Source organism: Mustela nivalis (genome assembly GCF_964662115.1).
Source record: "Mustela nivalis genome assembly, chromosome: 2".
In the NCBI taxonomy this organism is placed as follows: domain Eukaryota; kingdom Metazoa; phylum Chordata; class Mammalia; order Carnivora; family Mustelidae; genus Mustela; species Mustela nivalis.
Window position 1 is genome coordinate 79,203,566 of NC_139021.1, and position 72,089 is coordinate 79,275,654.

Sequence of the window (72,089 nt, forward strand, 5' to 3'; positions counted from 1 at the left end):
TGAGATTTTTTAGTGTAATTGAGAATGTGACATTTATTAGATCTGGATTGGAGAATGCACAAAACATTGTGGCTTTTTTTTTCTTTATTTTGGTGATATTAATGAAGATGACTGTCTTTATCTTGCCTTCTGACAATATTTAGAATTTCCACTGAAGGGTTGGAATAATAATTATGAAGTGTCTCAATGTTTGCAAAATATTTGCTCCCAAACATTATGAAGTCACAGAAAGTGAAAAGGCAATTAAGATTCACTAATGCAACATGTCTTGTTTCATACAGGAAAATAAGACAGCTGAAAGAAAAGTAGTCACCCACTAGAGAGGATGGGGGAAGTTTTACACATAAAAGTGAAAGCAGTGATGGTTTCGAAGTTTCTCCATATGTTTTTATGCATGATGGAATTGAAGAGTTCCTTCCAAGTTCGACAAAACTTGGAGTCCTCCTGAAGCCCGAGCAGATGCAAGAGCTGCTGAAGAGGGCAGGAGTAACAGATTAAACCTTGTCTTTCCTCATCCCGTGCTCCCTTTTGTGTAATCCATATTGGCATTTTTTCATGTTCCAGAAGGGTCTCCAGAGCTCCCTAAGGCTCTGCCTGGAACTCCAGATTGCGGCCTTTGTAAATAACGTACATAAAGCAGGGCTGTGAAGCTCTTGTTGAGTTATTTTTGTTTTGCACTTTGCACCTTCAGTGCATATGAGAACTACTCCCACACCATTTCCTGACAAACCAAATCTTGCTGCAAAGGCTGAAAACGTTACTCAGTGGCACCCTATTTTTAGGACTTATAATGAAGAGAAAATGTGGTGTTATAACACCCATCCAAATGCTGGCGCCCCAGTAGATGGCTGCAGAGTTTTAAGAGCTAATGTAGACAATTTATACAAAAAAGACCAAATTGTGACCGATGCTGCAAATAAACAGACAACAGATCACTCGGAGTTGAGATGCGGTCTAGCTGGGGATGGAAAACGCCCAATTTGGTAATGCTGGAGATCACAGATGGCCTAGAACAGCAACAGCAGCTACCCAGGAACTGGACTTGGAAGGCTGCTAATTTTAGTATTAAAAGAGGAGCATGGAAGTAAATCCAAAAATCTCGGCTACTGCTTTGGAAATTGCATTTGAAAATGCCTTTTACTTTCCAAATAATAACAGAGCATTTTTATTGAGTGATTCCCGTGTGCCAGGTGTTGTTCTTCATTCTTTACGTCTATTAGCTCGTTTCATCCTCAAGCCAATCCCATGAGGGAGGTACTATTACTACTCCTACTTGATGGTTGTATAGACTCAGTCACAGAAGGCTTGATCACATGGTCAAGGTCTCACAGGCAGCCAAGAGCAGAAATCCAGACCTGGGTAGTCCACACCTCTGCTTGCCTTTTTTCTAACCTTCTCATCACTATGGAGGTGGGTTCATGAGAAAGGAGCGCCTGGGTGCCTCTGTTGGTTAAGCCTTTGCCTTTGGCTCAGGTCATGATTCCTGGGGGATCCTGGGAATGAGCCCCACGTGGGGGCTCTCTGCTCAGTGGGGAGCCTGCTTCCCCACTCAAGCTCTCTCTCGCTCTTAAATAAATAGAAAATCTTTAAAAATAGCTTCATGCTAAAAATTTTATTCAAACCTTTATTCTTTTCCTTAAATAATTTTCCTCCAACAAATTGTAGAAATCAAGGCAACATAAAACTTAGATATGCCCACTGCTCATGGAACACTAGTGTAGAAACCCAGAAAAACAAATTGTCAATTTACAGTGCAAATCATAAATGCCGAGTGAAGACTTACATTGACCTATTTAGCATATTTTATTCCTTCAGATACTTTCTTCAAGACATATTCCTTGTTTGTGGAGAACAAGGAATAAATGAGTGTATATATGTGTGTGTGTATGTGTGTGTGTGTGTGTGTGTTTTAATTTAAATGTTTAGTAGCAGCAAGTTCCACTGGCTTAAATGCAGTGGTTTTTAAAGTGTGGTTCTAGGACCAAGGGCTGGGAAATGGTTGAAAAATAAATTCTCGAGCTTGACTCTAGACTCTTGAATCAGGAACTCCGACAGTGGGGCCCAACACTCTGTGTTTTAACAACCCCTCCACATGGCTTTGATGCATGCTGTTATTTTGAAAAACACTGGTCTCTCTTATAGCAGTGAAACAAACATCAGACTGGCAGGCCACTCTCCCCAGAAAATATTTGTCTAGACCATGTCAGTATTTGTCGATCTGATTGTTGATTTCCTATGTTCTCACTGAAGATCTTCGCTTCTCCTTCTTGATATCAAACCTTATGCACAACGGAAGACTTTGCACGTTTCTGTTGTAATCCATTAAGCTAAGGCCCCATCCCATTCTCAGAAAGCAACCTGTGTCCCTCATTTCCAGGTTCTGAGGAAGCACCTCTCGTTGCCTCCAGATACAGTAGACTTCCGATATTTGCAAGCAAGACGATCAGAGTCGCTTGTAAGTCCTCTCATAACGGTTCTAACATAAAGTACTCATGAAACTGGTATGCAAACTAGTACCTTGACTACAGCTGTTCTACTGAATTACTCTCTAGTGACCTGGGATTTGCAGAACAGGAGCATAACCCTAACCCAAAGGGCAAGCTTGCTACTTTGTTACAAATCGGAAAATTGGGTCTCCTCTCCTCAATTCTTCCCTAAGTATGATCTTGAAAGTGTTTGTTTCTCATGAAGGCAGATTTCACCTGTGTATCTCAAGAACCTTTTTTGTCCACTAACTGTTGTAGCTATTTAAACCTCACACTGGGGGGCACCTGGGTGGCTCAGTGGGTTAAAGCCTCTGCCTTCAGCTCAGGTCGTGATCCTAGGTTCCTGGGATCGGAGCCCCACATCGGGCTCTCTGCTCAGTGGGGAGCCTGCTTCCCTTCCTCTCTCTCTCTGCCTGCCTCTCTGCCTACTTGTGATGTCAAATAAACAAATAAATATTTTTAAAAAAATAAACCTCACACCGGGAAAATAAAAATATATCTTAAAAATATCTCAGAACAAAAATGGTTTGGTGTTCCTACTGGGTTCCTGTTGCTTTATGTAAACTTTGAAAGGATACCTAAACATTTGATGACATTTCATTTGCTGCCCCAAATCATAGCCCTTTATGCCATAGATAAACCTTTTCTGCCATTTTCAAAAAAATATTCCTAAGTTATCTCCTGATCGAAATACATTTTCGAAATACCAGAAACCTGCTGAGGTTAAGGCAATTGGCTGTACATTTATCATATCACTCAAAACCAGGAAGGTAGCGGATAACTCATTAGCATTGTGAGGTACAGGAGAAATGTAGCAGTCGGGTTTTCTATGTCTTCATGTTTCAGTCTGAGTAGATTGTATGTTCTAGTAATTTATCCATTTCTTCAAGGGTCCCAGTTTAATGGCCTGTAATTGTTCATGAGAGTCTCTTATAAGCCTTTTTATTCTTGTGGCATCAATTACAATGTTTCTTTTTGTCTCCATTTTGGGTCTGATCACCCAGCCCCATACCCATGCAGCCCCAGGAATGACTGACAATCTACCCTGTAGAATAAGGGATCCGTGGACTGACGGCGGGTAGGTTTGTAATTTTTTGATGGAGGAGAGGTATACTTTTATCTCTTTAGAGTGGTGGCCATGGAGTCATTGACTGTGGTCTGGGCCAATGGAAAGTTTGAGGGGAAAAATTGAGGACTCCAAGAAAACTCGTAGAGGACCTACCATCATCCTACGAGTTCTATTACGCTGAAGTACAACTTTTGAGTGTGAAGTCAAGACTGCATCTCCTATCTTTCATAAGGGGCATACTGACTCACTCCTGCACAAAGTAGATTTTCCAATCCATACCTCAGCCTGGTGACCACATTCCAAAAGGAGCTCCATCATCTCACACTATGTTTCATAGGCAGTATGATATATGTAGTAAATGTTTGGAATTTAAGAGTTTAGAAATGTAATTTTGCCTTTCTTGACTTCCGAGGCTGGATAAATACGTTTCTTCTCCATATTTTTCCTCTTGTGGACAAACCTCTCTCACCCAACGTCAGGACCTTGGCTGGTAAGATCCTGCCACACTATGGTGTTTGATGAGCAAATCAGAGAACTAAATCACCAGTCCGACATTGTTTCTTCATAAAAATATGTTCCACATTTTAAGCAGTTAGCTGAGAAACTCAATTTTGGACCAAACATATTTATTATATATCTGCTAGAAATGGTTTTTGTGAAGTGATAATATGTATTTACAGAGTCACAATCCATGTCCAAGAAATACATACTTGACCAAAAAAGTCATTGGCTCATACAGAGGTAAAAGAATCAATAAAATACAGAGATACTATTTTTGGTTGTTTTTATCACATTCATTGCTCATTCTACAAAACATTCTAGGAATAGCTATCAGGTAGGCATATTGATGCATTTAAAATTTTTCGGTTAGTTTTCTTTTACTCTCCCTAACTTGGAAAAATTTTGGTAAGAAAGAGCATGCCTGAGAAGTGGCTAGGAGAGAAAACAAGAAGATCAGACTTATTTCCCTGGGTCATATAAATGAGATTCTTTTTTTTTAAATTTTTTATTTTTTATAAACATATATTTTTATCCCCAGGGGTACAGGTCTGTGAATCACCAGGTTTACACACTTCACAGCACTCACCAAAGCACATACCCTCCCCAATGTCCATAATCCCACCCCCTTCTCCCAAACCCCCTCCCCACAGCAACCCTCAGTTTGTTTTGTGAGATTAAGAGTCACTTATGGTTTGTCTCCCTCCCAATCCCATCTTGTTTCATTGATTCTTCTCCTACCCACTTAAGCCCCCATGTTGCATCACCACTTCCTCATATCAGGGAGATCATATGATAGTTGTTTTTCTCTGCTTCACTTATTTCGCTAAGCATGATACGCTCTAGTTCCATCCATGTTGTCGCAAATGGCAAGATTTCATTTCTTTTGATGGCTGCATAGTATTCCATTGTGTATATATACCACATCTTCTTGATCCATTCATCTGTTGATGAACATCTAGGTTCTTTCCATAATTTGGCTATTGTGGACATTGCTGCTATAAACATTCGGGTGCGCGTGCCCCTTTGGATCACTACATTTGTATCTTTAGGGTAAGTACCCAATAGTGCAATTGCTGGGTCATAGGGCAATAAATGAGATTCTTAAAAGAAATTACACTGAAATATATTGGCAATACCACTGAATAATCCAGAGCTAGGAAACCTGTGTTATTATTACTTTAGTCTAGCCACTAATTAGTCTGGAAAATTCTTTTTCCATATGCTTAACTCCGTGGCTCCTAGCTGGTTGATTTCATGCATTATTAAATAATTTTAAAAAGGAATAATGTATAAACAAATTATCAATTATTTTATATGTTGTTCATTAAGGATAGTAAAAATTCCATTATTTACTTCAATATTTCATTTAATGTGAACACTTTAAGAAAAAGTAACATGAAAATTTTAAGTAAATAAATTCAGCTTCATAGAAGCTCACACCCATAGAACATTTTTTTATTTTGCCATGGACCAGTACAAATTTGTCAAGGGTTGTCACTGTCTTTCAGAACGACATTTAGAGAGCACAGTCTTAATCTGCATGCTTTTCAGTTTCTTCATTGGAAGATCATAATTCATCTTTGAGATTATTTAACCTAACCCTCTCATTTTCCAAAGAGGAAACTGAAGAGCATTAGATTAAATAATCTCAAAGATGAATTATGATTCCAAAATTTGATTTCATGACTACTTCATGAAAGGACTACCTCAGTTCCTCACTTATTACTTAACTGATTAAATACACAGTTCTTACCATGTCCTTTCTTACCAGGTACCTTACTGGTAAATGGATTATGATGTAATTACATAATCAAATTTTACCATATTAGTAATATCAGGGAAGAATCAGTCCTTAAAGATCTTTGGGCATAATAAGCAATTAACCATTACTGCATGTGGGTTCAAGCACAACTATATAAATTCCCAAATTAAATATTTTTCTATAAAGTTTAACATTGAGGAGAATGTCTTCTGCTCCTTTTTTATTTCAAGAAAGAATTTGTGCTTAAGAAGATAAAAAGATAGCTGAAATTATATCGTTGCCTTTCATAAAAATCCATTAACAGATTTCTGTAGTTTGTTGAGTATTTATTATGAACCAGGTAGTATTTATTATGAACCTGGTATTAGTAGAACCAGATTGTTTAATCTCACAACTCTATAGAGATGATGGTATTACATCTAATCTACAAATAAAGCCTCAAGATAAAATTAAGTCCAAAGTCTCAAAGTAACAGTAGAATTGGGAGTGAAATCTTTCTCTGTTGTCAAAGCTGTGTCTTCTCTTTATTATTATTTCCAGAATTCATATCATTGACTTTCCTTTTGGCAAAGTTTCGTTCATTTGATTTCCTCTCCCTAGAACAGTTTACCTTCTACTAACTCTCCTACTGAAGCTTTCTCCATTCCATTCCGACTGTCAAACCCTTTACACCCAAAGGAATTGTTCTCTTCTTTTCAGAATCCTGAAAGTATGGAATCTGTGTCTTTTCCTTTTGCACTTTTCCCCATTAACCCTTATACTCCAGTCTTTTCTGCTATCTCTCCTTCCCTAACTGATCATAAGTATTCTGAAGAGTGTGGAGGCTTTCTCATCAGAATAAAGTGTGTGAGCTCAGTTACAATGTAACCATCTCGTATCCATAGGAACCATGTGAATATATTTGGGGGTAAAAAATGGGGAGGGGATAGAAAAATCTCCTCGGATCAAAGATAATGAAGTCTCCACACAACCAAAGTTACATTGTGACTTTACGGGCTTCTTTTATTATTTATTATTTTATTATTGCAGGATTTCCAGTTCTTGTGTGAGAAGGCAGCTAGCAAGCCCCCATATGCCACCCAACCTTTCTCAATCTCCCATGTTCCTAAAAGCTGTTGCAGAAGTCTACCATCCCCAGAATCTAGTGTAAGGGAAACCCTTAATGATAAATAATCAGTACTAGTTTTGTATCAAAGCTGTGCTGTGTTTTCAATCTGGAATTTACCCAACTAAATATTGTCACGGTCCTGTGAGAAATTCTTCCAGGGGGATAAGGAAGGCACACAACTGTTTTTCAGGAGATGTGAAAGTGAGAGGTAGCTCTGGTCTAAGGAAAGTAACAATGCATTAAATTTTAAGCCAAGGAAATAAAACACAGGGGATGAACTAGAACTACAAACTGGAAATAGGAACATTTGAAAACTAATGTGTGAATTGAAGTTACCTTTTAATATACCTCTAAACAATTCATGAGGTTCATGACAAGAGCTGACCCAGGTTATACTTCTCTTTTCTCTGGTTCTTTTTAAAAAATCCTATTTCAAGTTTCTGTGAAGCAGTGTGTGGTAGAGAAATGCTTGACTTGAAGTATTTTAATGGTAACATCTAGATATCCACAAATATAGTGACTGGAGCTATAAATGAATTGTATTAGGTCTACCAAAAACAAGAACATTTTCAACTCCTATAATTCTAATCTGTCCCGCTTGTTCATGTTAAGTTGTTAAATATGGAGTTACTAATAAGGTGTAGATATCTATTAAAACTGTAACCTGTCATTTATTATGTAAGTTATCTCATGCATTCTATTCAACAATATCATCTATATGACCTATGAAATTAGAAAAAATGCTATTATAGTTTTAAGTCCAACTGATTTTGTATGCAGCTCAACTACACACATTTTGAATACCTCATTGACGTTTGTGAGCAGAAAGATTGGATGTCAGTGGACTCTTATTTCTTCTTACTCATGAAAATTTTTGTAGAAGTGTTTGTTCCTGCCTCATTCATTAGAATTAGTCCTGTTGAGAGGCAAAATGCAGAGGCTGGAAGAGTGAGTGAGGGATGATTGGTCTTTGGGCACCAGAAGAAACGAACCCAAGTACAGAAGGACATAGATGTGAAATAAAGCAGGGGGAGGAGGTTCTGTTGAAGTTATGCAAGCTGAGTCTGGCTAATGGAAAATCTGAACTGAGAAGAGGCTGGAATTTGGCTCTATGAGTTAAAGTTTCCAATCTTCTGGTGACTCCGAAAAATCTAAAATGTTGTAAGAGGAGAGAACCTAGGCTCTAAGGTCTGTCTCGTGCTCAACTTCCTGAAAACTTTACCTCGCTTAGTCTTAATTGAAATCATTAAAATTCTTACTGTGCATATTCACCACCAAAGAACCAATGTTCAGAGGTAAAGGTTATGGGTCTTTGAAGATTAGAAGAAAAGAAGTCAATAATTATAAAAAGAATCAAGGCTTAAAAAGAATATTCACTAAGAAATATAAACTAAATGTACATGATTTTCATACATTTGTAACTTAATTTATTTGAAGGATAAATTTCTAACTTTCCAAGAAAAATATAAAAATGTTAAAAAATATTTCAATAAATATGATATGCATTGAAACATACTCATGTTTCTTATATGCTTCCCATAAAACTTTCCCCCCCGGGATAAATACCAGCCTGAAATAACATTCACTTGGCTCAGATTTTTATGGGCGTTAGGTATTTATTGAATAGCCTTCATTTATTTTGAAAGCTGGAAGCCTAGTATTGCTTTTAGGTGAGTTGAAATGTGATTTGATAAAGAAGGAAGTTCTTAACTTAACCAGTTTCTATTTTGAATTTAATGGCTTATTTTATTAATAACTTCCTGGTATAGACAGGCATTTTTTTTTTAAATAACATGTTCTTAATTGGACAGTTAATCCTATTTTTTACATGGCTAGTCAATTTTAGTACAGTAGGAATCAGAGCAAGTGCACACTGAATGAATTAGTTGAGGTGTTTGCCTTCTGTCTTCTCCATGCCCATCATGTCTAGCTGAGACATCCTCCCCACATGCATGTTGTCAGGCCAAACTTAACAGTTCTGAATAATGGACAGTGCATTTAGAGACACATGGAAAGCTGATTTTCCTAAAAGTATAATGATGGTACATATATACCATCATGAGAGATATGTGTACTCACTCTGTTTAGTTGCTTTTGAGAAAATAAGTACATTCTATAAATTCTATAAATTGTTATGCATACCTATGTATGAGTTAGACTGTTGGATTGCATCAAAAGAGTGTAGTTCTCTCAAGTTCTCTCTCAAGTGGAGTTGCTAAAAAGTGGGGCAAGTCATACGAAGAACTGGAAAGCCCAAAAGCGATACTGCTGGCTTGGCTTTAGAACTCAACTATCCAGATGGATATTTTCTAGAAGCTTCTTGCAGTGGAGCAGTAACAAATGAAAGTGGTAGGCCATGCTCTCAAAGAGCACATGCTCATATGTTAAGAACTTTAGAATCATATAGATCATTGGAATTTTCATTTAGCTTCCTCACAAAGTTGCTTACTGCAGGAAAACTTCAAATGTGGACCTCAAGCTACAATAAAGAGCAATGGATGGCAGATTCCAAAGCCTCCAGACTTCCATCTTGAAGAGAAAGCTTTTATCCCAAGTTGAGTTTGAGGTTGAAGTTCTATATGAGCATCAGGTCATCTGATATTACCTTGGGATACACAAAATACAAGGAATTACTAAAAATTTGATCTTCCGAGGTGCCTGGGTGGCTTAGGGGTTAAGCCTCTGCCTTCAGCTCAGGTCATGATCTCAGGGTCTTGGGATTGAGTCCCATATCAGGCTCTCTGCTCAGTAGGGAGCCTGCTTCCCCCTCTCTCTCTGCCTGCCTCTCTGCCTACTTGTGATCTCTCTCTTGTAATAAAATTGTTAAAAAAAATCTTTAAAAAAAAAAAAAGGAAATTCGGTCTTCCACATAGGTTGATTTAGAGTAAGTCTAGAAGTCAGAAATGCTCACAGAGCTGACCAGAATGACTTAACCTCTCGCCATCTAGTTGAAGTGTGAGCAAGACTAGGTGACCAAGTTCCTCTCTAAAAAATGGAAAAAGGAAATCTCTCAGACTCATGGGGCAGAGATTGGCCAAGCACTGGTAAGGTAATGGAGACATTCTCTTTGCTTTTTATATCTGTCAAAGATCTAGGGTAGTGTGAATGTGTTCTGATGTGCATCTATTCGATGTTGTTTCATTTTCTGCTTATAATTATTTTGATTCAATGTGACTGCAAAGTGATATGCAAGGTGTGGACACTGGGAATTCCACTGTGGCCTGAGGCCAAGGGACTGTTTGTTTCCAGTTCACAAGGAGTTGAGGAACTTACTCCAGAGCACACACTGACTAAGTCACTGAGCACACCACTTGTTCTGTGAACATTTTCGTTGTGGGTGGATGAAGGAAGCAGTTTATGTTGACAAACCCAATGGTAAAACCTCCTTATCACAATTTTCAATAGTGCTGATTAGACCATCACAAACTAATAAAAAAATAACTATGAGAAACACACAATATGGTCAGCATCTTTCAAAAGTGGTCACACCCCCACTTTATGGACAAAAAATAACTAACATTAATGAGTGCTCACTAAGTACCAGGGACTATGATATTCACAATTTGCCAAGTGAGGACACTGAAAAGCATGGATGTTTTTCAACTTTCCCCATATATACATCTAAGTTCAAACACTCATACTTCACCATTACCCTATCTCAGACACTCTTAGGGAAAATGATACTGATAAATTATATTTTATATTTGAGTCGGAAATACCAACATCTCAGAGAGATCTCTCTCTCTTCTCTTCCTTAATTATAAGGTAGCTTTGTTCTTACTCTTCAGAAATTTCTAGCCTTCAAAACATCTCTGTCCTCACTATCTTTATCCAAGAACAGATTTTATTCATCTTTTTCTGGCTTAGTGTTATATTTTCCCACCACATCACAGTGGTACTTGAGAAACAAAAAATATTGATTGTTATTATGGCATTTATATTTATTTTTTTTAATATTTTATTTATTTATTTGACAGAGAGAGAGAGAGATCACAAGTAGGCAGAGAGAGAGGAGAAGCAAATTCCACGCTGAGCAGAGAGCCCAGTGTGGGGCTGGATCCCCAGAACCCTGGGATCATGACCTGAGCCGAAGGCAGAGGCTTAGCCCACTGAGCCATCCAGGTGCCTCGGCACTTATATTTCTTTACACGCAAATCATATTTCGTCTAATATACTGGTATCTAGACTGTGTCTTACATCAATTTGGCACTTGATGTATACTTGATAAATTCATAGAGAAATATTTTTTTTGTAAAAAAAGTTTTAAAATAAACTGTAAGCTCGAAACATAAATTGGCTTATGTTATCTTTATGGATTGAAGTATTTTTGCTTTTATTCCATCACAAAAAAATTGACTCAGTGAATATGAAAGAACGACCTAAAAAAAGAAACACTGTAAACTGAACTTGGTTCTCAGATTCAAAATCAGTGCCAAAACCCCTTTCCTGTTGAGTCCATCAGTTTTAGAGATACTGTGATGTCCTTTGGATATCCTGCAGCTCAGAGCAGAAGAATGAATTGGTGAGTATTGGGCCACAGGCATGTTTCTACCTCTAACACAACTCAGTATCAATCAGTGCTTTCAGGAAGAAGCTGAAAGTTGTCAAGAAAAACAAAATGTACAGATCATTGATATCTGCCCAAACAGCTGGAAAAAGCAAACAGAGATGGGTAGGCAGGTAATCCACACTGAAGTCACTGACAGACAAATCCCAGGGGTTAATTGTACAAATATGGCCACAGACTTTTAGACCAATGCCCTTACTGGACTTCAAAATATCCTAACTCAGACCTTCTGTATAAGACGTTGGACAAAAATGTCATTGCCTGAAATAGAAAGTTTATACCTTTCTGGGGTGGCAGCAACAACTCCAAAATAATTAACACAGAAGTGGGTCTTCAGGAGATTTTTAGTAAGTTTTGTTAGAGTACTGCTGAAGTCATTTGCTCTTTTGATCAAGGCATAAATTACAAGTTAAATAAATATTCATAGCAAATGAACTGGATCAGCCTGTAAAAAAACCATATTATTTTTGCTTGATCATGAGAATAGCTGGAGAAGGCAAAAAGAGGGAGGGTAGGAGCCAGGAGGAGAGGGAAGATGGAAGAAATACAATGAGAAGGAGAGAGACAGAGACCTAGAAACCATTTTACACTAATATTTTGGTTTAGATGTAAGAGAGTTAAGGAAAATCAATTTCTTCTATCATAGATGGCTAAAGAAATTCCACCCAAGCCATGTCTGTCAAAAGAATATCTGCATGCACTAAGTAGTTTCTGGGGAGATGGGTCTAATGGTGAGTAAGAAGACAGTGAGAAGGGTCTGACACTTGAAGGGTTTTTGACAGCCCGTGGCTGATTGCTGATAGCGTTAGAATAGACTTATTATCAGCGTCTATGCACCTTATCAGAACGAACATGCCTCTTTGAAAATTAAAGTATATGAAAAAGGACATCTTGTATTTCGTTTTTGATAGTTTTCCCTAAAATGCACATTTAAAAGAAATGGGAGAAACTCCTTATCATCTAAAGTACTTTTTCTACTTGCTTGATTAAGTTCTCTTCTCCCCTTTATGCACTGGGGTTTGGAGAGGCGAAGAAAACCCATGAAATATCCAAGGGGTATTATTCAGTACCAGAGTAGGAAAATCAGACTGGAGTATTTCAGATCTGAAACAAGGAGTTTCATAAACCAGAAGAAAAAACACAAACAGCAGGGATTTTTTAAGCTTTCTTTGTTTGTTCCTTTGTTAATATCTTGCTCTGCTAGGTTTACAAATCCTAAATAAATAGAAATTAGTGCTCCTTCCTTTGCAGTCCATTTGCTTTAGATGTTTGCCTTGAGGGACATTTGTGTATTCTGCTAATGGCTGCAACAGAGTGCTGTCTCATTTTCATTCTGGCAAAAAAAAGGCCGTCACCATGGTTACAGTTTCATTTGCTAGAGAGAAACTGATGGCTGTTAGTGATCCCATCATAAGCAACTTCTGTCAGATTTCTTATCAAGTAGACATATTTTGACAAAGTGAAAGATAACACCGTAATAACAGAAGTGAGTTGCCATTCTATGTAATGAACCATTTAGCATTAAATGAAATGTGAAACCACATTTTAAAAACTGAAGGTGGGGAGAAAAAGTAATATTTATAATTTACACACACACAGACACACACACACACACACACACACACACACACACACACGGAATATTCCACAGTGTGTAATGATAGCCTGTTTTCTTTCTGTTGTTTCTGGAACTCCAGGGAGATAATGTTTATTTATACTGGGGGGAGGGGTAGGGTCTCTCAACAAACCATCCTGTAGCCACACAGAGCTTACACAGGAAGATATTAAGGTCTTCCTTTGCCCATTTGCCTTAGTGGAGCTGATGGCGATGCGAGGAGCCAAATGTTAAATTAGAGGGTCTAAATACTCTGATAAAAGACCTAGCAAAACATTTTGCCGATTTCAGACTATCAATTTGTCTTGCTGTGCAGGGGGGCTCCTCCTATACCAAAGAGATCACTGTGATCAATTGGAGCACCTTCCTTGTCCATGCTGGTAAACCTTGGAATATTTCCAAAGGATGGGCAAGATGACACCAGCTGATAGAAGCACAGAGGGAAAAAAAAAAAAAAAAATCGAGCCCCATACAGTCCCACCTGAACTTCAGCAGCAGCACCTGGAATTAGTCCGCATGGAAGGGTGGGGATGGGAATGCAGAGTCAAAGTTAAAAAACTATGAATTTAACACCGTCAGGCATCCGTTTTGCATCAGGCAAAACTCCTGGCAGTGTGACCTATTGGATGGCAACCTAGGTATCTAATGGGCACCACTGATGTTCTTTTCTCTCAGGACAAATGAAAATGGAGACTGACTTAACAGCAAAGTCCCCTAAGGAGAAGTCCTTAATGTCTATTCTTTTTCTGACTTTTACAATTTGACTCTGTCTTGGTTTCAAACCCATGTAATGATAAACAGAGTAGATATTTCATATTTCAAGGGGGAAAAGTGATGGCTCTCTTACATGTGAAATAAAAGGACAGTTTCCCTATGATTACCAGCCCTGCTGGTACGCAGGTGTGGTGCTGCTCATTAAAAGGCCTATTTGAAAGGATTCTCAAAGACTTTGGGTACTGAGAAGATAAGATGAGACATATTTCTATTACTTTTCTGATGTTGCTTATGTAAGATTTTTCACTACAAATTAGTGGAAACCTAGGGGGTAAAATGCACTTTTGAAGTATATTCCATTTCTTTTTCAGTTTTAAAGGATTGCATTGTTCCATTTTATTTCATTTCATTTTATATTTTATTTTATCTTATCAATGACGGCAGTAATGCAATTAGGGAGCACAAACCTTGCCCAGAAGTAATCTGGATGGAATAATTTCCTGAGTATGAGGTTCTCCAATTCTGAATGTCTTTATCCATGATATCCATGTGTGTTTATGAAATGAGAAGAACAAATCATCAGTTGTTAGTATGGCAGTGAGAGTCACCAAATTAACAGCCATTAACAGAAATCTATTACAGGTAGAGTCATCTACTATCAGGTTCTTTAGAAATCAATGTGTGTTTTTTTTGATAATTTGGAAATGATCAGTCATTAGTCCCTTTTTAAAAATACAGTATTTCAAGAAGTTTAACAAGTCCCATAGTATTGGTACTTTTATAAAATCCATTTTCAAACCCATCTAACTAACATTGCAGAGTGACACAGTGTCTTTAATGTAAATATAATTCCTTATTTGCCTTGCCAAGGGAACCCTAAAACTCTTGCCTACATTTCACTTGTAAACTTGGAAGGAATGTTTTTCTTAATCAGTCTGATTTAAAAGAAATGTCTTATTATTCACTCAGTGGCCAATCAAGAGCAGGGACCCCGCTTTCAAAGATCATGTTACATCGGGTAGCCTGTTAACCAGAATAACATATGATTTTATTTTCATTCAAAGGATATAATACCTTAGATTTATAGAGGATAAAAGAGCACAGATCACTTTATGAAGGTTATCTTACTGACTGTTCATCTATGTTTACCTAACAAAATGTGAAAAACAGGATATACAACTCACAATATAGTTCTCCCTCAATTACAAAATAGAGTTGTTCCTGAAAAGTTGAACATAAATCCCAATTTTCCTGATCACATACAATAAATTGGAGGTTGTTTCCAAAAGGAAAAACATGTTCAATGGAAAAAGCTATAGGCAAAGAAAATAGCAAAATATAGCACAGGATCTTGAACCGGATTTTGCACCAAGGACGTCTGCTCTTGGGATGGTTTCCAGGATGAGAAAGGAATAAAAAATGCTCAGTTTGGGTGCCTGGGTGACTCAGTTGTTTAAGCATCTGCCTTTGGCTCAGGTGGCCCTGCATTGGTCTCCTTGGTCAGTGGTGAACCTGCTTTTCCTTCTGCCTGCTCTGCCAGTTGCCCTCCTGCTTGTGCTCTATCTCTTTATAACAAACTAATAAATCTAAAAACAAAACAAAACAAAAACCCACCAAAACAAAAACAAATACTGAGGAAGTATTTGGAAAAATGGGATCATAAAAACGATTTGCTAGGTCCTTGAGATATTGGAAAAGTAAGGATTTGATAAAGGCAAAGTAATGCAAAGAAGAGAAGAAGAAAAACAAGAAGGGGGCATCTTGGTGGCTCAGTCAGTTAAGCTGCTGCCTTTGGCTCAGGTCCTAATCCTAGGGTCCTGGGATCAAGCCCCAAGTCCAGCTCCCTGCTCAGGGGGAAGCCTGTTTCTCCTTCTCCCTCCGCTGCTCTCCGTGCTTGTGTTCTCCTCTCTCTTTGTGTCAAATAAATAAAATCTTTAAAAAATGCTCAATTTAATATTTCTTTCAAATAAAGAGGTATCTCACATTGCCAACTCCCAACACAAGACTGGCTGCAGACTAACTGGTCTGAGAAGCATCCAGCTTCGAATACAGAACAATCGTGTTAGGTGATGACATTGAAACAGTCATAAACTCCACTCTAAAAAAGTTCCTAGTTATGATTAGTCTGAATTATACAAGAAGATGCTCAGTATAGATTTGTATTACTAAAGCAGAAAACAAGCCTTTAAAGAGAACATAAACATTTGAAGGGAAAATTTAACCCCCTTGAGAGACTCTCAAACTTTCCTGCACTGTTGGCACTTTGTCGTAGAAGTTTCCATTAACCCAATTATGTTACATTCCTCAACTTTGAAGAAAAAAAGGAGTCCTATCTTATTTTAAAATCTGTTCTAACCACTTCTTTTAAAAACAGTGTTTCTTCTATTTCTTTTCATGGTAAGTGTACAATATTTCTAATTATTTAGAAATTATTTTTTCAAAAGGAAAATGTATTATTTCAAAAGGAAAATGTATTTTTTGCATGTTTAAACAACTGCTTTATAAATGATCTAATGGGACAATCAATTTTGAAAAAATTTTAAAGAATATAAGCAACTAATGAATCACTGGACACTACATCAAAAAATAATGACATACTACATATTGGGTAATTGAATTTAATTTTTTAAAAAAGAATTTTTTTAAAAGGGTGTTTGAAATTTTTCACTTTAAGATCCTGAAGCATTATTCTTCAGAATCTTCATCACCAGAAAATCAAGATTCAGGAATTAAACTGAACCTAAGTTCTTGGAAGAATGAAATTAATAGTATCATTAGAAACTAGAAATGATTCTATGTCACATGTCCCTGTATTTCTTTGGAAGTGCCATGTCAAAAAAAAAAAAAAAGAAAGAAAGAAGGAAAGAAAGAAAGAAAGAAAGAAAGAAAATTTCATTGTGCAATAACTTCCAAAGAATAAATTAATAATTACATGTTGTTATTTTATTAAATAACTTATCAAAACAATGATGTTTTATCCCCCTATGAAATGTCCTGTTCTAAAAATATGTGTTAAAAAAAAATATGTGTTCAAGAAGGAAGTTTGACTCCCAAGAAATCATCAAATATTATTTTTGTTAAGTCATACAATTTCACTTTTATTATAATTACGATGGTTGGTTTGCTAAAAAAAAAAAAAAAAACCTTTATTTGCATTTTCAAAGTATCTTGAACAGAGAAGACTAATGTTAGAAAAGAGAATTTGGGGTTTGGCAAATTATATTTTATTTTCAAGCAGAGAAATAACTACAACCCATTTACCAAATATAGGCATCTTAATTATCCCCCTACAAAGGCCAAAATCTTTCAAATAAGCCAGTTCCTTGAACCTCAACTTGGGAGCCAACATTAAGATGAATAGTCAGCCCACTTGAATATTGCTTCTTGAAACCAAAGTTTTGAATTTTGGCCTCTTCAAGAGAAGTGAAATTGAATGTTCCAACCAAAAATTAGCTGACAGAATCTTTGGTTTGCCCACTTTGACTCATAGTTGAAATTGAAAAATTACTCGACGGACCCCTGTTATTTTACTTAATCCACACATCATGATGAATGATGGCTCCAGCTTTATTTAATCTTGAGTGACTGCAGAAGCATAGCTGAAAAATTATCTTAATCAGCAAAGGTAAAATTGAGAATATCTGAAAGAACATGCATCCACATATTTGCAAAAAGCTTGCTCACAAATTAAAAACAAAACAAAACAGTTAATAAGGATTATCCAAAGCACAAACTGAAGCACTAACTGGAGTAAAAAGCTAAAGTATTAAATTAAAAAATTTACAGCCAAGAGAACCAATGGTTAGATATTAAAGCAGAGTTTTCTTCCTGCAAAGTTCAAATTTCCACAAAGTAAGATATATGCAGATTTCTGTTTTTGTTCCTTCTTATTATATTGGTTGTATGGACTTGTACAGACAAGCAAAAATTTTTTCTGGACTTCAGCTTTATTTCTAAGTTGCCGGATGGAAAAGATCTTTATGCATCTTTCTATGCATTATGTTCTATATTCTGCTCTATGTGACCATAATACTAAAAAGGCAGATTTTTATACACCTACGATACTTAAAAAGAATTATCACTAAGGCTACAGAAAAGTGGCTTTAACTTCTAATTCCTGATACCATCTCTTAAGATTGTAGAACAAAATCCAATTTCATAGAGTCTTAGTTTTTTGCCAAAATCACATTTAAAGCACAATGACTTTAAATCAGGCCACCTTTTCATCCTAGCTAAAAGGTGATCACTTGTCAGAAGTTACACTTGCTACAGTCATAATGGAAAATTGTAGAATACCAAAATAGAAACGTAGTGGTATTAACAGATGTGATCTCACCAGGGTTCCATTTGTTAAAGAAAACATTGAATATTAATTAAAAGTTAATTAGAACTAATTGCCAATTAGAAAGAAAAAGTAATTTGAAGCTACTCACAGCCCTTCTATTACTGTTACCTTTGAGAATCCTACCCACCCAGGGGCTGTCAAGCATACTACCTTTCCTTCCCGTGATATCACTATTATGCTCCCTCCTGTTAGAGTTGACTCACTGCATGAAACTACAGATTATGGTATCCAAACATACAATTGCATCATTCACTGAATACAGCCATGAAGTAAGAGTTAGTGTTTTGCTTGTGTTGCAGGAAAGATGAAATCAAGAAAAGGAGGAAGGCAAGTGTAATAATTTTGAATAATCTTGAAGTGACAACAGAGCATGATAGAGTGACATCAGTATTCGCTCTTTGCCAGGTGACTCCCGCATCTATGCCCCTTTCTCTAGCCACACACCCTGATTCTCATTTGGGGATCCAGGCTTCCTCTGCTCTTGAGATCCATGTCTGGGGTGAGACTGTGCCACCCAGCATCCAGAGTAGAAGTCATAATTTAGGTCTAAATCAGGGTCAAATATTCCCCCCGACCCCAGTGATTGAGCCACCTTAAGGAGGACAAATGATACAAGGTTTCTTTTAGAGTTTCCACGAAAGGGGCTCACTCCGTCCTGCTGTAGTTGGAACTGAAAGGTCAAATGGGGAGAATCCAGACTTGCAGAAATGAGCCCCCAAACCAGCTGGCCTGGAATTTGCTAACTAATTTCTTCCTTTAAAAAACTAATTTATGGGATGCCTGGGTGGCTCAGTTGGTTAAGCAGCTGCCTTCGGCTCAGGTCATGATCCCAGCGTCCTGGGATTGAGTCCCACATAGGGCTCCTTGCTCAGCAGGGAGCCTGCTTCTCCCTCTGCCTCTGCCTGCCTTTCTGTCTGCCTGTGCTCGCTCTCCCCCCCCCCTGATAAATAAATAAAATCTTTAAAAAACCTAATTTATTATTATTATTATTATTATTTTATTTATAATAATAATTATTTTTTTTCTGCTGAAGTTTGCTTATGAAGGGTTGTCAGTCCTTAAAATTGAAAACACAACAAAACAGACAAAGAAAAAAGACACGGACTGGGACAACATTTTGAAGATACTTCTAAAATACACAGTTGCAGAAAAGAAGACAATGTACTAATATTTCCCCTTAGTATTAAGAATATATACTCTTCCAAGAGAATCATTGCTTCCATACCCATTCTTGGGCTTTCCTTTGAAGATCTCAACGTGACGCTCAAGAGGACAGTAAAACTCTTGAGTTTCTGTTTCTGAATAGTTAGACTGAAGGCCTAATCCAAGATTCTATTTCCTATGTATTAGATCAGGAGCCATTTTCATTCACTGGAAATAGGATTTAAATCATTGAGTCAACGAAAATGTAGCTTTTTTTTTTTGATTTTTTTTTTTTAAGAAGCAGATCATGTGGATCAGAGAAATGTGATTTTGTTTTGCTTTTTGAGAAAATAGTTCTGATGGCACTTTTCTATCTCTTCCATTTGTGCCCTAGTTTTGAGATTTTGACCTTGATCTTCCAAACAACAGGTGCCTACTGAGAGTAAGAAACTCACTAATATTTTAATATGCTTCTAAATAAAACATAGAAGTAGATGACTAACATAGATTTGCTTCTTTTCTTTTTAAAATTTATTTTAAAGTCCTTTTCTGCTTGTATTATTTTTAAATTTTATTTATTTATTTATTTGAGAGGAAGACAGAATCTGAAGCAGACTTCTCACTGGGCACAGAGCCCAACGCAGGGCTCAATCCTACAGTTGGGAGATCATGGCCTGAGTCAAAATCATGTTTCGCATGCTTAACAGACTGAGCCACCCAGGCACCCCAACACTTACACATATGTTGTTAGGAGGAGGACCATGTCACAAAGATTGCTCCTCTTATCTGCCTAAAACTAATACTGATTGAAGCCATTTCTGTGTCATACCAAAGTTGAGTGACCTGACAATTTTAGCTCCAGTTAATGGCATTAACATGGAAATTGCTTAGAAATGATATTAGACATGCTCATACGGACATGGCTTGTTTATGTGTTTGAGAAACTTTTACCTATGAAAGAGTAGAAAAACTTCTAAAATTTATATTTTTCAAGTTAAAGATGATTTTTTTGATTCTTACTTGGAGAATCCAATATCCAAATAAGGAAGAAAAAAAAATGAGATTTTGCCTTTTCAAACATTCTTAGCTCAAATGCTGGACTGAGTCCATATATTTAAAAAACTTGTCCTTTATTAGAAGTATTATTAGTCTGAGCCTTAGGGCAGTTCTAAGAAGGTTATACAATGAAACGAAATTCACATTACTGAATCTGGAAGTTTCATTCTGACCTAAAAGCTCCATCAATGAAGTTTAAATGTGGCACAGAAAGGTTGCTCTGATTTTCAATACCTTAATAGTATTTTTGCCTTGGAGGCTATAAGAAATATTTAATATTTAACTTGTGATTCACAAAGGCAACATGGTTTTTTTTTTTTTCAAGTCTTTATATCTTTCATTTTATGAGGAGATAGGGAAGTGAATAATCTGATTCCAGATATAAAACCCTTTCCAATGTGGTGCTCTTTAACTCTGATTTAATAGTCTGTTTCACAGGAAAATAATAAGCAATAAAAATATTAACCAATCAGAATTCTAAGGGAATTCCCCTTAAGTTTATAAAGACAGAATTTCATCTTTAGGATTTTTGTTTAGGTATCGGAGGCTTCTGGTTAATAAAAGATACATGAAATGTATCATCATATAAATGTTGTGAAAACACATGCACATATACACAAACACGCATGGACAGAGCAACACAATTTAAATTGCTTGGGTTCTAAATTTTCCATTCTATATGACACTGCTGCATTTGCATATTTTAAGGAAACATTTGGAAACACTTTATGCCTGCAACACCATTGCAATTCAGGCTATATCTGTATTTTCAGAATACAGTCTAATCTGTCAAATATGTCTATTTAGCACAAAACTAAAAAACATATTTAATTTATATTTTTAAAATAACTTTATGCTGGGAAGCCTTTGGAATCTGCTTCTAACACCCCTAATTTCTTATTGTGACCATGTATGTGGTTTGATTCCTGTGGAACTTCCGGGCGGATTCCGGTTATCCCTGCCAGCAGCCAGGAATGGTGACCCAGAGCATGGAACAATGGCAGATCACATGAGCATCATTTACATTTGTGTTTTCAGCTGCCCTTTTCTCCCCCGAACATTTACCTTCCTAATTATGTTTTACTCAGTCTAATCTTTAAATTAATTTGAATTCCCTGAGCTTGCAACTGACAGCGAGAAGAATGGAGGAGAAAATTTCCTGAAGGGGAGGAGAAATTAGATTAAATCATAATGACTCTCATGTTCCTATACCCCTTCAGAGTGGATGGTGTGATTTTGTTGATTTTAGTGGGGTTCGTCCCCACTGTCACCAAGTGGATAGAGAAGTATACATATTCCCTAAAAAATGGTGTCTGCCTCCTGACAGTGTCTGCAAAGGGAGACTGCTGTGTTCTAGAGAGACAGGGATCTGGGGGTGACCAAAACCCCAAGCGCTTCAGTGACTGGCGGATCTTCTGTGCAAGGTTGGTGTTTGAAGAGGAGCTGAAAGTTCAAGTTCCTGCTCAGTGGTGGGGGAGTGGGGGACAGCATGCTGTGGCCCACACGATCCTATCTCCTCTTGGACAGAGCTGGGTGGCCAAAAGGAGCAGCCTCCCAGGAATAGAGCTGCTGAGTGGCCATAGTCTTCTCCAAGTTGGCCAGCAGCTAATGAAGAGTCAGAGTGGAAGTCTGGCCCAGACAAGATGGAGACAAGCCAATCATTTCTCACAGGAATTTTAATTCGAAAATAGGGAATCAATTATTGGACAATAAAAGGAAAGCCAGATAAGGCCCTAAGTTAACATGGAGCCATGAACTTTCTTTTTTTCTTTTATCTATATTTTATAAAAATATTTTTTATTTTATATATATAATATATATTTATGCTGTATTAATGTGATATATATAACATGCAATATATATAATATGCATTATATATATTTTTTCCTCTCCCTATATTTCACAATCTCTAAGTCTTGTATCAACCACATTCCTGGGGAGAATCTGTGACTGTAGTTATGGCCGCTACTTGATACCACACATCCACCAGCAGACATATTCTTGAGGAAGCTAGAGCTTAAAGTAGTGTGATTGTTCAGGGAAACTGATTATGGCATTAAAATAGATCAACAATCCCAGGATTCTAGTTACCTTGCTGTTTCGGTGTCTCTAGGCTGAAGAGAGTTGTTCATGGTATGTTTTCATTAACTTCTAATTCAAAACTTCAACAGTTCTGATGATAAAATATTGAACATCCTTTACATTCAGAAGGGCCTTGTTTATTTTCTATCTGTATGACACAATAGGTCACGGGCTGCTTAATTTTTTAACTTACAGCAGGTATGAGGAGTATGATCTGTCGATCCTTTAAATGTGCTTTTCTGATATTTTCATTAAAAGGTTTCACTCTTAGCTAGAGTTAGGACTAATAACAAGGCGTTTGCATTTCAGTGTCTTATATTCATTTTATTTGTGTAATATTTTGTTTTCGGGTAGAAGCAATGAATAAGTTTTAAAGCAATTTTATGATTGCATCCATTAAAGAGGAACAAACAGTCACCATCACAATCAAATTACTGTCATCACTATAAATACATTGGTACTCAAGCACTGAAAATACATTCTTGCATTTCATTTCTCCACCCCTCCCCCAGAACTGATAAAATCCAGGCTTTACAATAGCAAAGACATCTTCTGCTTTTGGCAGAAATGGATTAATCATATTACAGCTAGCTGGTACCTGTTTCTCATGTAAAAGTAATGACATGCTTAAAAAAAGGAGAAATATAGGTATATACAGGGAAGAATTATGATTAGCTATGTTCGAAATAGAACTATGTAATTTTCTATGTGCAGGAAAATTTTCTCATGAATTTAAAACCATTTAGCTTATCCTGTGTTTCCAAATGTAAAATACAGCTAAAGAGACAAAGATAATGACACCACTCATAAGTTCATGAAAAGCATACAATAATTTATTTTGTTGCTCTCATATATATCATTACATCAAAAATAAAATAAGAGAAATATGAACTATGAGCTATATAAATTCCGTAATTACCAAAACAAAGGATTTCTCGGACTCAATGTTCTCTTCATACCCAAGCAAAATTTCTATCCTTCTGAGGAAATAGAATAGGTAATTATAAAAATGTGTGCCATAGTTTCCAGGTTACTGTTGAAGTTTTGTAGTTTATTTAAGGGCTCCCACTCAGGAGGATAAATTTGGCATTTTACAGCACAACTTTATATATTGATTCTTTTATTCTGTTCTAATAGGACATGCATATTGCTCAGATACATAGACAGATACGACAAAACAATCATGTTCCTTTGAAAACACTACACAAAACATATCAGGTTAAGGAATAGCTGATGGACTTCTGACTGCTCTAGTTAGAAAGACATTCTTTTTATATCCTATTAATTTATTTTTTTCATATTTGCCGAAAGGATTCTTTCTTTGTGCCTTAATTACGCACAGTGTGAAGAAAATACTCTGAAGTATAGTCATCAGAAGACATTGACTCATAAAACACAAGTGGGGCACGCCAAAATGAACATAGCATCTGATTCAAATAATTTACTGAAGATATTAGGATGGTTGAAAATATTCTCTTGTGCCTTTGACTTTAAGTACTATATTAACGTCACCGTGGTTTATAATTTTACTGTCACTCTACAATTAAAGCTGCTTACTTATTATAATGAGTCATTGTTTACCATATCAGGCTATTAGTTTAGCTTAGGGTCTTGAGCCTAAAAACACTATTTTTTGCAAAACACTTAAGGCAATCATAAGTCCATAGAAGCCTTCTGTATAACCTATTTTACTGACAAACAATTACATTTTAGATTGAAGAGGTGAAATGATTAAGAATATTTGACTTAGTTGCCATGACAGCATACATTTTTCATCAGGCACAGTGTAATTACTACAATTTCAATGATGTAAAATCAAGAAAGATGATAACAAACAGCAGAACCGTGGAGATATTGCCATTGCAACCAGGTTGCCATGGCAACAGTGATAATAATCCCGGTGATAGATGTTTTCTCTTGCTCTTTCCATTTTGTACGGTTATAACATTCAGAGCCAGTTTTTACCACAGCTTTTTATAGTTTATTAGACTGTCAAAATAGTTTATGAGATGTTGTTGCAAAGGAAATGGCTGAGTTCCGCAGCCTAATAAAAATGCCAAATACTCTGTTTACATACTGCTTCAGCACTTAACAAACATTAAAAAATTGTATGAAAAATGATTTGATATTGTATCTGTATTAATCAATTTGCAAGGCATAAGCTTTGTCACTGAAGGTCAAATGCATAGTTTCTAAACCCTACTTTTGGAGAGCCTTTTTAAAGTTTATTTTTTGACCTGACGTTGGCAACCCCCTTCACCTGGACAGGAGTATAAACTACCCACAGGAAATACTTTGCACGACTGAAAGATAAATAGTTATAGAAAATTAAAACCACGTTTGCTTCTCAAATAGTTTGGGGGGGAAATATTTAAAGTTTATGGCCAGAAATATTCTAAATTAACTTTTTAAAGACAACAATTTTTGAGGTCTGACCAAAGACAGGGAATGTTGATAGGACAGGCTCAGAAATAAACCTTGTGAGCGTGAATAGTTTGACAAGAGAGCATAGACTGATCCACTATGGCACCGAGCTGCATAACCTACATACACACCGCGTAATGAATGTAATTCACTGATATAAGATATCTATGCCGATCATTATATACAGTCTTACACCTTATGCAAGCTGTTCTTTTCCTTTCAATGGAAACACATTACAGAGAATGGACTTCAATAGAGACCTACCATGGGTTTTACCTGTAAGAAAGGTTACCCTAAGATGCATGTGTTCACATGAACCTGGAGGCTTTATAATTTATTGTAGTCATGTCAGGTATTCATGAATAGACTGCAGAAAATTGAGTCAGACATTAAAGCATTGGGCCCTGCTTACACGCAGCAAACAGAAAACCCTGAATCATTTCAAAGATATGGACAATTGTGAGTTCACAGGCAGTTTTACCAAAATGTAGAAAGGGGATAGAAAGAATTTTCAGTGATGAGCCCTCCCTCTATATCCATCCATTTGTTCTCCTACCAGTGTTTTCCATTTGAGTGGAGTGTTCCTGTATCTAGTCAGATCAGAGTTGAGGTCAGTTACACTAAGAAATTTAGGAAGTAAGGTCTATACACACATTCATGTCTCTTTTCTTGCGTTGGAAGACAGAGCAAAAGGGATTAGAATTGCCAAAGTGTTTCTTACTCCCTTGTATTGATGATCTGCTCTTTAATATTTTTATATGCTTTGAAGAGAAAAGATAAGAGATCTGTAAATGGGTGTGATCAGCTGTGGCCCCATGGGTTCCAAAACCAGAGATCTGGGTCACTTAACTCTCTCTCTCTCTCTCTCAGCCTTTCCTTTCATGTGAACAGATAATAGAAAAGCTTTCCTCACATGTTGCTGGGGTAAATATGTGCCCGTGACACAGCAAGTAATAGTTGAATCTGATAGTGCTGTCTTGCGGACCAGGCAACACCCCGCCCTTCCTCACAGCTTCTCTGGCCACATGGCGGTGCCAGGAAATTAACCTTCTGGGTCTGGCCATTAGGGTGAGGGCTGCAAAGAAATAAAGAAGATTGGATTTCATTATTCCTTCCATCAGGAGCAGCTCCAGAATGTGGAAGAGAAGAATGAGGCTCAGACATCTCTAACATATTGCTCATAGTATACTGACTCTTTCAGAAAACTATTCACTGAATTATGGTTTTTAACAAGTAAGTTAACACAGTTACCGAGACTTTACAAGTGCATATAATCCTATTCATTAAATACGACCCCAATACTACTCCTCAGAATAAATCAATTGGTATATTTTATGATCAATGGCATCTTATTCCAATTTCAAACAGTATTCAGTCCTTAAATGTAGCCATTGTTGGAGTGGTTTTTGCCTCTTGCAAATACTTAGCAGTAAGTTTGCTACCGGGAATGGTCACTTTTTCAGATAAGTTTATTGTTTGCATAGAGGAAGATATTTTCCCTCAGTTTAGCCTAAGAAATGAATCCTAAGCACTCGAGTAGGTCCTCTTTTTCTTACTCTTTCCACAATTCCTCTGTCCCAAACCCTTCTGATAGTGAGAAATACCGTATTTTTTCACTACATGACCACTCTGGTATTTATTACATCTCTTAATAACAAACTCTCAGAGCAAACGCCTTACATAAAGAAGTCGAGGAGCTTAAGATGTATACACAGACTCTCAAAGACATTAAAATTATAAGGAAGGAAAATCAAAGGTCTTAAGAGAGAAAGAAAGGTATAGGATCAAGGACGTGTTTAAATCCTCACAAGAAAATTTTCGCCATTGGTCAAAGTCAAGTTAGCTTTTATTCCTTCCTTAAGAGAACATTCTTTATCTATAATCTTAAGAGAATGTTCTGTCCCAGGAAGTAATATGTGTTTCTTAACTTGAATTGCTTTGATGTATGGTTATGCCATCATATGTAACTCACAAAACTACCCTGCTGGGATGTTCATTATTTAGTATCTAAAGAGCAATAACTCTAATCCTACAGCATTTGAGTTAGTTGTAAGAAAAAAAAATCGATCTTAGCAGAGCAGCAAGTATCTAGTTTTAATACCTTGGAATACTGTGTACAAAGGAGCAGACTATCTTATGGTTTTATTTTCAAAATTATTCTCTACTAAGAGTTTATACTTGACGTTTTTTTTTTGGTGGATTATGTTAAAATGCCCTTAAAATGTATCTAAAATATTTTGAAGTTGATCCTACTCCATTTTCTCTTTTTCTCACTAGTTCCAAATTCTGAGATTTCTATTTCCACTCCCCTGAGCATTTTTTAAAAAGATTTTATTTTTTTATTTGACAAAGAGAGAAAAAGAGAGCGGGAGCATAAGCAGGGGGAGTGGCAGAGAGAGGGAGAAGTAGAAGCAGGCTCCCCGCTGAGCAAGAAGGCCAGTGCTGGGCTCAAATCCCTGGACCCCAGGATCATGACCTGAGCCAAAGGCAGATGCTTAACCAACTGAGTCACCTAGGCGCCCGTCCCCTGAGTATTTTGTTCTACAGAGGTGCAGACATTTGGGAACCTACAAAAATTACACATAGTCCATAGCATATGACCTGAGGCAGCTTGATAACTCCAGTCCAACATGCTTGCCCCAACACACATATACAAATCCCACACAACAATCCAGAGAATTCAGAAGGTTGTGTGAATTTGTGAATACCTTTCATGTCTGGAACATTTCCTTAATTTTCAATTTCTACTACATTGATCGACTTCCAAGTGTACCGCTAACTCAAGTGTGAAACATTGAAACTCAAGAAAACTTCAATATTCATATTTAAGAGAAGACGGAGGTAAGGATAGATATCTGGTCCACATTGTAGGATTTTCATAAAGTTCGGAAGAGGTAAGAGATAGGAAAGTAGTGAGTTATGGGCGAAACACAGAGAGAGGATGAAGAATACACTTTTGGTCATAAAAGTCACAAGATGAAAAGTACAGCATAGGGAATATAGTCAATAATATTGTAGTGACTTTATGTGATGACACAAGACGTATAGAATGTATATAAATATGAAGTTAGTTATAATTGTCATCATCATATCACCTGTCAGCTGACACCTCCTTGTCCAAATTTACAGATAATAGGACACACTGCAGCAGACGTAACGCTCGGTCCTGGCAGATGTATGAAGTCTTACAAAATAAAAACACCTAGCAGAAATGCAACTGAAGTGACCTTCAGCTGTGGAAGAATTATTACAGTGTTATTGTAAGAAATGAATGAATCTGAAAGAAAATGTTAAGGGAGACATTGTGCTAAAGAATGTGAGGACAAGCAACATTTTGCTGGTAGTCAGAAGCAAAAATGTTAAGAATGGGTAATGGGGTAATTTATGACGCATCCACTACGAGGCAGACTTGCTATTATCCTAATGAATAGTTCATTCTAGTGCATATGAGGAAGCTCATGTTACAGGAAACTTATAAATAAATCAGGTAATGACCAGTTTTCTACTTTCTTACTCCAAATATTTAAATATCTTCTGAAGAAACATCACTATTATTTCATAGGGATATCCTTGCTTCAGAGCATACTTAGACGTTTATCCTTTATTATTGTTCTAGATTTGTATCAACTTCTTGGTTTGTCTCCTGTCCTCCAGCTGTGTCTTTTTTTTTGCCTTGAGGAACATCTGTACTTAGTATATCATACACCCACCTGAAAGATCCAGGTCTAATTCTGTACTCTGGAAAGTCTATAATTATTGCTCAGAGACATCAGGTTTTCTTAAAACCTGTTTGCTGAAAAGAATTATCAATTATCAATTAGAATTATCATTTATCAATCAGAATGATTATTTATCAATTATCAATTAGAATTATCATTCTAAATGACAAGATGGAATAATCTCTGATTTGCATTAATGCATTATACAGGAATTCGCAGTCACAGCAATTCTTCCAAGACTTTTCTATGAGCTGGCTTTTTTTTTTTTTTTTAAGATTTATTTATTTATTTGAGAGAGAGTGAGAGAGTGTGAGCATGAGTGCGGGGAGGGTTAGAGGGAAAGACTCTCAAGCAGACCCCACTCCAAGCGCAGAGCCTGACATGGGGTTGGATCTCAAGACCCTTAGATCACAACCAGCTGAAATCAAGAGTCATACATTCAACAGACAAAGCCATCCAGGTGCTCCAAGACTTGCCATTTTAGAACAGCAAAATGAAGATACCAGGCTTGGGGTAGGCAAGGTTTACTTGGACATACGTCTTTATAGTCATTATGCCCTTAGTGTAGGTAAAACTTATAAGACCACCTCTTTGCCTGCTGATATCAGCTTATTCCCCACTGTATTTTTCACATTCTCCATGTCAAGAAAAGCTGAATGAATGTTTAATCTTCTCCAGGTAAAATCATTTGAAGCTTATTTTTTTATATATTGGATTTTTCCACTAAAGTTTATTCTTTCAGTGAGATTGCTCTGTAGATGGAATGTGTTGTTTATCATGGACATCTCTAATAGCAACACATACATACACATTTTAAACTAGAGAAACCTTGCCTCAAAATCCATACATATTTTGGGTGCCTGGGTGGCTCAGTGGGTTAAGCCACTGCCTTCAGCTCAGGTCATGATCTCAGGGTCCTGGGATTGAGTCCCGCATCAGGCTCTCTGCTCAGCAGGGAGCCTGCTTCCTCCCCTCTCTCTCTGCCTGCCTCTCTGCCTACTTGTGATCTCCCTCTGTCAAATAAATTAAAAAAATCTTTAGAAAAAAATCCATACATATTTTTTACATCAATACCTGAATTTTCCTTAAAAATTTTTTTTGAATTTAAATTTTAGGTAGTTGATATACAGTGCAATATTGGTTTCCAGAGTAGACTTCAGTGATTCATCCCTTACATAAAACACCCAGGGCTCATCACAAGTGCCTTCCTTAATACCTAACCCCGCTCCCCAGCCCCGCTACAAGCTCATCCCCCACCCACAGCCCTCCATCAATCCTCAGTTTGTTCTCTATCATTAAGAGTCTCTTATGGTTTGTTTCCCCTCTCTCTTTTTTTTTCTTTTCCTCATGAATTTTCGAAAGTTATGGAGTGACCATAAAAATAGATTCAACTAATTCAGAGGAAAAATGAAAAGGCCTATATGGAAATTTTCCTTTCTCCTTTCAATATCCTCTCATGTAGCGTGTACTTAAAATAAAAGAACATGAACTTTGCTAATATTAAAATGTTTTTACAACATTCTGTAATTTGTAATTCTGGAAGGAATGATGAAGATTAAAATTCAACATGTAACAATGACCACCGAAATTACAAATCACATCTGCATGTCTGGGATTTCACAGTGGATATTTCTGCCTTATACATCTTATCTTGTTATATTTCCAACTGCTATTCCTTTTGCTCTCATGTAGCTTCATCCTGGATCGCAGCTGGGAGGAGATGTAGCCTTAGAAGATGGAAAGTGTTTCAAGAAGCCAGAGTACATCTTCTGTTTTCTAGGTGAATATTATAAGGAATTTTGGGAACACCAGATCAGATGACCTCTTTTGAGTTATACAAACAATTTTGATTTCCAGGCAGCCCCATAAAAACCTTGCGCACTTCACTTCATAGCTCCTGTTTTCCTTGACACCTCCTCTTTGGTTGTTATTGGTTCTATATTGTTTTTCTAGCCAGAAAATGCAAAGGAAATTGCAATGAATCATGCCATGTGAAAATTTAGTTATATAATACCGACTATTTATTTCTTAGCATTCTCTGAACTACAAGCCAAGGGGACTTGATTAGATCATTCTATTAATTTAATGTCAATCTCACTTTTAAAAACAAAGTTGTTTAGCAATTAGAACAAAGAAAAAATAAAAGACATAAAATTCAGCTTCAGATGTTTTCTTTGGCTCACTAAGCATCTTTGTCATTTTACTGGGTTCATTTCCAAGAAGTAGAATGAGACAATCTAAAATTTGCTAGAAGGGAGTGCTAAAAATGAGAAATCACACAGTCCTGAAAAATCTTCATAGTCTTCTGGTGTGCCCTGCTAAAATTCCAAACTTTCTTCCTCTGAGGTCTGATAGGTTCCTACTCTCAGCTACATAGAAGTTCCTTTGTGTCATATAAGAATTAATGTGCTTCCTCCAAGAAATCTAACTTGTGAGAACATAATGACAATTCCTTTGAGAAATATCAAGGATCTTAGATATCCACCTGTGCTTTTAGGTGATTCTTTATAAAAAGAAAAAAAGGGGAATAGGGTCAAATTTAGATACATCACCTCAACTTCTGTAAAAGATGTAAGGAACACCTACCACTTCCATGTTAAACCATGTAATGACAAGGATTAAACTCTAAATTGGGGTCATAACTATTGTTAATAGGTTTTAAGTTTGGTAGCACCGATAAATTTTGCTGATAAATCACAGACTGCAATGAACTATCCTTGATCTGTCTTCTACCTCAACATAGCACACAATCATCAGTCAATCAATGGTAACAAACAATATCCTTAATTCTTTATGAATAGTTTCCTTCCCTCCATCCCAGTGTCGCTGCCCTTGTCAAGTGTACATATCCTCCAATGTCCCTGTTACCACCCTTACTTGCTGTTTTCCTCCACCCCATCCTCAACACCACCATCAGTGGTAATTCTCTAAAGGACTAATCTTCATCTGTTGCTTAGCAGCTCCAGGATACCCAAGTTGTCTGATTCCGAATTAAAAAGTTCCATATTTGAGCTTCTGAGTGAGGAAAAAAGGAGAAACCAATAGAAAGTGGGCACCTAAACTAGCACAGATGATCAGTAAGATTTAAGAAAAACAATGAGGTGGGTTTCATGTTGAGCTAAGGTGCAATAACAGACCTCTTCCTAGGTCTTTAGACCAGCTGTAAGGGCACCACCAGGGATGAACTAACAGTTTTAGCAAGACCCCTAGGTGATTGTGATGTCCACTGAAGTTTGACAACCATTGTCCTAGCTAAGCCTGCAAATTGTAATCAAGGGTCTAGCTTTAGAGAGAGATGTTCTGCCACATCTGAGAAGGAAGGTTTTTATCCTAGGAGCACTTAAATCTGTGGTTCCCATCCATGCTGTACATTAGCACCACCTGGGAAACTTAAAATTACCAATGACTGTGCCTTACCATAGGCTAGTTACATCAGGACCTATGAAGGTGGGCCTTGGGAGGGTGGTGCCTTCCATGCACTCCAGTGATTCTTCTGTGTAGTCAGGATGGAGAACTGCTGACTTAGGGGGATCCTGATCTCCCTGTAGGCTCCTACCCTGCTCAGCTAAATAAATATCAATGGGCTCCCATTTCTAAGACTATAACTATAGTGCTGCTTAAAATCAGGACCAGTTTACCTAGCCACACTTCTTGAGCTTTGGGCTCAACTTCAAAGCCACTGTGCTGCTCAATACCAAGGGCACCTTCCGTATGGCCAATGGGGGCAGTTGTAGACAGCATTCTTGAGAAGAGCTAATACATGCTTCTATACCTCATCCTGTTTTCTGCTCTAGGCTGCTTCAAATAGGTGCTCATGCATTATGCCCAATGAGATAAGCAACTCTATAGCCACGCTTTGCATTTTAACTCAGGCTGCCAAATATAAAGTAAGACCTTGTTCTGTGTCCTGTGACATGGCTCTCCTCTTCTTAAAGTTATATTTTACTGCTTCAAATCTTAAGTTATAAATCACTCTAAACTAATCTACTATAGTTTGAAATTGCTTTTAGTATTAAAACAAAAAACAAAAATATTGTCTCTGGTACTCTTTTCGCAATCCCTTCTAACTTGTGATAATCCTAATTTATCAGAAAAGCAACTAACAATTTGATATTTGCTCTTTCTTTTCAAATAGCAACATATAACTTCCTATGTTTAACCATGAAATGATCTAATTTACACAATAGAAACTGGAGATTTTAGAAAATGAGGTGATGGTCTAAGATGTTGCTAGTCAAAGTGTGGTCCATAGGCCAGATTGGTACCACTCCAAAATATATTAGAAAAACAGAGCCTCATAACCAACCTAGTCCTACAAAATCAGAATTTAAATCTGAATTTGTATTTTAACAAGATCCCCAGGTAATCTTGTTTATTAAGGTCTGAGAAATACTGGTCTTAGAAATACTGAAGAAATTGCTTCAAATTCATATTAGAGAGCCAATTTTACTTCGTAGCTATAAAGTCCCAAAATATTTGACATGCCAATTAAAATTACAAATAAAGTAGAGTTTTCTTTCTCATTTAACAGGAAATAAGTTTGAAATTAATGTACATGAAGGAAAACCATGGTTTCAGGAAGTTAAGTCTTATATAATTGTTCTCTGTCCCCAAAAAACATAACCTCTGATTATACAGGTACATTCGAGGTTGCAAGACATAGGAAGCAGCTGGGGGGCAAGTCTGGTGAAGACAGAAAATTGCTGCAACCAGGGCTGACCATGGGCCAGAATGTCAAAACATTGGAGAATCTGACTTCTTTGGTTCAGCCATTCAGTCAGCACTACGGAACATCTCCTATATCCCAGAAATGGGGTTAGGTGCTAAGAATATTTGGGTTTTGTTTGTTCACTGTCTCTGTTTTAGAGGCATGCCCAGGAACAAGGACAATGCATCTTGGTAAGTGCTGTATAGAGTCATGCACGGTTATTATGGAGGTTCAGAAAAGGAAGCCATAAATTGACTTGAGAAGAAAGCAGGGAAAAGAGTAACTTCTCAGAAAGAATGGCAGGTTTCAGTTCAGATGACTGGAGGTGATTGAAGGGGAACTCCACAGGACAAAATAATTTGTTTACAGACTCTCTGAAGACTTAAAAAACAAAAAAATGAGCCTTGAGGGTGAAATCAATAGGTAGGAATCTAAGAGAGTGATATTTAAGGAAAAGCCTTTGAAGAACAAGCAGTCGTTGATGATGTGGTTGAAGGAGAGACAGGAAGAATGGAGAGTCATGGGCACAGTGGAGAAGGAAAACCTTGAAAAGAACAAGAACGTTTCCTTCTCTGTCACCAGAGGAGGTGAGTGAGGTTGAGACTGGAGATAAATGGTGAAGCTTGTGTTCTGAAAGCCTCTGTTTCCTCAAGGGAGAAGAATGCAAGTTGGGCTGAGAAATGTCAAGAGGAAAGCACTGCAAATGAGAACTGCTTTTTTCAGTAATGTGACCTAAGTGTACAAAGGACACTTAAAAAGGAGGTGATGAGGGTTCATGAGTAGTTGAAATCATGACTATGCCCAACAGCATCCTTCCTCCAGGTTGTGTGGTTTTGTAGATAGAATATTCTTTAGCAGTGAAGAAGCCTATCTTAATCAAAGTTCCCAGGGTTGTGTGAGTGCAATAGAAAGGCAAACGTGGAAAAGTCTTGAAGGTGATGTCAGGAGGGACTGAAATGACCTGTAATGTGCTTCTTAAACTTTCATGTGTGTACGGGTAACCTGGAGCTCTCATGAAAAGGCAGATGCTGATTTAGTAAACCTGGAGTGGCAACTTCAAGTCCTCGTTTCTAACAAGCTCCAGGATTGTATTTATTCTGGTGTCCCATAGACCACACCTTGTGTAATAATGTTCTAAGCTGTGTAAAGGAAGAATTAAAACCCAAAGTGGTGATGGCTTGGAAAAAAAGGAAAGGATAAGTGTAGCGACTGTCAAAAAGAAATTATACCACTTTATAGCCATGAGGATAGCTATTACCAAAAAATTGTTAGTGAGGAGGTCAAGAAATTGAAACCATCGTGTACGGTGTGTTGGGGGGTACACTGTAAAATGGTGTAGCTGGTACTGAAAACAATACAGTGGCTCCTCCAAAAACTAAACATAGATTTAAGATATGACCTAGCAATTCCATTTCAAGGCATATACCCAAAAGAATTGAAAGCAAAAACTCAAACAGGTATGTATACCCTCACATTCATAGTAGCATTATCACTGTAGCCAAAATGTCAAACCCAAATGCCCACTGATGGATGAACAAGTAAACAAAATGTAGTTTATACATACAATGGAATGTTATTCAGCTTTAAAAGGGAAAAATGTCTGACACTACTACAACATGGCCAACCTGAGGCCATTGTGCTAACTGAAATAAACCAGACCCGGAAGGACAGGTACTGTATGACTTCACTTACAGGAGGAACACAGAATAGTCAAATTCATAGAGACAGAAAGCAGAATGGTGGTACCAGGGGGCTGGGGAGAAAAGGGCAATGGGAGTTAGTGTTTAATAGCTACAAAGTTTCAGCTGGGATGCCAAAAACTTCTTTAAAAACAGTAATGCCTAGCCTCCACTTCCAGCCATTCTGGCTTAATTGCTTGGGGATGCAATCTGGGTATCAGGATTTTAACGTTCCCAAGTGATTCTAAGTGCAATAAAATTTGGAATCCACCAGATTAATTTCAAGAGAAAAGCAAAAGGGATTTAAAAATTAACAGTTATAACCCTTGGAGAATGTTTTTAAATTCACCTTATGAGGAAAATATACAGTAGACTTTGGATGCTTGCTTTTGTCTCTGGAGACTAGTGCTCAAACCTGTTTTAGCAGAAAAACAGGGTTATTGGTCTAATTCTACTTGGTCACAGATTTTTTTTTTAAGACTTTATTTATTTACTTTTGTAAATGAGAGAGAGAGAAAAACAATGGGGGGAGGGGCAGAGGGAGAAGCAGACTCCACTGAGCAGGGAGCCTGCTGCCCAACTTGATCCTAGGACCCCAGGATCGTGACCTGAGCCAAAGGTAGACACTTAACTAATTGAGCCATCCAGATGCCCTTTGTCACAGATTTTGATCCGTGTCATACATAAGCTTCATAACCTGGGTTCTGATCGAGATAAGCTAAGAGCTTGGACTAGGTCAGCCCCATGTGGCTGAGCAGATACAAGTTCCATTGAGGTCACAATGCCTCGTACTCCTCATGACAACATTCAGTCTCTTACTTCTGTGACTTGTACACCCAAAGGAAAAACATGAGGAATTGGATTCCAAAGAGAAGCAAAGAGGATAATAAACGTCATTTCATTCTCTTTACATTGTATTTCTTTTCGCTGAAGGAGGTTAAAGTGTCTGGGAAGATTGGCATGGCAAATTAATCACTGAGTCACTGTAGTTACCTGTAATATGTGATTCCAAGATTATCCTGTCTGAAAAGGGAAACTTTAATAACTAGCACCTTTCTGCAAGGTAAATTTTAAAAAGTTTCTATGATGTGGTTATAATCATGAAGAAACAAAGATTGGAGAATAACCAAGTCTAATTTTATTTCAAAATGCTTGATGCTACCCTTTTCTACAGAGACCAAAAAGGTTTAAATATCTGCTCTATAATTTAATTAAAATGGCCTTAAGGTATTCTTTTTTTTTTGAGGAGATACACACACACACACACACACACACACACATATATACAGTATATATCTATATAATTTTTATATAGAAATATTTTATTTACCTGTTTTTATTCATTTATACATATATAAATATAAAATATACATTATATTACATTTATAAATATGTCAGTGGCTTCATTGTGATCCCAAATAGGCATAACATTTCAGTACTGACCTCAGTTTAAAACGCTTGCCAGTTTTTACCTGCAGTGCTGAGAATTATTCCAAGTTACTTACTTCTATTTTGGAATGTTGGAAATAAGGAGAGAGAAAGTCCTATTTCTTAATATCCTGGCAATTAAGAGACACTATTTGTAATTTAGATTCACCTTTGATGGTAGAGGCAGGTGTCAAAACCAAACCACAGTGCTATATGAATAACATGACCCAAACTACCTTATTCTGACTTACGTACTCTTAACAGAAAGGAACATACTAGATCCCAGAGCAGCTCTGCAACCCTGAAAGAAGGTACTTATATTCTTATTGATCTTGAGACAACAGAATAAATATAGGCAAACAATAAGCAGTTCAAAGGCATTTTACTACATGCATTGTATCTAAAATATAATATTCTTAGCTGTGTTACCTGGTAGGATAAAATAAAGCTTATCTCATGGAGAAGAATTTTCTCTATTTAGAAACCATCCATTTTTATCTGCCTGTGATCTACAAAACCATCCAAAGAAACTTTCCAGTGTAGTTAGCTAAATTCCTCCAGTTATAAGTTACTCCCTAAAAGTAACTCTGGCACTTTCGAAGGCTCATTAAATCTTTCTGGGCCCTTGGGTATCACTAAGGAAACTGCTACAATAATTTGCTAAATGGTATCCTCGGGACCTTAAAAAGTTCTTGTTCCTCACAAAAGACTAACTTGCTCTCAAGAAGAAATTTACTTCCTACCAGCATTCAACGAAAGACCCTTTGTTTATTGTTCCAAGAAGGATTTAAGGGGGTTAAATCAATTATTTGTTTTAGACAGTCTGTGATCCAAAAAACTACTATTTTTGACTATCAGAGTTAAAAAAAAAAAAAAAAAAAAAAGCACCAACCTGGCTGTCTTCTTCTCACTAGTCCGTCTGTCCACTGGGAGAATCATCTATTTAAATGGGGTGAGGAGTTTGGTCTGCCTTAAATTCCAAATTGGCTGTCCTGGAAATGCATCAGCTATTTCTTTAAGGCCCACAGAAGTTTTATAAACACTGCTCTAAGTTTAAGTGAAACTAGAACTATCTTCAAACTCTTCAATGACATAATCTAAATAAACTAAACTAACATTTCTAAAGGAATTTCCATTATAGTAATGGAAGGAGAGATGAAAAGCCACATTAAAAGTTATGGGATCTTGCTATGGTGTTCTCCCAGTGTTTGTTAATTTACCTCTTCTACCATTTGTACTCTATTCAACCAAATAAAATATAGCATCAAGCTCATGTGGCTATATATGCCTAAAGCTTTTCTGGAAAAAAAAATTTTTTTTTTTTTTCATGGAAGTAGCAGTTAAAAGAAGAAAGGAGAGAGAGCTGGACCTAAAAATCAAACCTGGCATTCATACAAAGATCAAAATTAAAATCTCAAGGAGAAAATAAACAAAGTTCCCCCTTTCAGCCCCCAACCTCCTGCTCTCTTCTTGGCATGCTTTACAAAGAACAGTCTGGGACCTGGCCCTGAGTGTATTCAGTAATGTGCACTTTACAAAAACACAGGTTTGAGGAAGTACTGGCTTGCTTGGAGGAGAAGGGGTCATGAAAAGCCGGCATGGACACCACCATTCCCCATCCTTCCAGACAAGCACTCTGACCAGGCTCCTCTGTAACAGGGAAGGCAACTGACGGGTAGATTCCCAAAAGAACTTGCCAAATAGGACAACATCAGCAAAACATCTTCTACCTGACTCAGAGGACACTGGTGACTTTCATATAAGGAGGAGGAATGACAAAGCCATGAATGGTATTATCAGACCCATTTATAGGATGGGGAAGGGAACTCAAAGATTAAAGAACTTGGATCACAGAGCTAGTAAATGGCAGACCCAAGATCAGGGAATCCTGTTCAGCTGTTCAGTTTTTGTTCTTTCCAAAGAACACACTCTAGGATTGTTTTCAATTGGTCTCTTCTATTTGTTCTAAATCATTAATTTTTTAATACTACTAATTGCTTTCTCTTTTAATATTTTTATTTTATGATTCCCTTCTTAATATATGAAGTTGACTGGATATTTTCTTTCTTAATTATCTAAATACTAAAAAGCTTTAAAGACAGTTTCCTACTAGTGCATATGTTTCTCTTAGGATTTTAATACATAGTCTTTTCACTACTGTCACATTCTAACAGGCTTTATTTCCAAGTGGTTAGGAAATGCTTAATCCTTTTGTTATTACTTTTATATGCAATTCATTTCCTCACAGAATATGGCCTGTATCTTTTCTACTTTGGAGAATTTCTCCTTTACAGGGATTTGTTTTATTTTTTTTAAATATCAGCATTTCCTAAAAGGAAAAGCATTTTGGTATACGTATAATCAACACACACACCTATGTACATACCTGTTATGTATGATCTTGTTAATTATGTTATTCAGATTCTCTAAAATGACTAAATTTTTTTTTTCTTGCTTCATGTGTCGAAGACTGAGGAATGCTCTTAGCTATGTTTTCAGTTGCTCCTTAAATTTTTAGTAGTGTTTAGCTTGATATTTTTGATATAAGTTATTTACCTCAGGTAATAACTACAGATTTTATCTTCTTTAATCAATAAAATTGTTCTCTTTATCCTGGCAAAAAGCCTTTGGCCTAAAATTCCACTTTGTTTGATGTTAATATAACCCAAATGACCCCAGACTTCATTAGCCTGTGGGTACTAAGGATGCTCCATTAATATTAATATCCTAATTTGCTAGCTCATTAACCCCTACCTGTATAACAGTAGGACCTTGACCTCTACTTACAAAGTCCCTAGGCAGTCTATGAGCTTATTCTGGAATCAGTAATCTACTCTTTATCTCCACTGGCTGCTCTTTGAAGACGGACCCTGGGTTCCTGTTAGTTTTTCCTTCCTCTGCTGTGTATCAGGAGCTTCAGGGTCAGAGATATTCTGTCCTCCGGGTGTGGTAACCATGAGGGTACCTTCCATGGATGCAGAAGAGAAGCATTTTAGAGGGATTTCGTTGTGAAGCAGCAAAATCAGCAAGACCACTAGTCAAGTGAGCATTCAGCCTTTTCCCCTCCCCCTTGCCACATATGTTGAGAGAAATTTGAGTAGCAATTGCTCAGTTCAATGCAAACACCCATCTCCAAATTCTAGGCCTGATGCGGATTCTGATTCACCACGCTAACCCCTCTGTGCATCCACGACTATTCTTTTAATAACCACACCTCCTTAAAATATGGATTCTTTTGGAATACCTTCTCTCACAGCTTGAAAGTCTGTAAAATAAAGCCTTTATTTCTAGAATACTCTTAATTTGCTAGGCATCTTTTGAATTATCTTACTGAAGCTTCATGCCCACTCTATGACATAGGAGCTGTGATGACGCCATTTTTGGTTAAGAAACTTACCCACAAAGAACATACTAGCAGCATAGTTACCAATCTTTTCTGCTTCCTCAGTCTTGATTTCTTTATTTAATTCATGCTTCTGGTGACTAAAATATGTCAGTTAGTCCATTCTTTATGAAAAGTAATTAGGTTGTTTACTTTCTGAGTCTTTAAATAGAAATTCTATATAATGTCTTCACTGTGCCTTTACTTATGACAGCACTTGGATCATTTTTTCTCTTCCTATAAATAGAAGTATAGCATAGTGCATAGAACATTAAGGATTTCCTTAAATTCTTAATTTAATCCTTAATTTCTTTAATTCCTTTGCATTTCCTTAAAATGCAGATTCCTAGTAGGAATGCATAAATTCTGATGCATATGGTTTGTGGACCACATCTTAAAAACCACCATATGGTGGTTGGCATTACAGTCTGACATCAGGCAGACTGTTCCAGTCTCTGCTCTGCTTTTGAATAGTTTTGTGCCTATGAACATATTTCCTAACCTCTCTAAAGCCTAGTTTATTCATCTGTAGAATATGACTAATGATAACATCTGTTTTATAGTTGTTTTGAGGATCAAATAAAATAATGCCTATAAATGTGCAGCATGGTTCGGTTCTGGAACATAAGTAATTAACAAATGTTTGCTATTTAAGGAAGTAGTATTATTAGCTGCCATGCCATTATGAACCTTTACATTTTGTAAAAAATAATGATATAATCCCCAATATTTTTCATTAAATTTTTCTTAAATGTTTTTCTACTTGAATCTTAGTAGAAGTATATATTTATATTTAAAATTAAAAAGTGTATAAGCCTAGATGTGGCTTTTTTTGTTCTTTTAATTAATTTTTATAGATTCGTGATAGCCCTCTCAATCTCTCTGTTAGGTCAGGAAAGCTTTTCTTCTATTTTGTCTTTTAGTAACTTTTCCACTCTGAAAATTTTTAAAAGACTCTTTCTGTATATTCTGGAAAAGCTCCAAGAGCATGCCTATGACATTGTCAATTTCAGAAGGGCCATATAAGTTCTATTTTTTTACTATTTTTAATGCTGCTTAAGTGATCTTATAGGGTTATTATTTTATTAAATTCTTTCATTTAATCTGATGGATCTCCTAAATTTTCAATCAGTCACCTCACTTTTCTTTTTTTTCTTTGACAGAAATAACAATTTCTTGAATTTGTTTAAGATTTCAAAATAGCAGGGGTGCCTGGGTGGCTCAGTGGGGTAAAGCCTCTGCCTTCGTCTCAGGTCATGATCCCAGGGTCCTGGAATCGAGCCCTACATCAGGCTCTCTGCTCTGCAGGGAGTCTGCTCTCTCTTCTCTCACTATGCCTGCCTCTCTGCCTACTTGTGATCTCTGTCTGTCAAATAAATAAATAAAAATCTTAAAAAAAAAAAAAGATTTCAAAGCAGCAGAAATCTAAAATTCATGTTCCCTAGAGTTTAAACAGATTTCTCTGGAGGGAATAGGAGACAGACCATGCTTTGAGTTGTGAAAGTATGGATTATAGATTTTTAGCTTAGGTGTCTAAGATGATGATGAAATCTGGAAAAGCAGAGTTAGGGCTCTGGTGGAGAAAGACATTTTAAATTTGCCAAGTTGTGGATTTCACATGGGGAATCCAAAGAGAGCTCCCTAACAAATGATATTCAGATCTGGATTTTGGGTAAGTTTTATCTAGAGATAAGTGTTTCGGTATGATTATATACTTGATAATAAGAGCAAAGAAAATCAACCAGGAGAGGGAACATAAGAAATCACATTTCAGTGATGAATTGAAGAATGAAGAATGTCCACTGAACTCTAAAAAAAGTAACTAAAGAAGCTAAAAGGGATAAATTCAGGGGAGAAAATTCAGAGGACTGATGAGTATTAAAAGCTATAGAGGCCAAATAGTATAAGAACTTGAAGAAAATGACAGGATTTGTACAATGAAATGTGGGAATGTGGGTATAGATGCAATGTAATAATGGTGGGTTTTTGTTGTTGTTGTTGTTGTTGTTTTTTGTTTTTTGTAATGCAGGAAAGGTAGAAAAAGAGCAGCAATGAGTCTACACTTCCGATGAGTTTTTCTGTGCACAAAAGGAGAAAGACAAAAATGGGAGAGGTCAGCCATGAATTGAATTAAAGGTCAGGAGCCAGTTAAAATGAAGAAAAAGGAAATACAAGTAGCATGAGAATAATTAATGGAGGGAAGTTCAAAAGATGTGAGAAAGAATGGGGATAAAGCACAGATGGAGAGAGGTGTTATTCTTGGATAGAAGGGACTTCCGAGATTAGACAGAAAGGATAGTACACGTGTGGACTTAACAGATTTGTTGGAGAAGTAGCGTGTTAGAAACATCTGTGTGAGAGTGTGTCAGAGGATTTAAAGAACATATGGAAAGGTTGTACTAATTCCAGTGAGGATGCCAGCATTAAAGAATGTCAAAGTGTTTTGAGAGTCCATTACGTATTGACAATGGCAAATTTGTAACAATTCTACTTTTTTCTACTTACTTTCTAATTTTTACTATTAATGAACTTAGTTTCATCAATTTTTTTCTAGATATATTTAGTATTTTGTGTACATGGGCATCATGTACAAGGATGATGTGGCAGAGAAGAGGTAACAGAGCAGGATCAGTACAAGAGAGGATTTGAAGCCTACAATAATGGGATCTAGGCTAGACTAGGTGTACAAGATACTGGCCACATCCATAGTGCAGTCAGGGGAAATGCAGCTATAAGTTGCCATGCTTTGTGTCATGCCAACCTCATGATGCAAGCACCACTGGGGCAGAAATAGGTCTCCAAACACAACCAACAGTGGATGGGTCTATGAGATGTGCCTGGCGTGAAAACTGCCAAAGGTGATTTCTTAGTTTGTTGCAATATAACTAACTCACTTCCTCTGTGAAATGTAGATGAGACAGTAGGGACAGACATTATAAAACAACAGAGACCGCAGTATCTAACAGCAGGAAAAAATTTAACTAAAAGAAAAGAAGAAAAAAGGTAGAGTTAATGGGAGGAAAGGAAGTTTTAAGAAAAATAAATAGAAGAAAATGAGTAAGTTAAATTTAAAACATTTACCTCACGTAACTATACTTGAAATCATTTTTTAAAAATGCAGTAATTCTTGAAGTGACATAAGTGGAATTATGTTTGTGTTTTTCTTCATAACAGTTTATGAGATTCTTAAGAAAAAGGACCAAATATTACCTTATATCATATACACAAAACTTAGCAATTTTATATATTAATTTCTTTAGTAGCAAAAACACAGCATTGAGAATAATGTAATATTATTTCCTGTGTATTAGAAATTGAAACTTTCTTTTAGCTAAGAACTAACTAGTACCAGGATTTGGGGTAGGAGAGTTGGTAAGTTTCTTTAAGAAATATAGACTTGGAGACATTTCATTCCTTTCCATATTGGTGTTAACCTTCAAGAGACGGCATTGGATAACTAGGCTATTATTTTGTTTTGTCAAAATTCATTTTCACATAATCTTATTTGTAGGATAAATAAATGGCATAACTAACGTGTATTTTATCTGATATCTCCAATATCTTAGAGGTGAAATGACTGAGGCTCCTTAGTTGATAGAGTTGGCAGAGGCAATCAGCTCCCATTGCAAAGATTCTTTAAAAATGGGTAAAGAAAATTTCTAGAGTCATTCTCTGAGGCCAACATTACCTTGACCCCCAAACCAGACAAAGACTAAAAAGGAGAATTACAAACCAATATTCCTGATGAACATGGATGCAAAAATTTTCACCAAGATTACTAGCCAATAGGATCTAGCAGTACATATAAAAGGATTATTCACCAGGACCATGTGGGATTTATTCCTGGGCTGCAAGAGTGGCTCAATACCTGCAAATCAATATGATACACCATATTAATAAAAGAAATGACAAAAACACTATGGTCCTCTCAATAGATTAAGAAAAATAATTTGACAAAATACAACATCCTTTCTTGATAAAAGCTGTCCACCATGTAGTAATAGAGAGAACACACTTCAATATCATAAAAGCTATATACAAAACCCATAGCAAATATCATCCTCAATGGGGAAAAATTGAGGGCTTTTCCCTTAGGTCAGGAACATGATAGGGATCTCCACTCTCACCACTCTTTTTCAACAATGTACTGGAAGTCTTAACCACAGCAATCAAACAACAAAAAGAAATAAAAGGCATTCAAATCAGCAAAGAAGAAGTCAAACTTTCACTCTTCACAGATGATATGATATTATATATAGAAAACCCCAAAGACTTCACCCAAAAGTTGCTAGAACTGATACAAGAATTCACTAAAGTTGCAGGACACAAAATCAATGCACAAAAGTCAGCTGCATTACTATACACTAACAATGAGGCAGAAGAAAGAGAAATCAAGGAATTGATCCTATTTACAACTGTACCAGAAAGATACCTAGGAATAAACCTAGCCAAAGAGGTAAAGGATCTGTACCCTAAGAAGTGTAGAATGCTTATGAAGGAAATTGAAGAAGATACAAATAAATGGAAAAACCTTCCATGCTCATGGATTGGAAGAACAGATATTGCTAAAATGTCTGTGCTACCCAAAGCAATCTATGCATTCAATGCAATCCCTTTCAAAATACCACCAACATTTTTCACAGAGTTGAAACAAGCAATCCTAAAATATGTATGGAACCAGAAAAGACCCTGAATAGTCAGAGGAACATTGAAAAAGAAAACCAAACCTGGAGGCATCACAGTTCTGGGCTTCAAGCTGTATTATAAAGCTATAATCATCAAGACAGTATGGTGTTGGCACAAAAACAGACACATAGATCAATGGAATAGAATAGAGAATCCAGAAATGGAATCTCAACTCTATGGTCAACTAATCTTTGATAAAGCAAGAAATAACATCCAATGGGAAAAAATACAGTCTCTTCAAAATATGATGTTGGCAAAATTGGACAGCTGCATGCAGAAGAATGAAACTGGACCACTTTCTTACACCATACACACACACAAAAAGACTCGAAATGGATAAAAGACCTCAGTGTGAGAAAGGAGTCCATCAAAATCCTAGGGAATAACATAGGCAGCAACCTCTTTGACTGTGGCCACAGGAACTTCTTGCCAGACACATCTCCAAAGGCAAAGGAAACAAAGACAAAAATGATCTATTGGGACTTCATCAGTATAAAATGCTTTTGCACAGCAAATGAAATAGTCAACAATACTAAAAAATAAATTTACAGAATGGAGAAGAAATTTGCAAATGTCTTATCAGATAAAGGACTAGTATCCAAAATCTACCAAGAAGTCATCAAATTCAACACCCAAAGAACAAATAATCCAATCAAGAAAAAGACAGAGGACATGAACAGACATTTCTCTAAAGAAGACATACAAATGGCCAACAGACACATGAAAAAATGTTCCACATCACTTGGTATCACAGAAAGACAAATCAAAACCACAATTAGATTCCACCTCACACTAGTCAGAATGGCTGAAATGAACAACTTAGGAAGCAACAGTTATTGGTGAGGATGTAGAGAAAGGGGACCCTCTTAAACTACTCATGGAAATGTAAAGTGATGTAGGCTCTCTGGAAAACAGTATGCAGGTTCCTCAAAAAGTTAAAAATAGAGCTACCCTATGACCAGCAATTGCACTTTTAGGTATTTATTCAAAGGATACAAACAATGATTTGAAGGGGCACCTGCTTCCCAACGTTTATAGCAGCAATGTCCACAATAGACAAACTATGGAAAGAGCACAGATGTCCACTGACGGATGAATGGATAAAGAAGATGTGGTGTATATATACAATGGAATATTACTCAGCCTTCAAAAAGAATTAAATCTTACATTTATAATGATGTGGATGGAACTAGGGGATAAGTGAAATAAATCAGTCAGAGAATGACAAATATCACATAATTTTATTCATATGTGGAATTTAAGAAACAAAACAGATGAACATAGGGAAAGATAAAAACAGAGAGAGAGAGAGAGACAAACCATAAAAGACTCTTCACTATAGGAAAAAAACTGAGGGTTGCTGGAGTGGAGATGGGTATATGGGTGAAGTGCATTAAGAAGGGCACTTGATATAATGAGCACTGAGTCTTATTGCAACTGATGAATCACAGAACTCTACCACTGAAACTAACAATATAGTATGTGTTAACTAAATTGAATTAAAAAATGGGGAGAATAAAAAATAAAAACTGGGGGGTGTGGGGAAAAAAGTAATGTTAATAGTGTGGCACCTGAGTGACTCAGTCAGTTAAGTGTCCAGCTATTGGTCTCAGCCCAGCTCTTGCTCTCCGAGTCATAAGTTCAAGTCTTGTCTGGGGCTCTGCATTGGACATGGAGCCTACTGAAAAACAGATAAACAAGTAATGATAATAGTAATAGTAATAGTAACAGCTCATACAATTATAGCAATGATCAAGCTCATGCAGTTTTGTCTAGCACTCTAAGAATTATGTTCTTATATATTATTATTATATTCTATATTATTATATATTATATATAATATTATTCTATATATTATTATATTCTATATAAAGTCTGGTAATTACATCAACCCATCTGATGAGTACTATGATACCCATATTAGAGTTTAAGAAACTAAAACTCAGAGACGTTATGTGACTTGAGTTCCTACAGCTACCCAAGCGATGTACCAAGAATTTGAATATAAAAATTCATCTTCTTACCTCTCTTCTTTCTCACAGTGTCACACATAATTTGTAGACAGATCAATAGGATGACTTGGTTTTTGGAAATATAGTGTTTATATTCTTGAAAGTACCAACATAGTATCTATGGTCTGTTCCTAGGGTCATAACTGTCACATTATAAGAAAAAACTTTTTAAAGATTATTATTTTTAAAATTTTCACTCTATGTATACTACAACTGTAAGACAAAAAAAGAGAGAGACAAGCCTTTTAATATTTTTTAGTAATGTAGTCATCTGTATATTTGGTACAAGGCAAATAAAATGAAGGGATTATCTTATATATAAAAGCATGATTTGACCAAAAATTTTTAATTTTTATAAGATGATAAGTGAATTATATTTATCGTATTTTAAAAGTTTGGAAGTTTGAAGTATGTATTTGTGGCAAGACTGTGTCAGACTAGAATACCATTTCATTTATTGATATCACTAACAGATAGTATATGTTTTATAAAAATCTGCTTAATTATATGATGAACATCATGAGAAAATTATACTTTGCAGAAACACTTTAAGACAATTATAGCTTAATTTTACTTCTCTGGAATAATAAATAACAAGACTGTCCTCTTCCCCCACTGCCAATAATATCTCCAAGTCAGAGAGATCCAGAAGATTAGATTACAAATTCTAATATTTCTTGTACAGTAATATTTTAACATCATTACAAAAGAATAACATTCAGCCCTCTGGTAATTATTAAATTAAGCTCTAAATGTTTTATAGCATGTATGAACTCAGAAGAGAATCTGCAGTATAAGCAAATCTGGAAGGATATCAATTCTCACACTTCATCAGCACCACTACCATTATCTGATAAAGGGATTGACCAACGTTTTAACTTTAGTATGTCTGAGTCTATAGAATTTACTACCTATTATGAGATCCCATTCCAAGAATGTTCAGTTCTCATTCTTAGAAAGCATTTCTTTGAACTGAATTCTCTAAAATTTTATTCATTTGTCCGAGTTCTACCCTCTGTGGTTAAACTAATAAGCTATAATCCTTTTTTTCCATATGGAAGTACTTTTGTTACTTGAAGACAGTTATCAAATCTCTCTGCATCATCTCATCCCAGATCCCTCAACTGTTTCTCTTGATCTTCAGACCCTTACTCATTCTCTTCTGGAAAAGCCCCACTTACTAAATGTCTCTAAATGATGGAAAGTAAGGCAATGTTATTGCTCCATATATCTAGACTTTTATCCAGGAATCCTTTGGGTGAATAGATTTAACATCCATAATTTTGACTATTTTAGAGGAAATTCAAAGTCCCGTGATATGAAGTAATTAGTAATTTTTCCAACTGAAACATTAGAATTATACAGGTTTAAAAACTTCTGTACAGATGCAAACCACTTAATGAGTAAGAGTGAGTGAGTAAACTTGATCAGCTGACATCCATATCTCCATGGAGCTTTTTGATTCTATAATCCTCAATGTACATATAAAGGTAATTTGTTATTGTGTGTGTGTGTTTGTGTGTGTATGTTTGTGTCAGTAAAAAGTTGCCACAAAATAAACAGTGCTATGTTGGAAATAAAATAACATTAAAAGGTCTAAGAATGTTACAATGATAGCCACAAGAAAGATTTTGGTTATTCATTCTTTAATAATATATAACATGATGAGTCTGCCATATATGCAGTACATAATTTAAAGCAATATGGGGTACCTGGGTGTCTCAGTTGGTTAACTGTTTGTCTTCGGCTCTGGTCATGATCCCAGGATCCTGGGATAGAGCCCTGTGTCAGGCTCCCTGCTCAATGAGGAGTCTGATTCTCCCTCTCCTTCTGCCCTGCTCTTTCTCACTCTCTCTCTCTCAAATAAATAAAATCTTAAAAAAATAAATCAATTAAAAATGTAAATGACCAATGTACATTTTTTTTTCATCTAGTGATGAATAACAAGTTATTGTTAGGCAATTAACTTCTGGGCTGATGATATATCCAACAAATGTAATCCTTCATGCTGAAATGTGATTTGGGAAAGAGTCAAGAGAATTAAACATTTCTGCATATAGAAACTTAGGATTCAAAAAGGTCTCAGGATAGATCCTTCATGTGTATCAAAAGTCCAAAGAACTTCTTATGAAGTAGGCTAAGATAATATCATGGATTTTGCAGTCATACACACTATTAATTGAAAATGAAGTTGTAGGACAACAGTATTGCAGGAAAAAATGCCTCAGATTGGGACCCATTGTAGGCTGGATAATGGTTACCCAAAGATATAAAATAAACTTTCAGAATTCAATAATAAAAAAAGATAAATAACCAAATTAAAATGGGCAAAAGATAAAAATAGACATTTCTCCCAGGGAGATGTACAAATGAACAATAAATACATGAAAACGTGCTTGGTGTCATTAGTCATCTGGGAAATGCAAGTCAAAACCACAGTGAGATTCCACTTGACATCCAGGAAGATGACTAGAATGAAAAAAGTTAAAAAAAAAAATGTGTTAACAAAATTATGGAGGAATAGGACCCTCATTACTCTGCTCCTGCTGGTGGGAATGTAAAATGGTACAACAATTTTGGAAAACAGACTGACATTTCCCTAAATGATAAAACATGGAGTTACCATATGATCTAGAAATTCCATTCCTAGATATATAGCAAAAGAAATGAAAAGATGTCAACACAAAAATGTGTCCATGAATGTTTACAGCAGCATTAACCATAATAGCCAAAAGGTGGAAATAATCCAAATGTTCATCAGTGGGTATGTGGATAAAGAAAATGTGTATTTTATACAGTGTACTATGTAGTCATAAAGAGCACAAAGTATTGATAAATGCCACAACTTGAATCCACCTTGAAAACATTATGCTTAATGGAAGAAGCAACAGTCCATGTGTTATATGATCCCATTCATATAAAAGTCCAAAATAGGGAATTGATATTTGCTCAAGGTTGGGGTTGTGGGGAAAGTTACCTCTTACAAAATGGGACAGGGTTTCTTTCAGAGGTGACAAAAGTATTGTAAAACAGACTGTGGTGATGGTTGCAAGTATCTGTGACTGGTGAAGCTAAAAGTCATTGAGTTATACACTTTAAAAAGGGGAATTATATGGTATAGAAATCTCAAAAAGCTGTTTAAAAAAAAAAAAAAAAAGATGTGCTGGAAGAGAAAGATACCCAAGGGGCATTGTTAAAGTTATAAAAAAAAAAAAGTTGTCAAAATGGAAAGAAATCCATGTGGAATGAAGGGCTATTCCAGAACCCTCTAACAAATACAATTATATAATCAGTAGAAGAGCTAAAGTATTCCCTGTGGCTGAAGAGACTTCTCATTCATCTTCATATTCCTTGAGCAAGTCAACAGATATCAACCACAATAGGGTCACATAAATGATATAAACAAATGAGGCTGGGGTCTCAGGTGAGGTCTACATAGCAGACCCTCTCCTTCCATGGGAGCATTATGCCATTATTACCTTCTACCATCACATGTGGCTGATGACCAGTTTGTTATCCATTTGAATATTTTTTCCAAGAATATTTTTACTTAACTATTTTCTTCTTACAGGCTGTTAGAATCTTCCTTTTATCCTTGAAGACCTGAAATTTCACACAAATAATCCTAGGAATGGATTTTGGTTTTAATTCTGTTGCTGCCTAGCAGCCTTTTAATCCGAAGACCTCTGACTCATTTCTTTTGTATTTTTCTTCACTTCCGTTTTCTCAACTTTCCCTCAGAGTGCTCAAATTCCTTTTATATTTCTGGTCTGAATTTTTGTGTGTAAGATCTGGGAGATAGTTTCGTTTATATCTCTGATCAACAGTATATCATTTGAACACCGGGCAGTCATATTTTTAATTTCCAAGGGTATTTCCCTATTCCATGGTGGTTTTTTGTTTTTGTTTTTGTTTTTGTTTTCCATAAAAGCCTTGTTTTATGGCCACAAATTCTTTGACTCTTTGTGTTCACAGATGACTGTGCCAACTGCTTATTTTACGTTAGCAAACAATAGCCCCAGGAGCACCTCAAATCACAGCAAGAAGGGCTCTACTCTGGCATGTTCCATTATTTATTAAGTCACAGTAGAATCCTAGCTACATCTAGTCAGATTAGTTTCTTTGTTCTAGAGGTGTTCCTTCTGTTTACTTGTCATGGGGTGAACAAGCCCACAGTCATATTACGTTTATGGGACTTTGAGTTGGACTGATCGACCTCATGGATGTTGCCAGATTTTTTGGCCTCACTGGGTAGTGTGCCTTGTTAGTACCTGTGGACTCCATCTGGAGCATCTTCAAAAAGCCCCAGTAAAATAGCCCTGGATATGGCTTTTTAAACCAGTTCTCTGTTCTGGCCTGTGTTATTTCTGCTTTGTTTCACCTGTCACCACATATATCTGTTTTTTGTCTTCCAGAATTGCACTAATAACTTCAGTCCACTGTTGGTCCTCACTCCCCTTTCTTTGCTGTTGTGGGTTTATTCACTTTTGCATACCTTTATTTTCATTTCAATGGTGTTTTCTGTGTCGGAGTGGGGGTGGGGACATAAGGATTCTCTCAGGCCACCATCTTGAACAAAGAAGTATTAGAACCAAGAAAAATATTAAATGGTGTTTTTATGAACATTATCCTGAATAATAAAGCCATATCTAGAAGAGAAGCAATGTAATTAAGTGGACTGTATCAGCTGGAAGAGCCATCTTTTTAATAAATTTGGCAGAACCTGTGAAGAGTGGGGTTTAGTCAGCTGTCACGACAACAAAACCAGATGAAGCCATGAGTAATGCTGGAACATACAGGAATGGAAAGTCTATCCAGGAGAAGGGTTAAGGAAGGACCCTCATGACAAGGTTTCCAGTGTCCATTTTTGATAACATAGATAACAAATAAGCTCTGCATATTCTTGAAAAGGAGGATGACAGGAAGAATGCAATGTTTGGAGAACATTATCATACCAGTTGTGTAAGCAGTACTCTGGATCAAAGACAGGCTAGAGCAGGGAGATCACGTGAAAGTCTGTTGATGTTGTCCAGGAGCAAGGGTCTAAGGAACTAGCAGAGAACAAGGCTGTGCGACAGAAGGCAAGAGGTGAGCTAGTCCTCTTGCTGCTTGATTTAGCTCCTATTTTACTATATTTTACTTCCAAAAGGAAAACAGCACAACAAGAACAACAATCACAAAAAAGAAAACAAATCAAGAGGAACTGAAACCTAAATGTCATGGTCAGTGCAATCAGAGTGGGTGACAAAATAAGTGGCTTTACATTATTTTTTCTACTTTTCAATATTTTTTAATGAAGTGAAAAATAAAGGAGAATGGGAAGACCCAAGGATTTTAATTGCTAGGTATTGTACTGCAACTATGTGGCATGGATTTAAACTCCAGCCCTACAACTTGCTTGCTCAGGTAAAGCTGAGAATTTAAACTCTATGAAGCCCAAAGCTTAATATGTAAAATGAGGTTGATGGGGTACTTGAGTGGCTCAGTCATTAAACATCTGCCTTTGACTCAGGTCATGATCCCAGGGTCCTGGGATTGAGGGTACTGAGCCCCACGTCAGGATCCCTGCTCAGTCAGAAGCCTGCTTCTCCCTCTTTTGTTCCCCCTGCTTGTGCTTCCTCTCTTGCTCTCTCTTTCAAATAAATAAATAAAATCTTATAAATAAATAAATAACTTTTAAAAATGAGGTTGAAAGTGAAATCACCAACTTCATAGACTTCTTGGGGAAATAAAATAGGATGGTGCATGGAAAACCAAGGTTGCCTATTATTCTGTAAGATTTGCAAACTTTTTTAAAGATATGACTCTCACAGGTAAATGCAGCATATCTACACCAACTATTACTTAAAAATCTGCAGTGTTTTGCCACAATAATTTGTACTAATAAAAAAAATTCCTAAAAAAAAATACATTAGTTAAAACAGTTCTAATTATAAAAATTACAATGAATCTTGATTCTTATGACAATTTTAGTCATTTGACCATGACTTAGTTTCCTTATTTAACAATTATACTTTAATTAAAAGATGTGTTATAGTGTTATATTTTATAATAATTCCAAGGGAGGTAAAATTATTTTTCTAAATCTCCAATATATACAGTCACTAGTATATGCTATTTCTAATTGCTAATTAGATGCCATTAGAAATAATCTAATAATCTAATAACCTAATCTAATAATCTAATGGCCAATTCTGTTCTATAACAAACTGATATGAAACCTTATTGTATCTTTCTGTTTTGAGGACCAAATTTCCTTCTAAGGTTGAAAAACTCAGGCAAAACCAAGATTATTACAGTTACTCAAATATAGAAGGAAACTAACATAAAAATTCTATAACTACTAACATAAAAATATGGTACTATTTATGGTGATTAATTTTCACAATACTGTTCAAATCAAGTGGTGTTTTATATCTCAGAAATCATCAGAATACAATGTCTCACTTCTGTTCATTCTTTATTCATGTGAATGACTATGTAAATCATTGCTAATAGTTAGCTGCCTGATTTTCATGTCCATGTGTAATGGCTAAGGAAGACCTAGTTGTTGTTGTTCATTATGGTAAGTTGGAGGGAAGAAATGAATGAGTCAGAAAGCTAGAGTGCATTTTCTCTTTTTATTTAGGTAGTAAGGTATTTCCTTGAGGAGCTGCCAAATGAAAGTTATATGGAGGACCAGTTCTTAAAGTAATATAATCAATAGAAGCCAGGGTTTTTTCCTTGGTTGATTCAAAATACTTACTAAGATTTTAGAGACTCACCATTATAACTAAAATCATCAACTATTATATCACTGTTAATTTATTGACAAAAGAGAGTTATGGCTTAAAAAGAAAATGTCATTGAACTGATATTTATTACCATTGCCATAGTTGTCTTTAAAACTTCCAAATTGAGGGGCACCTGGGTGGCTCAGTGGGTTAAAGCCTCTGCCTTCGGCTCAGGTCATGATCTCAGGGTCCTGGGATGGAGCCCCATATTGGGCTCCCTGCTTAGCAGGGAGCCTGCTTTCCCCTCCTGCTTGCCTCTCTGCCTACTTGTGATCTCTCTCCCTCTGTCAAATAAATTTAAAAAAATAAAATAAAAAAAATAAAACTTCCAAATTGAATGAATAAAGTCATCAGGGTCAAGTGTCTTTGATCAGAGGTTAATAAATTAAATCTTTCAAGGGAAAAAGAAACTTTGCAGAGAAATTACAGGAAATAAGTACTCTAGCATATGTAGAATTTGTTTTCTTATGTGGCTAACAATTCATGTACATGGATATTAAAGGAGGCTAGTTGATAACAGCATTTCTTCTTCAAAACAAGTTTCTGGGGCGCCTGGGTGGCTGGGTTGGTTGAGCAACTGCCTTCCGCTCAGGTCACGGTCCCGGAGTCCCGGGATCGAGTCCCGCATCAGGCTCCCAGCTCCATGGGGAGTCTGCTTCTCCCTCTGACCTTCTCGCCTCTCACGTTCTCTCTCACTGTCTCTCTCTCAAATAAATAAATAAAATCTTTAAAAAAAAAAAACCAAGTTTCTAAAGTGTGATGGATATTTGTGTGGAAGTGTGACTTGGGCATTTGTTAATGAACCCTGTTGGCAACCATCAGATGTCATGAGAGCAGGATCTTGATGGGTAACTAAGGCTGCCTTATGTCCTTTGCATCAGTTAGTAGGAAACAGGATTTCCTCTGAGGTGTTAGATCTCAGTTGCTGGCGTTATCTTTTGCTTATCACACTGTTGTCAAGTATTCTGCAATTTATTTTGATTTGGCATCTTTATGCCATTTGATTTCAATTTTATGCTCCATTATGAAAATGGGTGGTAAACATATAATGAATTTATATAAGAATCACTAGGCTTATCCTTGTGCTGGTGGTGATGAGTTGCAATTTTGACAAACACTTGGAATTACTAATCAAGGGCTGGGTTTTCTCAAGTAATGTTTAGGTTTTATAGTTGTAGACACATAACTTTTTAAAAACCATTATTTACAAACATTCCTGGAGGAAAAATAACTTTGTGGTCATAAGTTTGCTGCTTTGTAATTCAAATCTGTTTTTTTTTTTTTTAATTAAAATTTCTTTTGCGGCTCAAGTATATAATAACTTGAGATTTCTCAAATGTGACTGGGGAGTTATGCCAGACCCAGCTATCCTGCCATAGTACACAGCATGTGAATCAGCTCCAGGAACTATTCATCTCAATGGCATACTTTGATATGAACGTGGCGCCTACACCAATCCATGTTCTCCTACGACAGCTTAAATGATTGTGTTCTTCTAAATAAAGGGAAATTACAAAAAGAAAACCTTTAGAAAAACAGCTTAATATAAAATCTGTTTAGGGCTACTGATGAAGAGGTGTTCCTTAATAATTCTCAGACAAAGACAGTGGGAGAATTACAGGTAGGACAATGTCTCAATAGTTCATCACAAAAGATGAATTACTATTCACATTTAAAGTACGGATTGGAATATCAAAGTTTCCTGCAACTTCCATAGGACTAACACTTTTTTGCCCTGGGCCAGGGTAAAATTAATGACAGGTGGAAACCATCTGATAGCCCCACTGGCATTCACTCTCATATCCTACCTGGTCATTGTTTTGATTGTGTAATTCTTTTACCAATAGGTAGATGAGAATAACAGTAACACAACTAGAACATTATTTTACATCTTGATTTTCTCTTTGATTCAAACTTTGGAAAGTAGGTGTGATTATCCCTATTGTATAATTAAGCATGCCATAGCCTTACAGAGGTTGGGTGATTTCAAGAGGCAGACTATGGTTGGGCCTAGTTTTCCTCTCATCATCATACACAAAAATCCATGTGTTTTCCATATATCATAGCAATGGTTTAGATTTAATTTCTCATGCTGTAACTATTTTTAGAATACATTATAAATGTCTAATATGGTATCAACATCCTGAATATTAATCTTGATGAACACAGGGGTGTTTTGTAAGAGTCCCAGATGCTGCATATGTAAAGCATGGCATGAATGATGTTGGAGCCATATAAATACAATAATGCACACTTGGCCAACACTTAATGCCTTTTGTTTTGTTTCTTCTTTCCATGTCAGCTTCCTCGACATTGCCTTTAACATCAGGACCCATCGGATAATTACATTTCATCTTTGGATTTTGGTGGCAAAGGAAACAGACAAGGCTTTATACATTTGCAATTGTCCTTAGAAATTATACAATGATGATTTTTTTAAAAAGATTTTATTTATTTATTTATTTGACACAGAGAGAGAGAGAGAGAGAGAGATCACAAGCAGGCAGAGAGGCAGGCAGAGAGAGAGGGGGAAGCAGGCTCCCCGCTAAGCAGAGAGCCCTATGTGGGGCTCAATCCCAGGACCCTGAGATCATGACCCAAGCTGAAGGCAGAGGCTTAATCCACTGAGCCACCAGGAGCCCCTACAATGATGATATTTTTAAAGAATCATTTTCCCAGTAATACAAATTTTTAATAAACTGTTAAAGATATACTTTTTTAAAAATCACTGTTTAAAATAGGAAGTGCCACGTATACTCCTTTTATTTCTTTTGCCAAAATTCAAGTGCAATAATAACATGAGTATACTAAATCCTTTAGTTTATCTTTGGATAGATGCTTGGAATTGTTTTTCTAATATCTTTATACACCCTAGATCACGTGGAAAGGAAAGAGAAAAGAAATTAACTCTTCCTGACAGGATGTTCCAGACACTATGTTACTTACTTAACAACCAATATTTTACTTCGTCTTGAAAACTATCCTTCAGGAAAGATGTTAATATCCCCATGTTATGGATGCTGAACCTCTAGTCTCTATCAGCTAAGTTACTGGTCCAATTTAGCAGTGATGAAATATGGTTTTGAATGGGACTGCCCATGCTTTCTGCTTTTATTGTATTATTGGGTTGTAGCAGTTAAGGGACTCGGGCTTTATTTTCTTTTTTTCCATAACACTAGCTTTAAAAAGACCTTTTCCTTTGAATAAGTCATTTTCAATACTTGGTAAATATATTAGGGAGGATCTCAGTGACTCTGACAAAATTTAAACTAATACCAGGGTTGATATTTGTCAGATAACAAAACTTTTTTTTCCCCACTTAACATTAAATTCATTAATAACAATACCACAAAATTACTTCCGCCTAAAACCTCATAAAACAGGAACTAATCAAAGCAAACACACTTAACAGCTAATGATGATTTTAATTTAGCTGTAAATGCCTCAAAGGCTAGTAATTAGAGAGCAGTTATACGCTTTTTGTTTTGCAAAATAAATTATTGCTGCATGTTTTGCCACAATTTTCTCTACTTAATTTTGTTAAAATAGTCTTATTTGTGCAAAATTTTAAAATAGATCTTATGGCTAGATAATTTAGATAACCGTATTATAATCAATTTTCTGTTTAAAATAATAGCTCATGAATATGTTTTGAACAATAAAACTGGCCACAAATGTGCTATTAAGCAAAAACAAAAAGAGCCAAGTAAATAAACTCTTTGCAGTTCTTGATTGCATGCTACTACTCACTTTAGATTTAATGAAGGGTTATTTGTTTAGCAACAGGAATGTGAGTCATATATCCTGACAATATTATGGCTCTAAACAATGAAGGTTAACATAAATCACATATTTTCCCCAAACAGACATGATCATTGGTATTTTCTCTTTAGCATTTAGATCAGTAGCTCCACAACTGCAGAACTAAATTAGAGATCAATGATATTAAGTTACCTTCTCATATTTATACATGGCTGGTTTGAGGTTTCCACAGGATGGGTGCGGGCAGAGGCTTTGTGCTACAGATGTGAAGAACACCAAATATAACACTGTAAATAGGGCTAACACCCATTCATGAAGACAGAATTTTTCTTAGAAGAGAGACCATTAAAAGAGTGAAGTATAGACGCCATAATTTTGAGCCTCAGAATGAGAAAACCAAAACATTCTTAAGGGAGACTGAGAGTAAATTGATAGTTAGAAAAGGAAAGGGCTAAATTTGGGGCATTTAAGTATAGCAGTTGCTCTTTCTTCCCCATTTGCCAATAAAAAATGGTTGCTTTTGTTTGTTTAAGATACAAATAATAGATAGGCATTTAAAAAGCATCTAACAATATATATTAAATAAGGAAAAATACCATGGACATTTGGAACCTCCAACCCTGGGATAAAGTTAACAAGCATGAACTTTCTGATGACTATCTATCTGTGCTTTGCATTATATACTAAAACAAATGGATTTTTACATAACTAAGACAGCCACCTCCATTGTTTTCTAGGGGAATAGTGTATCCCTGGAGGTATGCAATGTGCAGATACCACACATGAGTCATAATACACATGTTATTATTGTTATTTGGGGTATTTGGGGAGGGAATAGATGTAAGTAAGGCCTTGCCTTTCATCTCCTCTTCAGGACATTAGGACAAGAAATTGAATCATATCTATGATATAGCTATTTAATCATATCTGTAAATTAGGGTCCAGTTGTCTTAGAAAAACTAGATCATATCACATCATCTTTTCTTCTTCTCGCTTTTCTCACTTTTTAAATAAAGGCTGCTTGATACTCCGTATTGTGCCTGTATCCCAAATTTTCAGTGTCCCCTATTGATAGCTCCAAATTTTGCCCAGTATGTCCGATGATGAAATTAAAAAATCCTTTTATATGTCCTTCCAACTTGGCACATACTTTCTAAGGAATACACCCACAGGAGAAAAGTTTCTGAATTAAAGCCTAGATAACATAAATTTTAACAGGAAATGTATAACTCCTTACATTTCTTGTTGCATTGTATATGAATAACATTTTCCTGACATCAACAGCATTTATAGATTTTACAGTACTTTATAATTGTTTCTAATCGACCATTGGCGAATTTTTTTTTTAGGATTTTATTTATTTATTTGACAGAGAGATCACAAGTAGGCAGAGAGGCAGGCAGAGAGAGGGAGGAAACAGGCTCCCCACTGAGCAGAGAGCCTGATGCGGGGCTTGATTCCAGGACCCTGGGATCATGACCTGAGCGGAAGAGCCACCCAGGCGCCCCCAACTGGCAAATTTTAAGTATCAGTTCACATTCTGGTATTTGCTTTTCAGATCCTTGTCCATTGTCCCATGTTTTTTTTCTTGTTGATCAGTAAGGATACAGTAATATTATCAAAATTATCCTTTTGCATCTATAGAATATTAGTATTTTTACCCACATCCACTTTTTGCCTGTTAACATTCTTGTTATGAAAAATTTTTAATTTTTCTATATTCAGCATATAGAATATATGTCATAGATGTCATATATGACATAGATGTCATTTTTTCATTTTATAACTTCTAGAATATGGAGTCTTATCTAGGGAGATCTCTGATACTCCATGATTATTATGTGTCAGGATTTAGATTTTCTGCAAGGAAATTTTCTTTTATTATATTGCTTTATATGTTTAAATTTTTCATTGATTTCATCCCGTGATCAAGTGAGGTTTATTCCTGGGTTACAAAGGTGGTTCAATATTCATAAAACAATCAATGGGCTATATCACATCAATAAGATAAAGGATAAAAACCATATGATCATTTCAATAGATGCAGAAAAAGCATTTGACAAGGTAAAACATCCATTCATGATAAAAAACAAAACAAAACAAAACAAAACAAAAACCTCTGCAAAGTAGGTCTAGAGGAAGCATATCTCAACTTAATAGAGGCCTTATATGAAAAACCCACACAGCCAACATCATACTCAATCTTGAAAAACCAGGAACTTTTCCCCTAAGGTCAGGTACAAGATACAGATGTTCACTCCCATCACTCTTATTCAACATGGTACTGGAAGTCCTAGCTACAGCAATTAGACTACATAAAAAATACAAGGGATCTAAAATTATAAGGAAGAAGTAAAACTCTTGCTATTTGCTGATGACACAGTATATGTAGAAAACCCTAAGGATGCCACCAAAAAAACACTGCTAGAACTGAAAAATGAATTCAGTATACAAAATCAATGGATACAAAATCAATGTTCAGAAATCTTTTATGTTCTTATACACTAATAGTGAAATAGCAGAAAGTAAAGTTAAGAAAACAATCCCATTTATAATTATACCAAAAACACTAAAATATCTAGGACTAAACTAAACCAAATAAGTGAAAGACCTGTAGTCTGAAAACTGTAAAGCACTGAGGAAGGACATTCAAGGTAACACAAAGAAATGGAAAGACATTCCATGCTTATGTGTTGGAAGAACAAATATTATTAACATGTTTGTGTTACTCAAGGAATCGAATACAATCTCTATCAAAATACCAACAACATTTTTCACAGTACCAGAAAAAATAATCTTAAAATGTGTATGGAACCACAAAAGACCCTGAATAGCCAAACTAACCTTGAAAAAGAAAAGCAAAGCTGGAGGCATCAGAATTCTGGACTTGAAGGTATATTGCAAAGCTGTAGTGCTAAAAAAGAATATAGTACTAGCACAAAAATAGACACATAGAACAATGGAACAGAACAGAAAACCCGGAAATGAATCCACACCATATTGTCAATTAATCTTCAACAAAACAGGAAAGAATATGCAATAGGAAAAAGACAGTTTCTTCAACAAACGGTATTGGGAAAATCGGACAGGCACATGCAAAAGAATGATCTGTACCAGTTCCTTCCACCATACACAATAATCAACTCAAAATGGATGAAATACCTAAATGTGAGACTTGAAACAATAAAAATCCCTGAAGAGACTGCAGGTAGTAATCTCTCTGACATTGGCCATCATAGCATTTTTCTAGATATATCTCCTGCAGCAAAGGAAATAAAAGCAAAAATAAACTATTGGGATTACATCAAATTAAAAAGTCTCTGCACAGTGAAAGATTAAAGGCAACTTATGGAATGGATGATTTTTCAAATGATGTATCTGATAAAGGATTAGTGTCCAAAATATATGAAGAACTAATACAACTCAACAGCCAGAAATCAAATGATCTAATTAAAAATGATATGAATAGATATTTCTTCAAAGAAGACATACAGATGATCGACATGAAAAATGCTCAACATCACTCATCATCTAGGACAAGCAAATCAATACTACAATGAGAGATCACCTCACATTTTTCAGAATGGCTAAAATAAAAACCACAAGGAACAACAGGTGTTGGTGAGGATGTGGGGAAAGGGGAGCCCTCTTGCACTGTTGGTAGAAATGCAAATTGGTATAGCCACTGTGGAAAACAGTATGGAGATGCATCAAAAAGTTAAAAATAGAAGTACCCTATGACCCAGTAATCACACTACTGGGTATTTACCCAAAAAATACAAAATCACTAATGCAAAGGGATACATACACCCTTGTGTTTACTGCAACATTATTTACATTGACCCAACTATGGAATCAGACCAAGTGTCCATTGATAGATGAATGGATAAAGAAGATGTGGCATATATTTACAATGGACTATTATTCAGCCATAAAAAAAAAAATGAAATCTTGTCATGGATAGAGCTAGAGAATATAATGCTAAGCAAAATCAGTCAAAGAAAGACAAATATCATATGATCTCACTCATATGTAGATTTAAGAAATGAAACAAATGAGCAAAGGGAAAGAGAGAGTGAGAAACAGACTCTTTATTATAGAGAACAAATTGATGATTACCAGAGGAGAGATGGGTGGGGGTATGGGGGAAACAGGGAACAAATATTAAAGATTACACTTACCATGATAAAAAAAAAAAGTAAAGGAAAATAAATGCATACAATAAAAATTTTTTATATCTATTTTTAATTATTTTTATATATGGTATGAGATGGAATTCATTTACCATTTCTTCATAAAACAAGTTGTGGCAGTATCCTTTTTTAATAAAGGTTCTATTTATTTATTTGAGAGAGAATGATAGCTACAGAGAGTAGGAGCAGGGGCAGGGGTTGGGGTGGGTAGGGGCAGAGGGGGAGGGGGAAGCAAGTTCCCTGCTAAGCAGGGAGCCTGATGTAGGGCTCCATCCCAGAAACTGTGGAATCATGACCTGAGCCAACGGCAGGCACTTAACTGATGGAGCCACCTAGATGCCCCAGTTTATCCTTTCTTCCAAATGCCTTTAATATGTGCATTTTTTATGTCAAAGATCTAATTCTGAATTCTGTATTTGCCTGATATATTTATCTGTTCCTATATTAAGTCCATATTGACTTTATGGATATATAGTATGTTCTGATATCTGGTAAGCAAGTATCCTCTCAATTTCCCCATCTTCATAATCTTATTTTATTTTAAAGATACTTACCGTTCACTGTAACCTTTAAGCATTTTATGCACTTTCAAAGGAGTGAATTGAATTGCTCTTGGAATCTTGAATTGTTCATTGGAATTGCATTGAACTTATATATAACTGTGGAAAATGATAGCTTAAGTTATTAGATTTTCCCATTCAAGAACATATGGCTTTTTTATTTATTCAGATTCATTCTGTTTTTCATCCAGCATAGTTTTTCCATGCAGTCTGTTATTTTCTTGTGAGATATATTTCTTAATCTTTTAGAGATATATTTCTTAATATTTAGTGAGATATATTTCTTAATATTTTACAACCATAATTTGTATGGTTGTAAATAACATACCATTTTTAATTTTCACTTTTACACATTTATTGCTAGAGCATAGAAAAGTTGCTAACTTTGGATATGTATCTTGTATTTGTTCTCATTATAAAACTATCTTAAGAATTACAATATCTTCCAGAGAATTTTTATATTTTCTAGGTATGCAATAATATCATCAGTGAGAAGAAACAAATCTATCCCTTCTTTTCAAACATGTCAGTTATTGTTTTTTTGTTATATTGCATTTCCTAAATACTGAAAGGCAATTTTAAGTAGTAGTCTCTTTGTAGGTATGTCATGTTTTTTCTTTTTTAGCTTATTAATTGATCAAAAGGATAGATTTCCTGATATCAAACCACCCTTGCATTTTTAAAAAATAAACCTAACTTGCTCATAACATATTCTTATAACACATTGTGAGATTTCATTTGCTAAGTATTAGAATTTTTATAGCTTTATTAATTAATGAGGTTGCTATATAGTATCATTTTTATTCCTTTCCAGATCTTTTTTAACTTTCAAATATATGCTATTATTATATTATTATTATATATTATTATTTTATTACTTTAATTGGTGTATAGTTGATATATCCAGGTGTGTGTGTGTGTGTTTAAAGATATTTATTTATTTATTTATTTGGGAGAGAGAGACAGAGATAGCACAAGCCAGAAGGAAAGGGAGAAGCAGGCTCCTCATGAGCCCCAAGCAGGGCTTGATCCCAGGACCCCGGGATTGTGACCTGAGCCGAAGGCAGATACTTAACCTAATGAGCCACCCAGGCACCCCTCCAGGTGTGTTTTTAATGCTGGTTTTAGCCACAACAGGGTCTTTCATCTGCAATAATTTGGATAATCTTGGAATCTGTTTTTCTTTAAAGTATAGATAATTTCAACTCTGAAACCATCTGTCTTATGGCCTTTCTAAATAATAACTCTAACCATGTTTTTAACTTCTACCATGGTACTGAGCCTACTCAACTTTTCCATTTGTTCTAACATCACATTTGATACCCTGACAATATGTTGATAGGCGGGGCGCCTGGGTGGCTCAGTGGGTTAAACCTCTGCCTTCAGCTCTGGGTCATGTTCTCAGGGCCCTGGGATGGAGCCCTGCATCAGGCTGTCTCCTCGGCGGGGAGCCTGCTTCTCTCTCTCTCTGTGCCTGCCTCTCTGCGATCTCTCTCTGTCAAATAAATAAATAAAAATCTTAAAAAAAATATGTTGATAGGCAAACATATAATTTCTCCCAAACTTTCATTTCTTTTAATGAGATGTGTTATGGCTCTTTGTCTCCTTTCTCATTTCCAGTCTTCTCTCTTTGCTCTCTATTTTTTCTGTTCTCAAGATTGCAAAGATTTACTCTATTTTATTAGTCTTCTCTTTTCTCTATGATTACAGATGTTTTAAATGATAGTGTTCCTGATACACCACTTTCACCCTGTTCCATGTTCTTTTTGTTATTTTGTTTTACTTAGTATTCTATCCATCAGGGTTTTTTGTTTGTTTGTTTGTTTGTTTTAGGATTTTATTTATTTGAGGGAGAGAGAGAGAGAGCATGAGCAAGAGAGTATGAGCAAGGGGAAAGGGTGTTGCAGAGGGCGAGGGAGAAGCAGACTCCTGGATGAGCAGGGAGTCGACGTGGGATTCCATCCCGGGATCCTGGCCCAAGCCAAAGGCAGACATTTAACTGACTGGGCACCCAGGCTCCCCTATCCATCAGTTTTTAAATAATAAGTAATTTTTTCTTTTGTTGTTTGATTGGAAAATACTAAATTCTAAGTATTTAATATATTTCAGTCACCTTTTGTATTCATTTAAAAAATTTCTTTATATTATGATAGAGAAAATGTTCTTAAACATCTACTTTAAAAAACTAGTTTTCATAATCAAGTACAGATCTTTCTTTTAAAATTAATTTTAACTTTTGTCTTTATTAATCATGATATTCTGATATCAGACATATCAAAATATTAAAAATATCAAAACCAATCCCTCCATTTATATGGATTATTTATTAAAATTATTATTCTTTAGCTGTTTTTTAACTGCATTGATCATAGTTGCTCTTCCTTTTTAGCCTTGAAAACTTTCTTTTTAATGATTTTATTTATTTATTTGAGGGAGAGAGCACATGTGCAAATATAGGAGGGGTAGGGGGAGGGGCAGAGGCAGAGGGAGAAGCAGACTCTCTGCTGAGCAGGAGCCAGGGGCTCCATTCTGAGACCCTGGGATCATGGTCGACCCGAAGCCACTAACTAAGCCTCATTTGACTGAGCCACCAAGGTGCCCACCCTTGAAAACTTTTGAAATAATTTTTTAATAGCTACCCATAGGATTGTGTTATAATGAACTTCTTTCCTATCCTTTTTATAACATAGACTATTTTCCTTTTTATTATTATTCTCCCCTAATTTTTCCCTCTAATCAGTGAGAAATTTAAAAAGTTTCACCCAGTTTTCTCCCTCATTGCAATTCCTGTGTTTTGCTAGGATAAATCTGCACTTAATAGAACTTATCTTCCATTTCAAAAGTTTTTCTTATGCTCATACATTTCCAGAAAGTTTATACTTATTAAGTCATATATATTCATTACTCCCAACTTTTTATTCTTCTGAGGATTTGTACTGGTCTCAAGGTCCCTGGAATGTGGCCTCATTTGTTGTTTGATTAAAGTCAACTGTTTGTCCTCAAATGTGCAACTTAGTAGTCAAAATACTTAAATATCTTTAAATATAGATAGATAATAGGTAGAAAAATAAAGTCAATTATTTGACCTTAAATAAGCACTTGGTAGTATACTCTCAAAGTTCTTGAATTATTTTATTTTATTTTTTTTAATTTAATTTAATTTTTTTTTAGTGTTCCAAGTTTCATTGTTTATGTGCCACTCCCAGTGCTCCATGCAATCCATGCCCTCCTTAATATCCACCATCTGGATATTAAGGAGGGCAACCTTCTAGCCCCCTCCCCTCCAAAACCCTCAGTTTGTTTCTCAGAGTCCACAGTCTCTCGTGGTTCATCTCCCCCTCCGATTTCCCCCAACTCACTTCTCCTTTCCTTCTCCCAATGTCCTCCGTATTATTCCTTGCGCTTCACAAGTAAGTGAAACCACATGATAATTGATTCTTTCTGCTTGACTTATTTCACTCAGCATAATCTCCTCCAGTCCCATCCATGTTGATACGAAAGTTGGGCATACTTTCTTTTTGATGGAGACACAATACTCCATTGTGTATATGGACCATATCATTTTTTTTCCTTATGTCTTTTTTTTAATTTATTTTTTATTTTCAGCATAACAGTATTCATTATTTTTGCACCACACCCAGTGCTCCATGCAATCCGTGCCCTCTATAATACCCACCACCTGGTACCCCGACCTCCCACCTCCTGCCCCTTCAAAACCTTCCAATTGTTTTTCAGAGTCCATAGTCTCTCATGGTTCACCTCCCCTTCCAATTTCCCCCAACTCCCTTCTCCTCTCTAACTCCCCATGTCCTCCATGCTATTTGTTATGCTCCACAAATAAGTGAAACTATATGATAATTGACTCTCTCTGCTTCACTGATTTCACTCAGCATGATCTCTTCCAGTCCCGTCTATGTTGCTACAAAAGTTGGGTATTCGTCCTTTCTGATGGAGGCATAATACTCCATAGTGTATATGGACCACATCTTCCTTATCCATTCGTCCGTTGAAGGGCATCTTGGTTCTTTCCACAGTTTGGCGACCATGGCCATTGCTGCTATAAACATTGGGGTACAGATGGCCCTTCTTTTCACTACATCTGTATCTTTGGGGTAAATACCCAGTAGTGCAATGGCAGGGTCATAGGGAAGTTCTATTTTTAATTTCTTGAGGAATCTCCACACTGTTCTCCAAAGAGGCTGCACCAACTTGCATTCCCACCAATAGTGTAAGAGTGTTCCCCTTTCTCCACATCCTTTCCAACACATTTTGTTTCCTGTCTTGCTAATTTTGGCCATTCTAACTGGTGTAAGGTGATATCTCAATGTAGTTTTAATTTGAATCTCCCTGATGGCTAGTGATGATGAACATTTTTTCATGTGTCTGATAGCCATTTGTATGTCTTTATTGGAGAAGTATTTGTCCATATCTTCTGCCCATTTTTTTATATGATTGTCTGTTTTGTGTGTGTTGAGTTTGAGGAGTTCATTATAGATCCTGGATATCAACCTTTTGTCTGTACTATCATTTGCAAATATCTTCTCCCATTCCGTGGGTTGCCTCTTTGTTTTCTTGACTGTTTCCATTGAATAATCTCAGTCTTTTGGTATCGGTTGAGTCCTGATTTGTGACCCAGTATGTGGTCTATTCTTGAAAAGGTTCCATGTGCACTTGAGAAGAATGAGTATTCTGTTGTTTTAGGGTGGAATGTTCTGTATATATCTATGAGGTCCATCTGGTCCAATGTGTCATTCAATGCTCTTGTTTCTTTATTGATTTTCTGCTTCGATGATCTGTCTATTTCTGAGAGAGGCGTGTTAAGATCTCCAACGATTAGTGTATTCATATCAATATGACTACCTTGATTAACAGTTTTCTTATGTAATTGGCTGCTCCCATATTGGGGGCATAGATATTTACAATTGTTAGATCATCTTGGTGGATAGTCCCTTTAAGAATGATGTACTGTCCTTCTGTATCTCTGACTACAGTCTTTAGTTTAAAATCTAATTTGTCTGATATGAGAATCGCTACCCCAGCCTTCTTTTGAGGCCCATTGGCATGAAAGATGCTTCTCCATCCCTTCACTTTCAGTCTGGGTGTATCTTTAGGTTCAAAATGGGTCTTTTTTAGATAACATATGGATGGGTCCTGTCGTTTTATCCAGTCTGCAACCCTGTGCCATTTTATGGGCATATTTAGGCCATTTACATTGAGGGTAATTATTGATAGATACGTTTTTATTGACATCGTGTAACTTTGAAGTCTTTATTTCTGTGGATTGTCTCTATATTTCTGTTCAATGCTATTCTTGGGCTTTTTCCTCCTTTAAAAAAGCCCTCTTAATATTTCCTGCAGTGTCGACTTGATGGTTGCATAGTCTTTTAAGCCTTGCTGGTCTTGGAAACTATTTCTCCATCCATTTTGAATGTCAGTCTTGCTGGATAAAGTATTCTTGGCTGCATGTTCTTCTCATTCAGTGCCCTGAATATATCTTGCCAGCCCTTTCTGGCTTGCCAGGTCTCTGTGGACAGGTCTGATGTTATTCTGATGGGCTTTCCTCTGTACGTAAGGATCTTCTTTGTCCTAGCTGCTTTCAAGAGGTACTGCCTACAATTATAATTCTTCATTCTTACTACTGGGTGTCTTGAGGATTTCGAGAATCTGTAAACTTGGGGGGAAACCTTTCGGCCTCTAGTACATGAACGCTGGTTCCAGTCATGAGGTTTGGAAAATTTTCATGAATAACTTGTTTCACTATATCTTCTAGACTTGTTTCTTTTTCCTCCCCTTCAGGGATTCCAATAATTCTGACATTGGAACGTTTCATGGCATCATTTATTTCCCTGATTCTGTTTTCGTGGCTTCTAAGCTGTTTGTTCCAGGCTTCCTCCTGTTCCTTTCTCTCTATCTGTTTGTCCTCCAGATCACTAATTCTATCTTCTGTCTCAGTTACTCTGCCCACTGGCGTCTTCTGCTCCAGTAGAGACCCAAACATGTATAATTCAGATCTCGGGCTGATTTCGTGGGTGATTAGAGTTCTTTGGAAGGTAATCAGCTCACTTCAGGGTACAGGTTGAAAGGGTGCCTCCTCCTACTTCCCCGCCATCTTGTGTCCCCTAGTTCTTGAATAATTTTAAATAGATGATAGACAGAGGCATAAATAATGATAACAGCATTGATATACATGGCGACATAGATCTCTTTATCTATCTATCAAAATTTACCATTTATCAAATGTATTTTGATACATCGACCTGTATTTCAATTAATATACTAAAATTTTTTATTCAAAAGCCATAGTTTCTAGCTTTATGAGGTCTTTTTAGTGCTTTTTTAGAGCCCCTCGAGTGCTTTTCCTTTGTTTATCTGTACCTATGTTCTTGCTCTAGTTCTTCCAGAAGTTCAGTTTCATGAAGTATGACAGGATTCTTCAACCTACTTCATCTCCAACCACACTACAGCTCTATCCACAAGAATGTGGTCTGGCTTCATGTTCAATAAGGCAGCCACATAATGGTTTGATATCACTTCATTTTCTAAAGTCTGGGGTTTTCCACTATAAGATAACATCATATGTAAAAGTACACCCCAGGAAATACTGTGCTGCCCATTCTTAATCTACCTTCTTTTTAGTCAGTTATCACCAAGGGTTCAAAACACCAAGGGTTCCAGTTCTAATGGGGTTGCTGTACTGTATGAGAGCTAAATGGGACATTTGGGACAATATTTGTGAAGGTTTCATCACCATGCCTGGCACAGAAATGTGTGAAGCAAATGTCCTTTCTCTCCCAACTTTCTTTCCTCTGAAAAAAGATTGATTGTATCAGTAGGCCATGAAATGTTTTAATCTGTGGAATGACTAGTGCAAATTTGTTTTTTTAAAGCTTACTCAAGTAGAAGTGTGAAGGGCAAGACTCTGCCTAAGGGACAAGTCACTTAAGACAAAAGAGGAAACGTAGTAGAGGAGCATGAGGCTGTAGACATAGAAGTCAAAAATGTAAGCTACAAATAAATATTACATATTTCTGAAAATGATTATATAGATAACAATGAGGTAGTGAAGTTCTTTAAGTTTGAAGGAAAATGATCAAAACTGTATTTTAGGGACATGCTGTTAATTTAATATAAGGAAGATACCAAAGAATTGGAACTAAAGCAATAAGATGTTAGAATTTAATTGTTTGGATGATAAATGCTTAAAGCCTGATTTACAGTGATGAAACTGGCAGTGATAATAATGGTGTTTAGTAAAGTTAACTCTACAGAACACTTGGTCTATGCCACAATGTCAGGCACTGCTTTAAAAGTTATTTGTTTTATTTTATTATTTTATTCACTTGAGAGAGAGAATTAGAAAGAGAGCACGAGAGAGGGAAGGGGCAGAGGGAGAGGCAGACTCATCATTGAGCAGGGAGCCTGATGAGGGGCTCCGTCCTGGGACTCCAGGATCATGACCTGAGCCAAAGGCAGACAGTTAACCCTCTGAGCCACCCAGGTGCCTCTAAAAATGCATTTAATTTGCACAACAGCACTGAATACTCTTGGTGCTGCTATTATCCTCATTTGGCAGAAGATAAATAATGCAGTTAAATGTCTAAGTTGACAAGTAACAGAGCAACCAGGCTGGATTCAAATCCAGGCTAGCTCCAAACCCTGTGCTTAGTAACTCTACACCTGGTAAAACATTGCAAAGAGAAAATGACTGACTGGATGTCTGTGATCCAAGACCAGGGACATGCAAACCAGAGATTTCTAGTCTGGGGGGCACTGGAAAGAAGTCCTCAGGATTTTGATGTTTAGAATTATGATAACGTTCTCCTTCTCCTCTTAGCTTAAGCTTATTCTTCTCACAGTATGGACCCGCTTAACTTTTCTCTGTACTGTAATAACACTGCATCTGAAAGATATGTCCCACTTATTTTAAAATATTCTGATTTTGTTCAATCTGATTGAATCCCTACACTTGCTGGGGTTTGTGAGAACTCCATTGTTAGTCATTTTTGGAAATCCCCCCCGCCCCCACTGCATCATACAGGTCCCAGGAAAATGAAGAAGGAACTTGTTTTCCAGTCCACTGTGGACTCTTTGATCATCTTTGTTTCTTCCATCCTCAATTGCCATCAGTCATGCTCTATTTGATGTTCACTATCCAGAATTGATACAGAAGGCCACCAATGTACCCAAAGCAAATGCATGTAAGAGTACCATGTTTATATGTGTCCCTACCACTATTCCCACACAAATTTTACTTCTGGATCCCTGAGTTTTAGGGGCCTACTATTCTTCCACCTGGGGAGTCTCCAAGTACCCTGTTCTTATCTTTTCCAAGGAAACTTCTTTTCTTTCCTTTAGCTCTCAGTCCATGGCCTCCCCATCAGCTTCCTTCCTCAGAGAACCTAGCTTAATTTTCCCATAGGTCTTGGGTCAACATAGTCATCAGGGCAGATATAGTTCACTGATGTGCTTCATTGGTCAATAATGTGCTAGTCTCCTTGTTACTATCAGTTCCCCACAATTACAAATGTGGGTATTTCATACAAAAACCTAGAGCCCCTGTTCACAACTAGAAACATAGACTGGTGATTTCAGGGTTATCTTTCTTGCTTATAGAGTTTGAACAGCCTACACAAACAACCCTCTTTACTGCCCTGACATGAGGATCAGTCTGTTCTCTTTTTCATTTGACCTCTGAAAATGTTCAGTGTATCTTCAGGCCTAAAGCAACTCCAAGTTAGCAAAGCTTGGACTGTTAAGATATAAAGCTAAGTCTCTGAGAAAATAACTCTTATTCTTTTTTAATGAGCCTGAAACTAAGAAAATATAAGCACATTTATTTTCTAATTCAGATTCTTCTGCCATATTAACTTCTTTTTTTTCCCAGCAAAATATTTTATTTTTTAAATTTGTTTTAATTTAATTTATTTTTTCCACTGTTCCAAAATTCATTGTTCATGCACTGCACCCAGTGCTTCATGTAGTACATGCCTTCCTTAATACCCACCACCAGGCTCACCCAATCCCCCACCCCCCTACCCTCCAAAACCCTCAGTTTGTTTCTCAGAGTCCATGGTCTCTTATGGTTTGTCTCCCCCTCCGATTTCCCCCAACTCACTTCTCTTCTCCATCTCCCAATGTCCTCTGTGTTATTCCTTGTGCTCCACAAGTAAGTGAAACCATATGATAACTGACTCTCTCTGCTTGACTTATTTCACTCAGCATAATCTCCTCCAGTCCTGCCGATGTTGATACAAAAGTTATGTATCCATCCTTTCTGATGGAGGCCATATCATGTATGGACCATATCTTCTTTATCCATTCGTCCACTGAAGGGCATCTTAGTTCTTTCCACAGGTTGGTGACTGTGGCCATTGCTGCTATGAACATTGGGGTACAGATGGCCCTTCTTTTAACTGATGCCATATTAGCTTCTTTGTGGACTCCTGCAATGATCATGTTCTGTCATCTCAACCACTGATGCTCATACAATGAGCTAGAGTGATGGTGTTACTTACAACACCCCAGTGAGCAAGCACTACATCCTGTAAGTCAGAAGAGCTGTGAATTGTCCGCAGAAGACTGACTAGATAGGGGTCTGCTTAAAGAGGTAATATGCTAATGTGATTAATTGGATTCCAATAGAATCATCATTACTCAGGCAAAGCTGAAATGTCCATATTACTGAGGGAATATTTTTCATACAGTAATCTAATACGTTCTAAATTGGTCACACTATTTCCAGTATATCTTGAAAACACACTTGAAATGCCTTTTCTGATAGGGAACTTATATTTACAATTCAGTAATTGGTGAGAAGGAAAAATAATTGAAGGAATGAAGCAAGAATCAAGAAGCTTCAGTGGGGACAGCTCTTTGGTATGGTTTTCATGTCCCCTATAAGGGCCACATGGCCTGTTTTCTACAGTAAAGTAACTGATTATATGAACACTATTGTTACATGAACTCTGCTTTCTCATGTCTTCCAGCTAATTTTACTGAGTTCTTCCTGTTTTTGTCAAGTGGTGCTTTGAAAGTAGAATCTTGGAAAATCTCAGTATAGATGTTTTAAAAGATAGTAAGTATACGAACAATAGCAATTGGCTTTATTCAAAGAAGTTACAGTCTCTCAACTCATAGTGTAACAAAAGAGCAACAAATTGAAATATGATCATTGCCTGGCATGATTAACGACGTCTACATTGGTCATTCTGAATTTATGGGAGTGTGACAAACTCCTTGTAATTGAAAGAATTTTCTTCACCCCTACAATAACGCAATTATAATTTTAGTAATCAATGATAGAGAAAATATGTAA

The 72,089-nt window shown here is 36.4% G+C and overlaps 1 long non-coding RNA gene across 1 annotated transcript; it reads right to left on the bottom strand.

Annotated features, from left to right (window-relative positions):
- Positions 1-43,564: 43,564 nt before the first annotated feature.
- On the bottom strand, positions 43,565-46,612 carry LOC309859153. The gene is made up of 3 exons (XR_014308564.1): positions 46,499-46,612; positions 46,046-46,155; positions 43,565-43,656 (listed from the first exon to the last, which is right to left on the bottom strand). It is a non-coding gene; the product is annotated as an uncharacterized lncRNA (long non-coding RNA).
- Between the last annotated feature and the right edge of the window lie 25,477 nt (positions 46,613-72,089).